The 72,089-nt window shown below is 43.1% G+C and overlaps 2 long non-coding RNA genes across 2 annotated transcripts; both read left to right on the top strand.

Annotated features, from left to right (window-relative positions):
* The first annotated feature begins 27,497 nt into the window (after positions 1–27,497).
* LOC142661468 (uncharacterized) lies at positions 27,498–29,856 on the top strand. The gene is made up of 2 exons (XR_012850741.1): positions 27,498–27,738; positions 27,981–29,856. It is a non-coding gene; the product is annotated as an uncharacterized LOC142661468 (long non-coding RNA).
* Positions 29,857–49,634: 19,778 nt separating this feature from the next.
* On the top strand, positions 49,635–51,991 carry LOC142661467 (uncharacterized). Its single transcript, XR_012850740.1, has 2 exons — positions 49,635–49,993; positions 50,236–51,991. It is a non-coding gene; the product is annotated as an uncharacterized LOC142661467 (long non-coding RNA).
* Positions 51,992–72,089: the final 20,098 nt, after the last annotated feature.

Here is a 72,089-nt window from a genome sequence, read left to right as displayed (position 1 = left end):
GGGGTTGTCCCAAGTTGACTCAAATTATTTTTTTTTAAACATTCTAAGCAGGAAATGAATTTTAAAACATTTGCTGTTAAAAAATTTTAAAAATTCATTTCCTAAGTGCCTTTTTTTTACACTTGATAACTCAGCAAGTGCTGGTTATCTTTTTTAAAAAGGGGCGTGAGCGGCTCGATGTCAATCAAGCCGCTCCGCTCTGCAGTGTGCGCGCTCCCGATGTTGCTAGATGCTGTAGTTCTAGCAACATCGGGAGAATGTTCGTCTCAAGCGGGCATGGTAAGCCCGATTGAGACGAACTTACCGTGAATGTCATCAACCCTACACTACACTATACTACATTACACTACACTACATTCACCCCGTTTCGGCAAACAACTTCTCTCTCCCCCCCTGTCACTACATGTAATTTGTGTACCCGCCGCACCGGTGCTGCATCAGCACCCGGCGAACAACTAAAAATATATAAAAAAAAATAAACTCACCTAAGACGTTCTAACGGCGCTCTGAACGGTCCCGTCACTTGCCATCTTCCTTCTTCTTGGCGCCGCTCGCATTCATAGTAACAATGCGTTGTGGCGCTGATGACGTAATCATATCAGGCACACGTGATTACGTCATCTGCGCCCACCGCTGTGTTATTGTGAATGGGAGAAGAAAAGTGACGGGACCGTTCAGCTCTTCGTGGGAACGTCTTAGGTGAGTTTATTTTTGTATGTATGTTGTCATGTATGTGTATATTTGCATGTATGTATGTATGTATATGTATGTTTTCTTGTATGTATGTTGTCATGTTTGTATGTGTATGTATGTTTGCTTGTATGTATGTTTGCTTGTATGTATGTATGTTGTCATGTTTGTATGTGTATATGTGCATGTATGTGTATATGTGCATGTATGTTTGCATGTATGTATGTTTTCATGTATGTATGTTTGCATGTATGTATGTTTTCTTGTATGTATGTATGTTGTCATGTTTGTATGTGTATATGTGCATGTATGTTTGCATGTATGTATGTTTGCATGTATGTATGTTTGCATGTATGTATGTATGTATGTTGTCATGTTTGTATGTTTGCATGTATGTTTGCATGTATGTATGTATGTTTGCATGTATGTATGTTTGCATGTATGTTTGTATGTATGTATGTTTGCTTGTATGTATGTTTTCATGTATGTATGTTGTCATGTTTGTATGTGTATATGTGCATGTATGTTTGCATGTATTTATGTTTTCATGTATGTATGTTTTCATGTATGTATGTATGTTTGCTTGCATGTATGTTTGTATGTACGTTTTCTTGTATGTATGTTGTCATGTTTGTATGTGTATATGTGTATGTGTGTATATGTGCATGTATGTTTGCATGTATGTATGTTTGCTTGTATGTATGTTTGCTTGTATGTATGTTTGCTTGTATGTATGTATGTATGTATGTATGTTTTCTTGTATGTATGTATGTTTGCATGTATGTATGTATGTTTGCTTGTATGTATGTTGTCATGTTTGTATGTGTATATGTGCATATATGTTTGGATATGTATGTATGTTTTCATGTATGTATGTTTGCATGTATGTATGTTTGCATGTATGTTTGCATGTATGTTTGCATGTATGTATGTTTGCATGTATGTATGTTTTCTTGTATGTATGTTTTCTTGTATGTATGTTGTCATGTTTGTATGTGTATATGTGCATGTATGTTTGCATGTATGTATGTTTTTATGTATGTATGTTTTCATGTATGTATGTTTGCTTGTATGTATGTTTTCTTGTATGTATGTATGTTGTCATGTTTGTATGTGTATATGTGCATGTATGTTTGCATGTATGTATGTTTTCATGTATGTATGTTTTCATGTATGTATGTTTGCATGTATGTATGTTTGCATTTATGTATGTTTTCATGTATGTATGTTTGCATGGTCCCCCACATTTTTATAACCAGCCCGATACAACACAGCAGCAGCAGCCTTGCATTACAAGGGTGGGAAGGTCCACTGTTTTTGGCCCTTCCCAGCCTCATAATACCAGCCTACGGCCGCCCCAGTACCCGACCATCACAACAGATGGTCGGGTACTGGATCGTACCAAGCTCTTCCCGGCACCCCTGGTGGTGGTGGGTACCGGGGTAATAATGGGTGGTTAGTGCTAGCCTCTGCACCGGCTAACACTAAGTACCGCCTTTATAATGGACGCTGTCAATCAGCCAACTACCATTATCTAGGCACTAATAAAGTTTGAAAAAAAAACACAAAGACAATTTTTTTTTATTGAAATAAGAAATCCCCAACAAAACCCTCGTTAACCATTTTATTAAAATTTTCAAAAAACGTAGATCTACGCAGTAGTCCAACGAATCGAAGACGTAGTCCAATTGGTACATCAAAATCTGCAACAACATAAAAAAAAGTTATCAATGTGAACAATACCGATACTTATACTCACCTACACACACACAAACAACCACACACAAACATATACACAAACACACACATATACACAAAAACACATGTACACAAACACCCATATATACACAAACACACAAACATATACACAAACACACACATATACACAAACACATATACACAAACACACACATATACACAAACACCCATATATACACAAACACACACATATACACAAACACACACATATACACAAACACACAAACATACACATGCACAAACACACCCATATATACACAAACACACACACATAAACTCCAAAAAACACACATATACACACAAACCTATACACAAACACATGTACACAAACACACAAATATACATATACAAAAATACACAAACATATACACACAAACATATACACATATGCACAAACACACCCATATATACACACCCATATATACACACACATACACACACACACACACACACACATATACACACAAACATACGTACACAAACACACCCAAATATACACAAACACACACACACACAAACATATACACAAACACACCCATATATACACAAACACGCCCATATATACACAAACACGCCCATATATACACAAACACACACATATATACACAAACACACACATATACACAAACACACACGTATACAAAAACACACACAAACATACACACAAACCTATACACATATGCACAAACACACCCATATATACACAAACACACACATATACACACAAACATATACACATATACACACAAACATATGTACACAAACACACCCATATAAACACAAACCCACACATATACAAAAACAGACACACACACAAACATATACACAAACACACCCATATATACACAAACACGCTCATATATACACAAACACGCCCATATATACACAAACACACCCATATATACACAAACACAAACCCACACATATACAAAAACACACACGCACAAACATATACACAAACACACCCATATATACACACACACACACATATACACACACACCCAAATATACACACACACACATATACAAACACACCCATATATACACAAACACGCCCATATATACACAAACACACCCATATATACACAAACACACACGTATACAAAAACACACACAAACATACACACAAACCTATACACATATGCACAAACACACCCATATATACACAAACACACACATATACACACAAACATATAAACATATACACACAAACATATGTACACAAACACACCCATATATACACAAACCCACACATACAAAAACACACACACACACAAACATATACACACAAACATATACACAAACACACCCATACACACACACACACACACAAACACACACATATACACAAACATATACACATACACACAAATACACCCATATATACACTCACACATAAACACACACACACACACACACACACAAACATATACACACTTACCTTTAGCGGAGCGCAGACTTCTCCTTGCGACGGGTGCCTTCCACTGCATCTTCTGCGCATGCGCCGAGAAGCGCCGAGATGCGCGTTCACGAGCAAATGACATCCTCTGCTCAGGGCGCAGAGGATGTCATTACGCATGCGCGGCCACCGCTAAAGGTAAATAGCGGTGGCCGGGAACCTAGGCAATGAGCAGGATACAAAGAGGGACCGACCGCAACTTCTTATTTTTACATGGGGGAGCTTTATAGCTCCATTTATCAACTTGGGACAACCCCTTTAAGGTATGTTTGATGACTTTCGCTATCTACGGCCTTACATCCCAAACCCCAATAAGAGACCACACATGAATTTTGGTGTAAAGGCCACAGCAGCCATTTATTAAACACACAACTTTTTATGTGATAAAAGAGCATAACCATAAAACACATCATAACACTCCATAATAACATCCTGCTCTATTTCCCACATTCTCCAGATAAAGGATCCTTGAAGGCACTTCAATCATTAAATAACAACTCCATCGTTTCCTTATTAGGTCTGGACTTCCTACCCTACAGCCGTTCTGCACCTGACCCGAGGGCACCAATCATGTCCAAGACCACTCTCTCCCTTCCTGGGGACCCTGCCCAAAAGGAATATATGCCATATCAGCTGGGTAACCACTCCCCAGCCCCTCCAATACTATCCAGGGTTAAACGCCCCGAGTTCTCTTCCAACAATCTCCATTGTTGCTTCTCCTTCTTGCCATTATGTGCCTCCAAAGACCCCTCCTCCTACCGCCACGACAATCATGTGTGACCCCTTACACATGATTGTCCCTCCACAACTGCAGGGCTTTCTCCATGCCCTCCTTGATGTCCAGGGTCCACATATCAAGACCCACCTCGTTCAAATGAATGCCATCCGCCCTGAGGAAACCTACCTCTCTGCCCTCCAACTCCTTATGCCGCACCACAACACCGCCATTGCATGTCACAAACCTGCCAACCACCTTGTTCACCTTTGCTCATGCTTTATTCAGACTATGGACTGAATGGGCCTGCCGCCACACCTTGCGAGCCACAATATCCGACCATACGATCACCACTCCTGGAAAAGACGACCATAACCGCAACAGATCGATCTTAACATCCCTCACCAAATCCCTGGATGACCGAATGCCTAAATCATTGCCACCAAGGTGCACCACCAAAATATCCGGCGCCCTGTCCAAACCTGCATAGAAATGTACCTCTGGTAACAACCTACACCACAGCATGCCCCGCAGACCCAACCATCTGACCTGAACTTCTGAGTGATCCAGGCCCAACTGCCGTCCGGCCGGACGAACATCTGCACGCACACCTCCCAAGTGCACGTAGGAGTGCCCAATAATCCAAATCAAGCAGGGACCTGCACCTAAAACAACACAAAACAGCAATGTAACAAAACCATATCCACCTCCAGCACAACTTATCACCACCGCCTCAAAGCAAGTGAGGCCGCACATACAACCTATATCGGTCTGACTCCCACCTACCGATCTTCTTAACCATCGCCGGGGATAAACCCCACCTGGCTGCTTCCGTAGCTGCGCCAATTCTAAAAGAGTGAGAGCTAAAACCTGCTCCACCTCTGCCAGACAACAGGATACATTTCTTGAACACCTGTGAAAACTGGAATTTAGACAAAGACAGCCCATCTGCATGAACCAACAAGGACTCCGGCCCCACAGGCCTCACTGCAACAAACTCCCGAAAACAGTGGACCGGGCACACCCGCGACCCTGGTAACTCATACAAACGCACCACAAAACCTCTCCCCTCCTGATCTGTCTTAGATCTACAAAGCAAACAAGAAAGGCAGGAGCCATCCAAATCCACATCCACGTACAATAAACCCCCTGCCACACTCTTACTGGCCGACACCAACTCCGATATCCGGAACGCCCCAAAGAACGCCAAAGAAAAGGCCAGTGTAAATAGCCGCGCTTCAAACGCCGAAACACAAACATCCCTCAACAAATCACAAATCGCTACCAACAGCTCAAATGACACCGGCTTCCTGTGGTCCCTAACTGCGGAACCCCTCCGGAAACCCTTCATTGCCTGCCTGACCAGAAAGGACTTAGTCACGTCATCCTCACCTTTTTTCTTAAACCAAAAAGCCAAGGCCGACAAACTCTGAGCAACGGTTGCTGCAGACGCCCCTTCACTGTACGCATTTCCTATATAATATAACAAACACGCCGGCCGATCTGCAATACCTGCCTGCGCATTTTCCAACAAAGCCTCCCATACCTGCCATACCGCACTGTACTTCTGCCATGTAACCGCACTAACAGACCTTTCCACGAGCGACATCGCCATTGTCACACCACCTTCCACAGATGCTCTGGACAAGGCAGGCCATGAGACTCCGCCCCCGGTGCCAGCAGACGAAACCTGTCCCACTGTTGACGAGAAAGGGAATCAGCCACAGAATTCAGCACCCCAGGAATATGCACTGCCACAAAATGCGCATTCAACATCAAACCTCTCAAAACTAAATGCCGCAATAGTCGCACAACTGGCGGAGAATTAGCTGTCTGCGCATTAACCGCCTGAACCACACCCAGATTGTCACATACGAAACGCACTCTCCGGTCCCACAGACAATCCCCCCACAACTCCGCAGCCATCACAATCGGGTACAGTTCCAGCAGAGCCAAATTACGGACAAAACCACATTCATGCCAAGCATCTGGCCAAACTCCTGCACACCACTGCCCCTGGAAATAAGCCCCAAATCCGCATGCACCTGATGCATCAGTATACAGCTCCAAGTCCACACTAGACACCGGCTGATACATGAGCACCAACCGCCCATTATAGGTCTGCAAAAACTCCCCCCAAAGCAACAAATCAGCTTTCAACTCCGCCGACAACCTAATAAAATGATGGGGAGAATGCACCCCTGCGGTAGCACTTGCCAATCGCCTGCAAAACACCCGCCCCATGGGCATAATCCTACAAGCAAAATTCAAATGCCCCAACAAGGATTGCAAGTCCCGCAACTGGATCTTCTTCCTGCGCAGCGCACTCGCCACCAACCCTCTCATCTCCAGCAACTTATCCTCAGGCAAGCGACACTCCATGTTATCTGAATCAATCATGATTCCCAAAAACTTAATGACCGTCGTGGGTCCCTCAGTTTTTTCAGGCGCCAGAGGTACCCCAAAGTCCTTTGCCACTCGCTCCATAGTATGTAGCAATCCTGCACAGACATAGGTACCCGGCGGCCCGATAAACAGGAAATCGTCCAGATAATGCAGTGCAGATTGCACCTGCGCCTCCCGACAGACCACCCACTCCAAAAACGTGCTAAACATCTCAAAATAAGCGCATGAAATGGAGCAGCCCATCGGGAGGCAACAATCTACGAAACATTCCTCCTGCCAATAACATCCCAGCAAACAAAAACTATCCGGATGCACCGTCAATAAACGAAAAGCGGCCTCAATGTCAGTTTTCGCCAACAGAGAGCCCTTCCCGTACTTGCGAACCCAAACAACCGCCACATCAAAGGAAGTGTAACTGACCGCACACAAAGCCGGATCAATGCTGTCATTCACCGACTAGCCTTCCGGATAAGACAAGTGATGAATAAGGTGGAATTTATTCACCTCCTTCTTTGGAACCAAACCCAACGGGGAAACCCGCAAACTCTGAACAGGCGGGAAGGAAAACGGACCCGCCATGCGGCCCAAAGCCACCTCCTTCAGCAGCTTATCCGTAACCAGATCAGGCCGCGCCAAAGCAGACGACAAATTACGGACTACCCCATCACGTCCAGCCGACGTACAAGGAATCCGAAAACCTTCTGAAAAACCTAACAACAACAACTTTGCCACTTTCTTATTTGGATAGCCCCTTAAAAACTGGAGCATCCTTTCCACCCTCACCGGCGTCGCCCCTCTTCTGCTCAGCATCTCCCTGCCTGCCCTTATCCTTCTTGAAGCATCTGGACAAACCATGGGCGCATCCGCAACCGGAGCACTCGTGCTTATATCTACAGTCTGGACCGAACTTGCAATGCCCCTCATTATACTGCCAGCAACACCCCTTTCCTGAGGATCCTGACCAACCCGCTGCTGACCCCTGACCGCCGGCCGCATCCTGAAAGGGCTGCTGCCCCTGTTTCGGCGCAGACATCAGACGCATCCACAAACTGATATCTTTGTGGTCCCATCGCAACGATGGGCGCACCGACTTCCGCTGACGAAACTGTTCGTCATACCGCAACCATGCATTACCACCGTACACGCGATACGCCTCCCCTACTGAATCCATATAACAAAATAGCGCCGAACAGTTCTCCGGCGCCTTCTCTCCCACCACACTAGCCAAAATAGCGAAGGCCTGCAGCCAATTCGCAAAAGTCCGAGGAATCAAGCGATACCGCCGCCGCTCCTCCTCCTCCTTCTTACTTTCATCCGGTTTCCACCGGTCCAAATTAAACTTCTCTAAACGCAGCAAAGAAAAAATCTCCACATATTCATCTTTCCAGATCTTTTCCCTAATCTCCACTTTCAAATGTGCCCCCAGCGGGCCCTCAAAGCACACATAAACCTCGCCTTTAGCCGCATCAGCCAACCGCACATCCTCTACCACTATCTTAGCTGTACCAGCCGCCGCATCAACCGCTTTTTCCACCGCCACTACAGCACCCACCACCGGCACCACCTCACTAACACCCGCAATCCCTGCTGCAGCTGCACTAGAAATCGCCTCGCTAGCAACCGCACACCCTGCCGCACTAGCAGACGCCTCACTAGCAGCGTCCCATACCCTCGCTGGCGACTGCTCTACACCTGGCAAAAATCTCATAAAATATTCCTGCATCCATCAAATGCATTTGAGACATTGACAACAAACATCCCCCCACATCCCCCCACACATCCCTGGCACCACATCCGTGGTAGACTCACCCGGCCGTCCCTGAGGTGACCTCCCAGCGGACGCGTCCACCACTCCGGATGAGCCCGGCCTCGGTCCTGACGATCCTGGGGAGTGGTGCTCCTGCACCCCACGCTCCCCGTAGCTCCACGCACTTTCGATAGCTGAAGTTCTAGGCTCAGCGGAACGCGGCCCGTCCATGGTCCTGCCACCCGCTAGTGGCGCGGCATATTCAGACCGACATAAATCTTCTTGTCGCTGCCTGTATAGCAGACCGCTGCCCCCCTTTGTCCGGATGGGGCGCGGCGTCATTACCCGAAGCTGCCCGCAGGAGGCGATCTCGCTCCCCATCTGGAGGCCGTCCGCCTCTTCCTCCGGGTCGGGCCTGATGTCCGGACGTCCTTCTGAAGAGCTCCTCCGGCACCTGGAACATCGGCGCCGGAGAAAGCCGTCACTTCCGGTCCAGCGTGCACTTCCGGTCCAGCGTGCACTTCCGGTCCAGCGTGCACTTCCGGTCCCGCCTCCACTTCCGGTCTTGTCGTTGAAGACAGGAGGGGGGAAGATGGCTGCCGCGGCCCCCCCCCCCTCCTGTCACCTACGGTCTTGCCCGCCTGATGGGATTCCTCCCAGACCTCCGCGGACCGTCGCCAGGGTGCAGCTTTGGACCAGCAGGAGGAGGAGGGTCCCTGGAGGGGCTCCCTCGGCGCCGAACAGACCGAGGTGTTTCCGCAGATGAAGGCCTCTCCTGAGGCCTGGAACGCCAACTGCTGCGTCCCTCGCTCTCCTCTCCAGCCGCTGGAACCGGAGGAAGAGTCCCGGCAAAGAGCGAATCCAGCCATCCTACGCCGTGCTGCATCGCTGCATCCCGGATCCTGGCCATCGTCATCTCCATCGCCGCGTCCATCAGGTAAGTGTAAAATATTATTATATATTATTTTATTTTTTTAAAATATAATGACAGGACAAATATTTCTCCTGTTGTCCAGCGGGAGAGAGGGCTGCCTCTTCCCCGCATGGACTTATATACTTTACTCTCCACCCACCACATATAGATACATTTTGCCCCATGCCCCCTTTCCCTTAGCCGTCCAATCCATATAACATAGCCTAAAACACCTAGTCATGCGCTTCCTTCATTACGGCTGCGCCTACATTACGCTGGGCTTACTACATCATGAATGGCCCCTCACCACACGCACGCGCACTGCATCCATAGACCTACCGCAGCCATGTTGAATGATGGCACTGCCAATACACTGTGCCATCAAGCAAGAGATGTCATTCAACACACATGTAAGAGTGTACACTCGGTAAGGGATACACAAAATGTGCATCCATCATACAATATTCTATAATTATTCTGTATAAGACAAGCGTCTCATCCTCAGTGCATAATGTCTATAAGTATGTGCGTAATTATTAGACAAACAACCCTATATATCCTCCGGAGGCATCACCTATATTTGACAGCATGAAAGATAAATGTGCCAGGTGTGTACAAAAGGAGACCCGATGTATGCTCACTGTGTGCACACATGGCTACACAAAATGTAGAGATTATGCATAATTAATAACAATTATAATAATAAAATAAAATGAAAAGAATGAATAAAAAGTGTAGTGACTGAGTGCGGAAAGAATAATAATAAAGAATGAAAAATAAAAAATAATAAAAAAAATAAAATAATAATAAAAACTGAAAAATATATAATACCAAAAAATATACTCTTTTCGGAACCCAAATGGTCCAATAAAGATTATATATGTGGAGGTGCTAAAAAATATAAAGTGTATATGAATAAATATATAGACGTACCAAAATACAAGAGCACTAATGTCATGGTATGCAAGACTATATATAAATACTCTTGTACAAGTGAAAAATAAATGTGAATAAATACTCATATGGGTGTAAAAAAGGCATATCATTGTGAAACAAATCACTCTCAAAGATGTGATAATACACAGAATACATCACTATATAAAATGTGCACCAAAGAACACCACAAATACGTGCATAATCCCCCCCTCATAGGGGTGCATATCACCCAAACATAGTAGGTTTTTTAAATTGCATATTTCCAAACAAAAGTCAACGCTTGTCTACACATATTTAAAAACAAACACGTGCATCTCCGGTCAAGTCTGATTAAGCCATCTCGAACTCCATAGCTCAGTTAGATCCAGGGCATCACTGCTGTCTATACAGACATCTGATATCAAAAACATAGGGTCCACTCTAGAAATACAAACAAGAAACTTCCTCAGATATCCTTCCTACACACATAAGATCAAACATAACAAAGGTTGGCACTCACTGATAATTATTACAAAAACGGACCAAAGCTGACCATTTCATTTAACCCTTTAGGGAAACCGGTCTGTAGATTCATAATCCATTTACATTCGCGTTGAGCAAGGGTTTTTTGTATATTGCCACCTCTACTTCCTAACGAGATTTTATCAATACCTCTAAAATTCAAGAGCCTCCAATTCCCTTGATGATGCTCTCGAAAATGACGAGGTATTGGTTTCAATTTACTCAATTTTTCAGGGTCATCAGTCTTCATGGCTCCTTTAATGTCCCTTACATGTTCCAAGATCCTCACACGAAGTTCTAGATGTGAGACCCACATAGTTACATAGTTACATAGTTATATAGTTTGTACAGTTGAAAAAAGACACATGTCCATCAAGTTCAACCAAGGGATGGGAAAGGGGAAGTGGGATGGGAAAGGGGAAGTAAAAAATTTCTACACATAGCAGTTAATATTTTTTTGTTCTAGGAAATTATCTAAGCCTTTTTTAAAGCCATCTACTGTCCCTGCTGCGACCAGCTCCTGCGGTAGGCTATTCCATAGATTCACAGTTCTCACAGTAAAGAAGGCTTGTCGCCTCTGCAGGTTGAACCTTTTTTTCTCCAGACGGAGAGAGTGCCCCCTTGTTTTTTGAGGGGGTTTTACATGGAACAGGATTTCACCATATTTTTTGTATGCGCCATTCATATATTTATATAAGTTAATCATGTCCCCCTTTAGTCGTCTTTTCTCAAGGCTAAATAGGTTTAGTTCTTTTAATCTTTCCTCATAACTTAGATTCTCCATGCCCCTTATTAGCTTTGTTGCTCTTCTTTGTATTTTTTCCAACTCCAGGGCATCCTTTCTATGAACTGGAGCCCAGAACTGGACTGCATATTCTAGATGAGGCCTCACTAATGCTTTGTAAAGTGGTAATATTACATCCCTGTCCCGCGAGTCCATGCCTCTTTTGATACACGACAATATTTTGCTGGCCTTTGAAGCAGCTGATTGACACTGCATGCTGAAATTTAGTTTATGATTTACAAGTACACCCAGATCCTTCTCAACAATTGACTCCCCTAGTGTAGCTCCCCTTAGGACATATGATGCTTGCAGGTTTTTCGTACCCAGATGCATAACTTTAGATTTATCTACATTAAAATTCATTTGCCAAGTGGACGCCCAAACACTTTGTTTGTTTAAATCTGCCTGCAATTCACAAACATCTTCCATAGTCTGAACTATATTGCATAGCTTGGTGTCATCTGCAAAAATAGAAATAGTGCTATTAATCCCATCCTCTATATCATTAATAAATAAGTTGAATAATAGTGGTCCCAGCACTGAACCCTGGGGTACACCACTTATAACTGGGGACCATTCAGAGTAGGAATCATTGACCACAACTCTCTGGATACGGTCCTTGAGCCAATTCTCAATCCAATTACAAACTATACTTTCTAAACCTATAGTCCTTAATTTACCCATTAGATGTCTATGAGGGACAGTGTCAAATGCCTTTGCAAAGTCCAAAAACACTATATCCACAGCGGCCCCTCTGTCTAGGCTTCTGCTTACCTCTTCATAAAAACAAATCAGGTTGGTTTGACAGCTTCTGTCCTTTGTAAAACCATGCTGGCTGTCACTTATAATACTATTTATTGTCACATAATTCTGTATATAGTCCCTCAATAGCCCCTCAAACATTTTCCCCACAATTGATGTTAAGCTTACTGGTCTATAATTACCCGGCGAAGACCTAGAGCCCTTTTTGAAAATAGGCACCACATTTGCCCTGCGCCAGTCCCTTGGCACTATACCACTCATGAGAGACTCTCTAAATATTATGAAGAGGGGGACAGAAATAACTGAACTAAGCTCTTTAAGAACTCTAGGGTGTAACCCATCTGGTCCCGGGGCCTTGTGTACATTTATTTTATTTAATTTAGCTTGGACCATATCTACATTCATCCAATTCAGTATATCAACTGATATATTAACAGCACCGGCAGCGGCTACATCAGCTGCTCCTTCTTCTGTTGTATATACAAAGCGGAAGAACCCATTTAGTAACTCTGCCTTCTATTGATCCCCTGTGACCAACTCCCCATTACCACTATCTAAGGGTCCTACATGTTCAGACCTGGGCTTTTTTGCATTTATATGCTTGAAGAATTTTTTAGGATTTGTTTTACTATCCTTGGCCACCTGCCTTTCATTTGGTATTTTTGCTGATTTTATTACATTTTTACAGATTTTATTAAGCTCTTTATATTTTACAAAGGCTCCAGATGTACCCTCAGATTTGTATTTTTTAAATGCCCTTTTTTTTGTCATGTATTGCCCCTTTCACAGAAGGTGTAAGCCATGTGGGGTTTAATTTTAGTCGTTTATACTTGTTACCTGTAGGAATACATTTTGCACTATAATAACTCAAAGTAGATTTGAAAATCTCCCATTTATCATTTGTCCCATTATTTGACATTAGTTCTTCCCAGTCTATATCCTGAATTGCCGCCCTCATCCTGGGGAAATTGGCTTTCTTAAAATTAAGAAATATCAATTGTCAGGGGCAACTCGCGTAGTAGATCACAGCAGTTAAACGACAGGTGATACTGTGGCAGATCTTGTACTCCTTTGACCCTGAAGAATTAATACAATTTTGAGATCCGATCATCAGCGAACACGCTCCACAATCACCACACGGGTATGATCCCCATTTGGGCCCCTTTGAATTAAAAATAAACCCTGATGTAGGGGCTACATAGTGGCTCTTAAGCAAAATATCCCTAAGATTGCGTGATCTACGTGAAGTAATCAGAGGAAAATCTGATGAAACTAAACTCAAATCTGCATCTGTATGTGGGATCGGCCAAAATCTCTCAAAAGTTGTTTTCATTTCACACAATTGAGCATGATATCCAGTAATGAATCTTACCTGTTTATTGTTGTCCCTTTTCTTTGGTTTAGGTATAAGTAGGTAATTTCTCTGTGTATTTTTTGCTTTCACATATCCTGGCTCAATGTCTTTAGTTTTATATACTCTAGCGCGAAACCTCTTCGATAGGTCAGACGCCTGATTTTCAAAGGCAGTCTCAGCCTAACAAATCCGACGTGCTCTTAAAAATTGCCCTGTTGGAACTACTCTCAAGGTCTGTGGGGGATGAGACGATTTTGCATTAAGGAAGGAGTTGACAGATGTCGTTTTTCTAAAAATGTCAGTACCAATCAAACCATTTGTGGCTTTAATAAATCTGATGTCAAGGAACTTAATATCCGTCCGACTTACCTTGGAAGTCAGCTGGATATTGAGCTGGTTGACATTCAGACCCGCAAGGAAAGTTTCCAATTTTCCTACCTCTCCATGCCACAAAAATAGTATGTCATCGATGAAACGCATGCAAATCAGGATGCCTCCATCTTCTGCATCAGGTAGTTGTAGACTCTGTTCCCAATATCCTAGAAAGAGGTTGGCATATGAGGGCGCACAAGTCGCCCCCATTGCCACTCCTCTCTTCTGTAGGAAATAGTGGTCTTTGAACATGAACAAATTGTGGTGTAATTCAAAGTCCAATAATAGAATTAACAACTCAATAAGATCAGGTTGTAATTTGGTCCTATTTAAGTGAAACCTAGTGGCTTCAATACCATGTTTGTGTTCGATTGCAGTGTACAGTGACTCAACGTCACACGTCACAAAACAATCATCATGTCCCTTGAATACTCTCTCCAATCTATTGTGGACTTCTGTAGAGTCCCGGATGTATGAGGGTAAATCACTCCCCAAGGGTTTAAGATAGAAATCAATAAAACGGCAAACTGTCTTACATAGACTCCCTTTACTGGAGACTATTGGTCTCCCCGGAGGATCCACTAGGCTTTTGTGAACTTTGCGAAGTAGATACAAGGTTGCTATTACTGGTTTATCCACAACCAAACCTTCAAGTGCAGTTTTTGGTATAATATTAAGTTCAAACGACCTCCACAGAATCCTATCTAATTGGGCCTTGAAGTTAGCAAGGGGACAGACCGCCATCAAGTTTTTGATAGCACAACCCTTCATTGAGCTGTCTAAAAGCTTCCCTTTCATATTTATCAATGGACCACACCACCACATTACCACACCTGTCCACTGGCTTAATAACCACTGTTTTCATCTTTTTGAGTTGTTCTAGGGCTTCTCTTTGTGCCCCATTAAGATTGTTATGAGTATGATATAAGGACACCATCCTCGATTCATTTGTAACCAATCTAACAAAAGTGTCTACTGCAGGACACATTGACATGGGTGGGAATGTGGTGGAGCGCCCCCTAATCCTCGGTGGAAATTTGGGTTCAACAAAGTAATTCATCAAGTGCTTTAAGAGTGAGTTGTTCATCCCTCTCGGCAAAGAGCTGTATTAAAGTGCTTTTTAAGAAGCAGTTTCCTTGCAAACAGATGCACATCTTTAGTTGTTTCAAAAAAATCTAAATTAGAGACTGAGCAAAAGGTTAAACCCTTCCCTAACACTTCTATCTGTGCTTGTGATAGTACAATATTTGAGAGGTTAATTACCTTTAGTAACAACTGCTATTTGATGCGGGATTTACATCCCCATTGAATTCAATAGGGAAATCCCGCAACATATAAGCAGCGTTTACGTGAAGACAATTGACATGCTGCGTAATGAACTTCATGTCAATTTCTGAGCTGTATTTCTGCTCACTATTTATGCATCGTGTGGATGAGACTTGTTCAATCTCATCCACTTTGCTGCTACTGTATTTGCTGCAGATTTTCCGCAACGAATTCCATTGCGGAAAATCTGCAGTATTTACGCAATGTGTGAATTGGCCCAAAATGTATTTTTTACACAGTACGAGTTGATGTTAATTTGTATGACTGACATTTTTACAAGGAGTGAGGTCTACTTTCATAAAATATATAAGTAAAGGAGTATAATTAGATTTTTTTTAATCGAAAGTTTTTATTGTTTTAACATGTTATGACACATTACAAAACGAAGCAAACGAAAGAATCAGATGTAAATAAAATATTTTTCACACTGTCCTAAAATATTCAAGATAACGTTAGGTACGTCAAATGAAACAATCTTTCATGTAATCAATATATTATTTATAATAAAAAAAAATAAATTGCCTTTCAAAGGTGTAGATAGCCCTTAGGCTCCGCTCACATCTTACAAGTATGTGTCGGGGAAGATAAACCGATTCTGTTTATATCAAATCAAATGTGATCAGAATTGAGCTTAGATTTGCGTTACGGAGAAGACAGGAGGGGCTGGAGACTGAGCTGACAGGGAGCGCGGCTGTCGGGATGGACACTCATCAACACAAAGCAGCTTGTAATGTAATGTAGAACATGGAAGCTGCAGAAGCAAAATAGGAAAAAAATGTAATCAAAACCAATTACTAAAATATTTCTTTATCATCAGACAGATAAAACATCATCTCCATTATTCCTTATGGCGTTAAGCATAGGTGAGCCCTGCTGTTCTGCTCCACTGTGCATTTATTAATATCTAGAAAAGGTTGAGACTTATAGTTCTTCAATTTTCCAGTGTGTAATCATTCATTACTGAGTTTGCTGGGACTTCTAGTACCTCAGTGTTTTAGTGTGTAGTTTTCCTTTAAGAACCCTGCATTGAAATACTAACCAACGTGCACATAACATTGTAATAACTTTCTATGAATACTATGAATAGCAGGAGATGTCACTTCTGGTCATATTTGTGACATCATCAGTCCACGCGGCCATTGTTACCTCACTACATGATGTCACAATGACTCATTCTATGGAATCTGGGGTTCATGTGGCAACTGCTGCGTCCAAGATAAGAAGATGAGTAGAGAAGACACAAGAATTCATCAGGAATCCGGAACACTGGAAACAAAGAACACCATACACTCGACGCATGGCGGGGAGAGAACAAAATGGCACCTGGGGCCGTGGCTTATACACGCGGCAATAGGGGGTTGTGCTCTTTACTTTCAGGTTTTGGAGCCAATAAGAAAACAGTAACATGGAGAAAATCTGCCGGAAATCTCCAGACATTTAGGTATGTACGTAATGTATACGTTTATTTAATCTGAAAATTTAAGGGATGGGCGGTTGTTTTAAATTATTGTCAGAATTTACTCAGCAGTTTATGGCAGATTTTTGCGTAAACTGTACCAAAGAGTCGCAAGCGCCGACGTAAAATACATTTTCCGTAAAATTTGAAGACCTAGTTTACTTTAATAAACGTGGATTAAACAAAGTAAAAATGGCGCAAACTTTGCCCTTATTATTTCATTGCAGGGAGGAGATCTGGACGGCAGCTGAAGATGAGGACAAGAACTGTGAAATTCATCAAAATCGTAAGCAATGTGACAATTCTATTTATAGTTTTATATTTGGCGCCTTCTGATGTCTTAACACACATGTGGGGCAGCACGGTGGCTAGCCCTGTTGCATCGCTGGGGTCCTGGGTTCAAATCCAACCGAGGACAACATCTGCATAGAGTTTGTATGCTCTCCCTGTGTTTGCTCTGGGTACTCCGGTTTCCTCCCACACCCCGAAAACATACCAATAGGGAATGTAGATTGTGAGCCCCAATGGGGACAGTAAAAGAGGACCCCTCTGTACAGCACTGCGTACGTAATATGTTGCCGCTATATAAGTAACTGAAATAAATAAATAACACATGAATTATACAGGTCAAGGTAAATACATAGAATCAATGCATTGACTTCAGCAAATGCCTTGTTTAATGTCCTCCTATAACTCCTCCATGTCACACATGTAAAGACTCCGTAACAGTTATCCCATGGTTGTGTTCTGCGAGACCCTGGACCTTGTTTGGTCTGTATAGAGGGTCTATGACCATTGACCACCTCCAGCGCAGATGTTAATAAAACTGTATTATGCCGGGATAACAGGGAATGATGTTTTCCTATAGGACGAACAGATGTCACAGGAGAAGGCCATAGGAGGGCAGTGTTCTTTCTCTTTCACAGCTGAGACCATAGTCGTGCTGTGATCTCCAGAGTCCGATCAGTAGAGGAGCGGCCGGGATGATACAGGGACATCGAGGACTACAACTGGGATTGGACAACATCTCTTTCTCTTTCACAGCTGAGATGACCATAGTCGTGCTGTGATCTCCAGAGTCCGATCAGTAGAGGAGCGGCCGGCATGATACCGGGACATCGAGGACAACAACTGGGATTGGACAACTTCTCTTTCTCTTTCACAGCTGAGATGACCATAGTCGTGCTGTGATCTCCAGAGTCCGATCAGTAGAGGAGCGGCTGGCATGATACCGGGACATCGAGGACAACAACTGGGATTGGACAATTTCTCTTTCTCTTTCACAGCTGAGATGACCATAGTCGTGCTGTGATCTCCAGAGTCCGATCAGTAGAGAAGCGGCCGGCATGATACCGGGACATCGAGGACAACAACTGGGATTGGACAACTTCTCTTTCTCTTTCACAGCTGAGATGACCATAGTCGTGCTGTGATCTCCAGAGTCCGATCAGTAGAGGAGCGGCTGGCATGATACCGGGACATCGAGGACAACAACTGGGATTGGACAATTTCTCTTTCTCTTTCACAGCTGAGATGACCATAGTCGTGCTGTGATCTCCAGAGTCCGATCAGTACAGAAGCGGCCGGCATGATACCGGGACATCGAGGACAACAACTGGGATTGGACAACTTCTCTTTCTCTTTCACAGCTGAGATGACCATAGTCGTGCTGTGATCTCCAGAGTCCGATCAGTAGAGGAGTGGCCGGCATGATAGCGGGACATCGAGGACAACTGGGATTGGACAACTTCTGTATATGCCGTATACGTAATGATATAAGTTACTACATAATACAATGTCATAGCTATCAATGAGATGTGTTTAGTTAGTTGCATTACAATCTCTGATCCTGGTTTTTCGGACTGATCGCCTTTTATCTGTGATCTCCAGAGTCCGATCAGTAGAGGAGCGGCCGGCATGATACCGGGACATCGAGGACAACAGCTGGGATTGGACAACTTCTGTATATGCCGTATACTTAATGATATAAGTTACTATATAATGCGCTGTCATAGCTATCAATGAGATGTGTTTAGTTAGTTGCATTACAAGCTCTGATCCTGGGTTCTCGGACTGATCGCCTTTTCTCGGGGTCAACAAGGAATTTTCCCCTGTGGCACAAATTGGCTAAACGTGCGCAGGGTTTTTGCCTTCTTCTGGATCAGTAGCTTTAGTTAGGAAATTCAGTTAAATAAATTGTGTTTTAATATTAAAAGCTTTGTCTCCTCGTCATTTCTCAATATTATATAGCAGTCAGGTATTAGTATATATTATGATAATCCAATATGGCTGTATCCATGATGTATTGGATAATATGCACATACAGAAGAGATATTTATCATGTGAGCCATATAAATGCAACAACTTTAACCCCTTTACGACGAAGGACGGATATATCGGTCCTATGCAGGAGCTAGTTCCCACATAAGGATGGATATATCTGTCCTCTGATCGGGTGGGTACTGCCAGTGTACTCACGCGATCAGCGGCAGGAGCACAGTTGTTATACACAGCCTGGCTCCTGCCCCAACTGCCGGAATCTAAGCGTGCGCCGATTCCTGCGGTTTAACCCATTAGATGCCGCTGTCTATAGTGACAGCGGCATCTAATGTGTTTGACAGAGGGAGGGGAGCTATCATTGGTTAGTTTACATCATGTGGTGGCCGGTTGCCTAAGTTCATTGTCCTACTTTTAAAAGGTTGCCCCTCTTTGTGATACTTGAAAGTTGGGAGGTGTGACTATAATAGCAGTGCCAGCCACAGTACACCCATAACAGTGCCAGCCACAGTACACCCATAACAGTGCTAGCCACAGTACAACCATAACAGTGCCAGCCACAGTACACCCATAACAGTGCCAGCCACAGTACACCCATAACAGTGCCAGCCACAGTACACCCATAACAGTGCCATGATGTAATGTAGTAATAGCAGGGACAAGCACCAGTTCCCACTCAGTGTGGTTATTAATAACAGTGGTTAATGAGCATGGCCCAGTTTCCATGCAGCGCCACCACAGGGGAAATGAAGTACTACATGGTTACCATTAAAATCAATGAGTCAATGATGTAAGGCATAGTTGGGCCGAGTGCATGACAGCAAGAGCTGCACTTCATAACCGCTGTCTAGTCTAGCTGGTATGGCAAAGTAAGCGATCTATGGGGGATGCATGCAAATATCCACGCTTGTCTGCCTGGACACTATGAATGCTCAATTAGAGGTCAAACTCCCTACCCCATAACCGCAGTTTTGGTGCTGCACTCTGCCTCAGGTTATTGAAATGAGTCATAGCACTGAGAACAGTTCTCCAGAGATGAGCAGTCTTTGTATATTGGAATACGACCGGCTATATCCGCACCTTCAACCTTCATACCAACCAGGGGCATACGCAGGATATTGTCAAGGTGGCATGCTGATGCTTATGGACCCAGTATAACACACATGTATGAATGCACACAAACGCAGATTCAGTTATCAGACACAGAATGGCCTCATAAAAACCCCCTCAGAAAAGTGCCAGTACCCATGACCGCATATCAGTGCAATCACATACCACCATAACAGTGCCAGTCACACTGCCAACAAATCAGTGCAATCCACATACTGTGATAACTGTGCCAGCCACAGTACACCCATATCAGTGCAATCCACATACCACTATAACAGTGCCAATCACATTGCCCGCAAATCAGTGAAATCCACATACTGTGACATACCTCCCAACCTCCCAGAATTCAGCGGGACAGTCCCGGATTCCGGGCGGTGTCCCACTGTCCCGGGCGGCCGAGTGTATGTCCCGCTGTCAACTGTATCTGCGTCCTCAGGACGCAGATACAGTCGAACCCAATTCTGAAGCAGGTAACCATCAGCTCCCTGCTTCAGAATTAGTTCAGAACGGAGGAGCAAAGGGAGCTCTTCTGACTCCCTAGATCAGGTTATGGCTTTAGCGGTACGACTTGACCGACGTCTCAGGGAACGACGACTTGAACGTGTTTGTGTTTTCTCCTCTGACTCCCCCAGCACCGCAACAAGGTGGAAGACCATGTTCGGGAGAAAATACAAGGAACGTTCCATGCTGAAACAACCATATCTAGACTCAGGCTTCCTATCTTCTCTCCTTCAAAAACTTGTTCTTCATTTTGCTACCCTATCTATTTTGCATTATAGTCTCACAATCAGCTTGTAACATTTCTTACTATTCATTCATGAGATATTGATATTTTCCATTTGTACAGTCATCCATCTATATTGGCTGACCACCATTCCTGTTGACGTCTGTAACTTTTATTATGTAACTGGTGTGTCCGTTGAATTTTATCTCTTTTAATCAATACATTTTCCAGTTCTGGGACGTTCTCATGCCTGACCATGTCTCATGCTGTCTAATTTTTGCTAAAGATAGAAATTGTGTGTATACTTTCACAGGTCAATAATACTCATAGGTGTAATGGTCTTGGTCCTAGTGATGAACCCAAATGGACAATTGACTTGTAGGACTCCCTTGTCCCGCAACTTCTATTTGGGTCTTGGTACTTTGTTGGCTCCAGGACTTCGGTGAAAGGTGGGTGTCTATGTTTTTTTTCTGGGGATAATTTAGCAGGAACCCAAAAAAATATAGCACTCACCAGAGCAGGTGGTTGGCGGTGGCCACAGGACGAAATCTTGCCTTGTCGTCAACAAGAGTCAAGGTCAAATCAGAATTGGAGGACAGAATTTGTATTTGGCCAACTGGAGGCAATGATCAGTGTAGTGTGTAAACCGAGAAAACTTCACTTAGATGCTATAATAAGACCATATCCATCATTGTATAGAAAAAATACAAAAATCATTATTTAAAGACACACGAACAGTTGTACATACCATTTTAAAAGAACACAACGATAAAAACAAATGTACAAAAAAAGTACATACAAGGACAGTGTATATCATGGGGCAGGGCAAAAAATGGTGATAGCACAAGTCAATTTCAAGAAATGACATACTATATATACACCCACTATATGCAAGACAATAATTCCCATGATAGGACCATAGTTACACCATAACAAAGTTAATATAGATACTTATCAAAGAACCATAGGACCCTATATCACATGATACTTCACCCACCATAAGCCATATTTACTGCCAATACACTGTCCAACACCCCAACACGCGTTTCGCACCTGTCTTCGTCAGGGGGTGCTGGATTAGTGTGATAAGAGGATTTAAATAGTCAGCACACAGCTGAAGCTAAATAAATTTAAATTTAATACTGTTACCTTATTTCTAAGATGTTTGTTGGCGCATGCGAGAGAGGACACGGCACGTCAATAACGCAGCACACGGCGTCCGGAAGTGAGTAGTGTGCAACTGCACAACACTCAAGTCCATGTTGCGCCCTGAACTACATCATGAATGGCCCCTCACCACACGCACGCGCACTGCATCCATAGACCTACCGCAGCCATGTTGAATGATGGCACTGCCAATACACTGTGCCATCAAGCAAGAGATGCCATTCAACACACATGTAGGAGTGTACACTCGGTAAGGGATACACAAAATGTGCATCCATCATACAATATTCTATAATTATTCTGTATAAGACAAGCGTCTCATCCTCAGTGCATAATGTCTATAAGTATGTGCGTAATTATTAGACGAACAACCCTATATAACCTCCGGAGGCATCACCTATATTTGACAGCATGAAAGATAAATGTGCCAGGTGTGTACAAAAGGAGACCCGATGTATGCTTACTGTGTGCACACATGGCTACACAAAATGTAGAGATTATGCATAATTAATAACAATTATAATAATAAAATAAAATGAAAAGAATGAATAAAAAGTGTAGTGACTGAGTGCGGAAAGAATAATAATAAAGAATGAAAAATAAAAAATAAAAAATAATAAAAAAATAAAATAATAATAAAAACGGAAAAATATATAATACCAAAAAATATACTCTTTTCGGAACCCAAATGGTCCAATAAAGATTATATATGTAGAGGTGCTAAAAAATATAAAGTGTATATGAATAAATATATAGACGTACCAAAATACAAGAGCACTAATGTCATGGTATGCAAGACTATATATAAATACTCTCGTACAAGTGAAAAATAAATGTGAATAAATACTCATATGGGTATAAAAAAGGCATATCATTGTGAAACAAATCACTCTCAAAGATGTGATAATACACAGAATACATCACTACATAAAATGTGCACCAAAGAACACCACAAATACGTGCATAATCCCCCCCTCATAGGGGTGCATATCACCCAAACATAGTAGGTTTTTTAAATTGCATATTTCCAAACAAAAGTCAACGCTTGTCTACACATATTTAAAAACAAACACGTGCATCTCCGGTCAAGTCTGATTAAGCCATCTCAAACTCCATAGCTCAGTTAGATCCAGGGTATCACTGCTGTCTATACAGACATCTGATATCAAAAACATAGGGTCCACTCTAGAAATACAAACAAGAAACTTCCTCAGATATCCTTCCTACACACATAAGATCAAACATAACAAAGGTTGGCACTCACTGATAATTATTACAAAAACGGACCAAAGCTGACCATTTCATTTAACCCTTTAGGGAAACCGGTCTGTAGATTCATAATCCATTTACATACGCGTTGAGCAAGGGTTTTTTGGATATTGCCACCTCTACTTCCTCACGAGATTTTATCAATACCTCTAAACTTCAAGAGCCTCCAATTCCCTTAATGATGCTCTCGAAAATGACGAGGTATTGGTTTCAATTTGCTCAATTTTTCAGGGTTATCAGTCTTCATGGCTTCTTTAATGTCCCTTACATGTTCCAAGATCCTCACACGAAGTTCTAGATGTGAGACCCACGTATATCAATTGTCAGGGGCAACTCGCATAGTAGATCACAGCAGTTAAACGACAGGTGATAATGTGGCAGATCTTGTACTCCTTTGACCCTGAAGAATTAATACAATTTTGAGATCCGATCATCAGCGAACACGCTCTACAATCACCACACGGGTATGATCCCCATTTAGGCCCCTTTGAATTAAAAATAAACCCTGATGTAGGGGCTACATAGTGGCTCTTAAGCAAAATATCCCTAAGATTGCGTGATCTACGTGAAGTAATCAGAGGAAAATCTGATGAAACTAAACTCAAATCTGCATCTGTATGTGGGATTGGCCAAAATCTCTCAAAGATTGTTTTCATTTCACACAATTGAGCATGATATCCAGTAATGAATCTTACCTGTTTATTGTTGTCCCTTTTCTTTGGTTTAGGTATAAGTAGGTCATTTCTCTGTGTATTTTTTGCTTTCACATATCCTGGCTCAATGTCCATAGTTTTATATCCTCTAGCGCGAAACCTCTTCGATAGGTCAGACGCCTAATTTTCAAAGGCAGTCTCAGTCTAACAAATCCGACGTGCTCTTAAAAATTGCCCTGTTGGAACTACTCTCAAGGTCTGTGGGGGATGAGACGATTTTGCATTAAGGAAGGAGTTGACAGATGTCGTTTTTCTAAAAAGGTCAGTACCAATCAAACCATTTGTGGCTTTAATAAATCTGATGTCAAGGAACTTAATATCCGTCCGACTCACATTGGAAGTCAGCTGGATATTGAGCTGGTTGACATTCAGACCCGCAAGGAAAGTTTCCAATTTTCCTACCTCTCCATGCCACAAAAATAGTATGTCATCGATGAAACGCATGCAAATCAGGATGCCTCCATCTTCTGCATCAGGTAGTTGTAGACTCTGTTCCCAATATCCTAGAAAGAGGTTGGCATATGAGGGCGCACAAGACGACCCCATTGCCACTCCTCTCTTCTGTAGGAAATAGCGGTCTTTGAACATGAACAAATTGTGGTGTAATTCAAAGTCCAATAATAGAATTAACAACTCAATAAGATCAGGTTCTAATTTGGTCCTATTTAAGTGAAACCTAGTGGCTTCAATACCATGTTTGTGTTCGATTGCAGTGTACAGTGACTCAACGTCACACGTCACAAAACAATCATCATGTCCCTTGAATACTCTCTCCAATCTATTGTGGACTTCTGTAGAGTCCCAGATGTATGAGGGTAAATCACTCCCCAAGGGTTTAAGATAGAAATCAATAAAACGGCAAACTGTCTTACATAGACTCCTTTTACTGGAGACTATTGGTCTCCCCGGAGGATCCACTAGGCTTTTGTGAACTTTGGGAAGTAGATACAAGGTTGCTATTACTGGTTTATCCACAACCAAACCTTCAAGTGCAGTTTTTGGTATAATATTAAGTTCAAACGACCTCCACATAATCCTATCTAATTGGGCCTTGAAGTTAGCAAGGGGACAGACAGCCATCAAGTTTTTGATAGCACAACCCTTCATTGAGCTGTCTAAACGCTTCCCTTTCATATTTATCAATGGACCACACCACCACATTACCACACCTGTCCACTGGCTTAATAACCACTGTTTTCATCTTTTTGAGTTGTTCTAGGGCTTCTCTTTGTGCCCCATTAAGATTGTTATGAGTATGATATAAGGACACCATCCTCGATTCATTTGTAACCAATCTAACAAAAGTGTCTACTGCAGGACACATTGACATGGGTGGGAATGTGGTGGAGCGCCCCCTAACCCTCGGTGGAAATTTGGGTTCAACAAAGTAATTCATCAAGTGCTTTAAGAGTGAGTTGTTCATCCCTCTCGGCAAAGAGCTGTATTAAAGTGCTTTTTAAGAAGCAGTTTCCTTGCAAACAGATGCACATCTTTAGTTGTTTCAAAAAAATCTAAATTAGAGACTGGGCAAAAGGTTAAACCCATCCCTAACACTTCTATCTGTGCTTGTGATAGTACAATATTTGAGAGGTTAATTACCTTTAGTAACAACTGCTATTTGATGCGGCATTTACATCCCCAATAGGGAAATCCCGCAACATATAAGCAGCGTTTACGTGAAGACAATTGACATGCTGCGTAATGAACTTCACGTCAATTTCTGAGCGGTATTTCTACTCACTATTTATGCATCGTGTGGATGAGACTTGTTCAATCTTATCCACTTTGCTGCTACTGTATTTGCTGCAGATTTTCCGCAACGAATTCCATTGCGGAAAATCTGCAGTATTTACGCAATGTGTGAACTGGCCCAAAATGTATTTTTTACACAGTGTTACGCGTTGATGTTAATTTGCATGACTGACATTTTTACAAGGAGTGAGGTCTACTTTCATAAAATATATAAGTAAAGGAGTATAATTAGATTTTTTTAATCGAAAGTTTTTATTGTTTTAACATGTTATGACACATTACAAAACGAAGCAAACGAAAGAATCAGATGTAAAGAAAATATTTTTCATACTGTCCTAAAATATTCAAGATAACGTTAGGTACGTCAAATGAAACAATCTTTCATGTAATCAATATATTATTTATAATAAAAAAAAAAAAATTGCCTTTCAAAGGTGTAGATAGCCCTTAGGCTCACATCTTACAAGTATGTGTCGGGGAAGATAAACCGATTCTGTTTATATCAAATCAAATGTGATCAGAATTGAGCTTAGATTTGCATTACGGAGAAGACAGGAGGGGCTGGAGACTGAGCTGACAGGGAGCGCGGCTGTCGGGATGGACACTCATCAACACAAAGCAGCTTGGAATGTAATGTAGAACATGGAAGCTGCAGAAGCAAAATAGGAAAAAAATGTAATCAAAACCAATTACTAAAATATTTCTTTATCATCAGACAGATAAAACGTCATCTCCATTATTCCTTATGGCGTTAAACGTCACATAAAATAAAGTTCCTGGAATGATTCGTTTGGAAAACTGAGAAGAAAATAAGAATATAGTAAATACTGAATGTCTGTAGTGACTCCTGTCATTTTGTGGAAAATTATTAAATTGTGCTTTACTCATGACACCCACCCACCCAAAAAAATAATGGGTCCCAGCCCTCACTAGCCTTAACTAGGTCTTACATCAGCCCTAGGATAGGTGAGCCCTGCTGTTCTGCTCCACTGTGCATTTATTAATATCTAGAAAAGGTTGAGTCTTATAGCTCTTCAATTTTCCAGTGTGTAATCATTCATTACTGAGTTTGCTGGGACTTCTAGTACCTCAGTGTTTTAGTGTGTAGTTTTCCTTTAAGAACCCTGCATTGAAATACTAACCAACGTGCACGGTAACATTGTAATAACTTTCTATCAATACTATGAATAGCAGGAGATGTCACTTCTGGTCATATTTGTGACATCATCAGTCCACGCGGCCATTGTTACCTCACTGCATGATGTCACAATGACTCTTTCTATGGAATCTGGGGTTCATGTGGCAACTGCTGCGTCCAAGATAAGAAGATGAGTAGAGAAGACACAAGATAATTCATCAGGAATCCAGAACACTGGAAACAAAAAACACCATACACTCGACGCATGGCGGGGAGAGAACAAAATGGCATCTGGGGCCGTGGCTTATACACGCGGCAATAGGGGGTTGTGCTCTTTACTTTCAGGTTTTGGAGCCAATAAGAAAACAGTAACATGGAGAAAATCTGCCGCCAATCTCCAGACATTTAGGTATGTACGTAATGTATACGTTTATTTAATCTGAAAATTTAAGGGATGGGCGGTTGTTTTAAATTATTGTCAGAATTTACTCAGCAGTTTATGGCAGGTTTTTGCGTAAACTGTACCAAACAGTCGCAAGCAGCGACGTAAAATACATTTTCCGTAAAATTTGAAGACCTAGTTTACTTTAATAAACGTGGATTAAACAAAGTTAAAATGGCGCAAACTTTGCCCTTATTATTTCATTGCAGGGAGGAGATCTGGACGGCAGCTGAAGATGAGGACAAGAACTGTGAAATTCATCAAAATCGTATGTAACGTGACAATTCTATTTATAGTTTTATATTTGGCGCCTTCTGATGTCTTAACACACATGTGGGGCAGCACGGTGGCTAGCACTGTTGCAGCGCTGGGGTCCTGGGTTCAAATCCAACCGAGGACAACATCTGCATAGAGTTTGTATGCTCTCCCTGTGTTTGCTCTGGGTACTCCGGTTTCCTCCCACACCCGGAAAACATACCAATAGGGAATGTAGATTGTGAGCCCCAATGGGGACAGTAAAAGAGGACCCCTCTGTACAGCACTGCGTACGTAATATGTTGCCGCTATATAAGTAACTGAAATAAATAAATAACACATGGATTATACAGGTCAAGGTAAATATGTAGAATCAATGCATTGACTTCAGCAAGAGCCTTGTTTAATGTCCTCCTATAACTCCTCCGTGTCACACATGTAAAGACTCCTTAACAGTTATCCCATGGTTGTTGTTCTGCGAGACCCTGGACCTTGTTTGGTCTGTATAGAGGGTCTATGACCATGGACCACCTCCAGCGCGGATGTTAATAAAACTGTATTATGCCGGAATAACAGGGAATGATGTTTTCCTATAGGATGAACAGATGTCACAGGAGAAGGCCATAGGAGGGCAGTGTTCTCTTTCTCTTTCACAGCTAAGATGACCATAGTCGTGCTGTGATCTCCAGAGTCCGATCAGTAGAGGAGCGGCCGGCATGATACAGGGACATCGAGGACAACAACTGGGATTGGACAACTTCTCTTTCTCTTTCACAGCTGAGATGACCATAATCGTGCTGTGATCTCCAGAGTCCGATCAGTAGAGGAGCGGCCGGCATGATACCGGGACATCGAGGACAACAACTGGGATTGGACAACTTCTCTTTCCCTTTCACAGCTGAGATGACAATAGTCGTGCTGTGATCTTCAGAGTCCGATCAGTAGAGGAGCGGCCGGCATGATACCGGGACATCGAGGACAACAACTGGGATTGGACAACTTCTCTTTCTCTTTCACAGCTGAGATGATCATAGTCGTGCTGTGATCTCCAGAGTCCGATCAGTAGAGGAGCGGCCGGCATGATAGCGGGACATCGAGGACAACAACTGGGATTGGACAACTTCTCTTTCTCTTTCACAGCTGAGATGACCATAGTCGTGCTGTGATCTCCAGAGTCCGATCAGTAGAGGAGCGGCCGGCATGATACCGGGACATCGAGGACCACAACTGGGATTGGACAACTTCTATTTCTCTTTCACAGCTGAGATGAACATAGTCGTGCTGTGATCTCCAGAGTCCGATCAGTAGAGGAGCGGCCGGCATGATAGCGGGACATCGAGGACAACAACTGGGATTGGACAACTTCTGTATATGCCGTATACGTAATGATATCAGTTACTATATAATACAATGTCATAGCTATCAATGAGATGTGTTTAGTTAGTTGCATTACAAGCTCTGATCCTGGTTTTTCGGACTGATCGCCTTTTATCTGTGATCTCCAGAGTCTGATCAGTAGAGGAGCGGCCGGCATGATACCGGGACATCGAGGACAACAGCTGGGATTGGACAACTTCTGTATATGCCGTATACGTAATGATATAAGTTACTATATAATGCGCTGTCATAGCTATCAATGAGATGTGTTTAGTTAGTTGCATTACAAGCTCTGATCCTGGGTTCTCGGACTGATCGCCTTTTCTCGGGGTCAACAAGGAATTTTCCCCTGTGGCACAAATTGGCTAAACGTGCGCAGGGTTTTTGCCTTCTTCTGGATCAGTAGCTTTAGTTAGGAATTTCAGTTAAATAAATTGTGTTTTAATATTAAAAGCTTTGTCTCCTCGTCATTTCTCAATATTATATAGCAGTCAGGTATTAGTATATATTATGATAATCCAATATGGCTGTATCCATGATGTATTGGATAATATGCACATACAGAAGAGATATTTATCATGTGAGCCATATAAATGCAACCACTTTAACCCCTTTACGACGAAGGACGGATATATCGGTCCTATGCAGGAGCTAGTTCCCTCAAAAGGATGGATATATCTGTCCTCTGATCGGGTGGGTACTGCCAGTGTACTCACGCGATCAGCGGCAGGAGCACAGTTGTTATACACAGCCTGGCTCCTGCCCCAACTGCCGGAATCTAAGCGTGCGCCGATTCCTGCGGTTTAACCCATTAGATGCCGCTGTCAATAGCGACAGCGGCATCTAATGTGTTTGACAGAGGGAGGGGATCTATCATTGGTTAGTTTACATCATGTGGTGGCCGGTTGCCTAAGTTCATTGGCCTACTTTTAAAAGGTTGTCCCTCTTTGTGATACTTGAAAGTTGGGAGGTGTGACTATAATAGCAGTGCCAGCCACAGTACAACCATAACAGTGCCAGCCACAGTACACCCATAACAGTGCCAGCCACAGTACACCCATAACAGTGCCAGCCACAGTACACCCATAACAGTGGCAGCGACAGTACACCCATAACAGTGCCATGATGTAATGTAGTAATAGCAGGGACAAGCACCAGTTCCCTCTCAGTGTGGTTATTAATAACAGTGGTCAATGAGCATGGCCCAGTTTCCATGCAGCGCCACCACAGGGGAAAAGAAGTACTACATGGTGACCATTAAAATCAATGAGTCAATGATGTAAGGCATAGTTGGGCCGAGTGCATGACAGCAAGAGCTGCACTTCATAACCGCTGTCTAGTCTAGCTGGTATGGCAAAGTAAGCGATCTATGGGGGATGCATGCAAATATCCATGCTTGTCTGCCTGGACACTATGAATGCTCAATTAGAGGTCAAACTCCCTACCCCATAACCGCAGTTTTGGGGCTGCACTCTGCCTCTGGTTATTGAAATGAGTCATAGCACTGAGAACAGTTCTCCAGAGATGAGCAGTCTTTGTATATTGGAATACGACCGGCTATATCCGCACCTTCAACCTTCATACCAACCAGAGGTATACGCAGGATATTGTCAAGGTGGCATGCTGATGCTTATGGACCCAGTATCACACACATGTATGAATGCACACAAACGCAGATTCAGTTATCAGACACAGAATGGCCTCATAAAAACCCCCTTAGAAAAGTGCCAGTACCCATGACCGCATATCAGTGCAATCACATACCACCATAACAGTGCCAGTCACACTGCCAACAAATCAGTGCAATCCACATACTGTGATAACTGTGCCAGCCACAGTACACCCATATCAGTGCAATCCACATACCACTATAACAGTGCCAATCACATTGCCCGCAAATCAGTGAAATCCACATACTGTGACATACCTCCCAACCTCCCCGAATTCAGCGGGACAGTCCCGGATTCCGGGCGGTGTCCCACTGTCCCGGGCGGCCGAGTGTATGTCCCGCTGTCAACTGTATCTGCGTCCTCAGGACGCAGATAGAGTCAAACCCAATTCTGAAGCAGGTAACCATCAGCTCCCTGCTTCAGAATTAGTTCAGAACGGAGGAGCAAAGGGAGCTCTTCTGACTCCCTAGATCAGGTTATGGCTTTAGCGGTACGACTTGACCGACGTCTCAGGGAACGACGACTTGAACGTGTTTGTGTTTTCTCCTCTGACTCCCCCAGCACCGCAACAAGGTGTAAGACCATGTTCGGGAGAAAATACAAGGAACGTTCCATGCTGAAACAACCATATCTAGACTCAGGCTTCCTATCTTCTCTCCTTCAAAAACGTGTTCTTCATTTTGCTACCCTATCTATTTTGCATTATAGTCTCACAATCAGCTTGTAACATTTCTTACTATTCATTCATGAGATATTGATATTTTCCATTTGTACAGTCATCCATCTATATTGGCTGACCACCATTCGTGTTGACGTCTGTAACTTTTATTATGTAACTGGTGTGTCCGTTGAATTTTATCTCTTTTAATCAATACATTTTCCAGTTCTGGGACGTTCTCATGCCTGACTATGTCTCATGCTGTCTAATTTTTGCTAAAGATAGAAATTGTGTGTATACTTTCACAGGTCAATAATACTCATAGGTGTAATGGTGTTGGTCCTAGTGATGAACCCAAATGGACAATTGACTTGTAGGACTCCCTTGTCCCGCAACTTCTATTTGGGTCTTGGTACTTTGTTGGCTCCAGGACTTCGGTGAAAGGTGGGTGTCTATGTTTTTTTTCTGGGGATAATTTAGCAGGAACCCAAAAAAATATAGCACTCACCAGAGCAGGTGGTTGGCGGTGGCCACAGGACGAAATCTAGCCTTGTCGTCAACTAGAGTCAAGGTCAAGTCAGAATTGGAGGATAGAATTTGTATTTGGCCAACTAGAGGCAATGATCAGTGTAGTGTGTAAACCGAGAAAACTTCACTTAGATGCTATAATAAGACCATATCCATCATTGTATAGAAAAAATACAAAAATCTTTATTTAAAGACACACGAACAGTTGTACATACCGTTTTAAAAGAACACAACGATAAAAACAAATGTACAAAAAGTACATACAAGGACAGTGTATATCATGGGGCAGGGCAAAAAATGGTGATAACACAAGTCAATTTCAAGAAATGACATACTATATATACACCCGCTATATGCACGACAATAATTCCCATGATAGGACCAGAGTTACACCATAACAAAGTTAATATAGATACTTATCAAAGAACCATAGGACCCTATATCACATGATACTTCACCCACCATAAGCCATATTTACTGCCAATACACGAGAGAGGAGACGGCACATCAATAACGCAGTACACGGCCTCCGGAAGTGAGTAGTGCGCAACTGCACAACACTCAAGTCCATGTTGCGCCGTGAACTTGACTTAAAGGGGTTGTCCCAAGTTGACTCAAATTATTTTTTTTTAAACATTCTAAGCAGGAAATGAATTTTAAAACATTTGCTGTTAAAAAATTTTAAAAATTCATTTCCTAAGTGCCTTTTTTTTACACTTGATAACTCAGCAAGTGCTGGTTATCTTTTTTAAAAAGGGGCGTGAGCGGCTCGATGTCAATCAAGCCGCTCCGCTCTGCAGTGTGCGCGCTCCCGATGTTGCTAGATGCTGTAGTTCTAGCAACATCGGGAGAATGTTCGTCTCAAGCGGGCATGGTAAGCCCGATTGAGACGAACTTACCGTGAATGTCATCAACCCTACACTACACTATACTACATTACACTACACTACATTCACCCCGTTTCGGCAAACAACTTCTCTCTCCCCCCCTGTCACTACATGTAATTTGTGTACCCGCCTCACCGGTGCTGCATCAGCACCCGGCGAACAACTAAAAATATATTAAAAAAAATAAACTCACCTAAGACGTTCTAACGGCGCTCTGAACGGTCCCGTCACTTGCCATCTTCCTTCTTCTTGGCGCCGCTCGCATTCATAGTAACAATGCGTTGTGGCGCTGATGACGTAATCATATCAGGCACACGTGATTACGTCATCTGCGCCCACCGCTATGTTATTGTGAATGGGAGAAGAAAAGTGACGGGACCGTTCAGCTCTTCGTGGGAACGTCTTAGGTGAGTTTATTTTTGTATGTATGTTGTCATGTATGTGTATATTTGCATGTATGTATGTATGTATGTATATGTATGTTTTCTTGTATGTATGTTGTCATGTTTGTATGTGTATGTATGTTTGCTTGTATGTATGTTTGCTTGTATGTATGTATGTTTGCTTGTATGTATGTATGTTGTCATGTTTGTATGTGTATATGTGCATGTATGTGTATATGTGCATGTATGTTTGCATGTATGTATGTTTTCATGTATGTATGTTTGCATGTATGTATGTTTTCTTGTATGTATGTATGTATGTTGTCATGTTTGTATGTGTATATATGCATGTATGTTTGCATGTATGTATGTTTGCATGTATGTATGTTTGCATGTATGTATGTATGTTGTCATGTTTGTATGTTTGCATGTATGTTTGCATGTATGTATGTTTGCATGCATGTATGTTTGCATGTATGTTTGTATGTATGTATGTTTGCTTGTATGTATGTTTTCATGTATGTATGTTGTCATGTTTGTATGTGTATATGTGCATGTATGTTTGCATGTATTTATGTTTTCATGTATGTATGTTTTCATGTATGTATGTTTGCTTGCATGTATGTTTGTATGTACGTTTTCTTGTATGTATGTTGTCATGTTTGTATGTGTATATGTGCATGTGTGTATATGTGCATGTATATTTGCATGTATGTATGTATGTTTGCTTGTATGTATGTTTGCTTGTATGTATGTTTGCTTGTATGTATGTATGTATGTATGTTTTCTTGTATGTATGTATGTTTGTATGTATGTATGTATGTTTGCTTGTATGTATGTTGTCATGTTTGTATGTGTATATGTGCATATATGTTTGGATATGTATGTATGTTTTCATGTATGTATGTTTGCATGTATGTATGTTTGCATGTATGTTTGCATGTATGTTTGCATGTATGTATGTTTGCATGTATGTATGTTTTCTTGTATGTATGTTTTCTTGTATGTATGTTGTCATGTTTGTATGTGTATATGTGCATGTATGTTTGCATGTATGTATGTTTTTATGTATGTATGTTTTCATGTATGTATGTTTGCTTGTATGTATGTTTTCTTGTATGTATGTATGTTGTCATGTTTGTATGTGTATATGTGCATGTATGTTTGCATGTATGTATGTTTTCATGTATGTATGTTTTCATGTATGTATGTTTGCATGTATGTATGTTTGCATTTATGTATGTTTTCATGTATGTATGTTTGCATGGTCCCCCCCATTTTTATAACCAGCCCGATACAAAACAGCAGCAGCAGCCTTGCATTACAAGGGTGGGAAGGTCCACTGTTTTTGGCCCTTCCCAGCCTCATAATACCAGCCTACGGCCGCCCCAGTACCCGACCATCACAACAGATGGTCGGGTACTGGATCGTACCAAGTTCTTCCCGGCACCCCTGGTGGTGGTGGGTACCGGGGTAATAATGGGTGGTTAGTGCTAGCCTCTGCACCGGCTAACACTAAGTACCGCCTTTATAATGGACGCTGTCAATCAGCCAACTACCATTATCTAGGCACTAATAAAGTTTGAAAAAAAAACACAAAGACAATTTTTTTTTATTGAAATAAGAAATCCCCAACAAAACCCTCGTTAACCATTTTATTAAAATTTTCAAAAAACGTAGATCTACGCAGTAGTCCAACGAATCGAAGACGTAGTCCAATTGGTACATCAAAATCTGCAACAACATAAAAAAAAGTTATCAATGTGAACAATACCGATACTTATACTCACCTACACACACACAAACAACCACACACAAACATATACACAAACACACACATATACACAAAAACACATGTACACAAACACCCATATATACACAAACACACAAACATATACACAAACACACACATATACACAAACACATATACACAAACACACACATATACACAAACACCCATATATACACAAACACACACATATACACAAACACACACATATACACAAACACACAAACATATACACATGCACAAACACACCCATATATACACAAACACACACACATAAACTCCAAAAAACACACATATACACACAAACCTATACACAAACACATGTACACAAACACACAAATATACATATACAAAAATACACAAACATATACACACAAACATATACACATATTCACACACACACCCATATATACACACCCATATATACACACACATACACACACACACACATATACACACAAACATACGTACACAAACACACCCAAATATACACAAACACACACACACAAACATATACACAAACACACCCATATATACACAAACACGCCCATATATACACAAACATGCCCATATATACACAAACACACACATATATACACAAACACACACATATACACAAACACACACGTATACAAAAACACACACAAACATACACACAAACCTATACACATATGCACAAACACACCCATATATACACAAACACACACATATACACACAAACATATACACATATACACACAAACATATGTACACAAACACACCCATATAAACACAAACCCACACATATACAAAAACAGACACACACACAAACATATACACAAACACACCCATATATACACAAACACGCTCATATATACACAAACACGCCCATATATACACAAACACACCCATATATACACAAACACAAACCCACACATATACAAAAACACACACGCACAAACATATACACAAACACACCCATATATACACACACACACACACACACACACAAACACACACACATATACACAAACATATACACATACACACAAATACACCCATATATACACTCACACATAAACACACACACACACACACACACACACACACACACACACACAAACACATATACACAAACACACCCATATATACACAGACACACACACACACACACACACAAACATATACACACTTACCTTTAGCGGAGCGCAGACTTCTCCTTGCGACGGGTGCCTTCCACTGCATCTTCTGCGCATGCGCCGAGATGCGCGTTCACGAGCAAATGACATCCTCTGCTCAGGGCGCAGAGGATGTCATTACGCATGCGCGGCCACCGCTAAAGGTAAATAGCGGTGGCCGGGAACCTAGGCAACGAGCAGGATACAAAGAGGGAGCGACCGCAACTTCAATCAACGATATCAAGAAAACGACATCGCTGGACGACGGACAGGTAATTAGAATTCTTCTTATTTTTACATGGGGGAGCTTTATAGCTCCATTTATCAACTTGGGACAACCCCTTTAAGGTATGTTTGATGACTTTCGCTATCTACGGCCTTACATCCCAAACCCCAATAAGAGACCACACATGAATTTTGGTGTAAAGGCCACAGCAGCCATTTATTAAACACACAACTTTTTATGTGATAAAAGAGCATAACCATAAAACACATCATAACACTCCATAATAACATCCTGCTCTATTTCCCACATTCTCCAGATAAAGGATCCTTGAAGGCACTTCAATCATTAAATAACAACTCCATCGTTTCCTTATTAGGTCTGGACTTCTTACCCTACAGCCGTTCTGCACCTGACCCGAGGGCACCAATCATGTCCAAGACCACTCTCTCCCTTCCTGGGGACCCTGCCCAAAAGGAATATATGCCATATCAGCTGGGTAACCACTCCCCAGCCCCTCCAATACTATCCAGGGTTAAACGCCCGAGTTCTCTTCCAACAATCTCCATTGTTGCTTCTCCTTCTTGCCATTATGTGCCTCCAAAGACCCCTCCTCCTACCGCCACGACAATCATGTGTGACCCCTTACACATGATTGTCCCTCCACAACTGCAGGGCTTTCTCCATGCCCTCCTTGATGTCCAGGGTCCACATATCAAGACCCACCTCGTTCAAATGAATGCCATCCGCCCTGAGGAAACCTACCTCTCTGCCCTCCAACTCCTTATGCCGCACCACAACACCGCCATTGCATGTCACAAACCTGCCAACCACCTTGTTCACCTTTGCTCGTGCTTTATTCAGACTATGGACTGAACGGGCCTGCCGCCACACCTTGCGAGCCACAATATCCGACCATACGATCACCACTCCTGGAAAAGACGACCATAACCGCAACAGATCGATCTTAACATCCCTCACCAAATCCCTGGACGACCGAATGCCCAAATCATTGCCACCAAGGTGCACCACCAAAATATCCGGCGCCCTGTCCAAACCTGCATAGAAATGTACCTCTGGTAACAACCTACACCACAGCATGCCCCGCAGACCCAACCATCTAACCTGAACCTCTGAGTGATCCAGGCCCAACTGCCGTCCGGCCGGACGAACATCTGCACGCACACCTCCCAAGTGCACGTAGGAGTGCCCAATAATCCAAATCAAGCAGGGACCTGCACCTAAAACAACACAAAACAGCAATGTAACAAAACCATATCCACCTCCAGCACAACTTATCACCACCGCCTCAAAGCAAGTGAGGCCGCACATACAACCTATATCGGTCTGACTCCCACCTACCGATCTTCTTAACCATCGCCGGGGATAAACCCCACCTGGCTGCTTCCGTAGCTGCGCCAATTCTAAAAGAGTGAGAGCTAAAACCTGCTCCACCTCTGCCAGACAACAGGATACATTTCTTGAACACCTGTGAAAACTGGAATTTAGACAAAGACAGCCCGTCTGCATGAACCAACAAGGACTCCGGCCTCACTGCAACAAACTCCCGAAAACAGTGGACCGAGCACACCCGCGACCCTGGTAACTCATACAAACGCACCACAAAACCTCTCCCCTCCTGATCTGTCTTAGATCTACAAAGCAAACAAGAAAGGCAGGAGCCATCCAAATCCACATCCACGTACAATAAACCCCCTGCCACACTCTTACTGGCCGACACCAACTCCGATATCCGGAACGCCCCAAAGAACGCCAAAGAAAAGGCCAGTGTAAATAGCCGCGCTTCAAACGCCGAAACACAAACATCCCTCAACAAATCACAAATCGCTACCAACAGCTCAAATGACACCTGCTTCCTGTGGTCCCTAACTGCGGAACCCCTCCGGAAACCCTTCATTGCCTGCCTGACCAGAAAGGACACGTCATCCTCACCTTTTTTCTTAAACCAAAAAGCCAAGGCCGACAAACTCTGAGCAACGGTTGCTGCAGACGCCCCTTCACTGTACGCATTTCCTATATAATATAACAAACACGCCGGCCGATCTGCAATACCTGCCTGCGCATTTTCCAACAAAGCCTCCCATACCTGCCATACCGCACTGTACTTCTGCCATGTAACCGCACTAACAGACCTTTCCACGAGCGACATCGCCATTGTCACACCACCTTCCACAGATGCTCTGGACAAGGCAAGCCATGAAACTCCGCCCCCGGCGCCAGCAGACGAAACCTGTCCCACTGTTGACGAGAAAGGGAATCAGCCACAGAATTCAGCACCCCAGGAATATGCACTGCCACAAAATGCGCATTCAACATCAAACCTCTCAAAACTAAATGCCGCAATAGTCGCACAACTGGCGGAGAATTAGCTGTCTGCGCATTAACCGCCTGAACCACACCCAGATTGTCACATACGAAACGCACTCTCCGGTCCCACAGACAATCCCCCCACAACTCCGCAGCCACCACAATCGGGTACAGTTCCAGCAGAGCCAAATTACGGACAAAACCACATTCATGCCAAGCATCTGGCCAAACTCCTGCACACCACTGCCCCTGGAAATAAGCCCCAAATCCGCATGCACCTGATGCATCAGTATACAGCTCCAAGTCCACACTAGACACCGGCTGATACATGAGCACCAACCGCCCATTATAGGTCTGCAAAAACTCCCCCCAAAGCAACAAATCAGCTTTCAACTCCGCCGACAACCTAATAAAATGATGGGGAGAATGCACCCCTGCGGTAGCACTTGCCAATCGCCTGCAAAACACCCGCCCCATGGGCATAATCCTACAAGCAAAATTCAAATGCCCCAACAAGGATTGCAAGTCCCGCAACTGGATCTTCTTCCTGCGCAGCGCACTCGCCACCAACCCTCTCATCTCCAGCAACTTATCCTCAGGCAAGCGACACTCCATGTTATCTGAATCAATCATGATTCCCAAAAACTTAATGACCGTCGTGGGTCCCTCAGTTTTTTCAGGCGCCAGAGGTAGCCCAAAGTCCTTTGCCACTCGCTCCATAGTATGTAGCAATCCTGCACACACATAGGTACCCGGCGGCCCGATAAACAGGAAATCGTCCAGATAATGCAGTGCAGATTGCACCTGCGCCTCCCGACAGACCACCCACTCCAAAAACGTGCTAAACATCTCAAAATAAGCGCATGAAATGGAGCAGCCCATCGGGAGGCAACAATCTACGAAATATTCCTCCTGCCAATAACATCCCAGCAAACAAAAACTATCCGGATGCACCGGCAATAAACGAAAAGCGGCCTCAATGTCAGTTTTCGCAGAGAGCCCTTCCCGTACTTGCGAACCCAAACAACCGCCATATCAAAGGAAGTGTAACTGACCGCACACAAAGCCGGATCAATGCCGTCATTCACCGACTAGCCTTCCGGATAAGACAAGTGATGAATAAGGCGGAATTTATTCACCTCCTTCTTTGGAACCAAACCCAACGGGGAAACCCGCAAACTCTGAACAGGCGGGAAGGAAAACGGACCCGCCATGCGGCCCAAAGCCACCTCCTTCAGCAGCTTATCCGTAACCAGATCAGGCCGCGCCAAAGCAGACGACAAATTACGGACTACCCCATCACGTCCAGCCGACGTACAAGGAATCCGAAAACCTTCTGAAAAACCTAACAACAACAACTCTGCCACTTTCTTATTTGGATAGCCCCTTAAAAACTGGAGCATCCTTTCCACCCTCACTGGCGTCGCCCCTCTTCTGCTCAGCATCTCCCTGCCTGCCCTTATCCTTCTTGAAGCATCTGGACAAACCATGGGCGCATCCGCAACCGGAGCACTCGTGCTTATATCTACAGTCTGGGCCGAACTTGCAATGCCCCTCATTATACTGCCAGCAACACCCCTTTCCTGAGGATCCTGGCCGACCCGCTGCTGACCCCTGACCGCCGGCCGCATCCTGAAAGGGCTGCTGCCCCTGTTTCGGCGCAGACATCAGACGCATCCACAAACTGATATCTTTGTGATCCCATCGCAACGATGGGCGCACCGACTTCCGCTGACGAAACTGTTCGTCATACCGCAACCATGCATTACCACCGTACACGCGATACGCCTCCCCTACTGAATCCATATAACAAAATAGCGCCGAACAGTTCTCCGGCGCCTTCTCTCCCACCACACTAGCCAAAATAGCGAAGGCCTGCAGCCAATTCGCAAAAGTCCAAGGAATCAAGCGATACCGCCGCCGCTCCTCCTCCTCCTTCTTACTTTCATCCGGTTTCCACCGGTCCAAATTAAACTTCTCTAAACGCAGCAAAGAAAAAATCTCCACATATTCATCTTTCCAGATCTTTTCCCTAATCTCCTCTTTCAAATGTGCCCCCAGCGGGCCCTCAAAGCACACATAAACCTCGCCTTTAGCCGCATCAGCCAACCGCACATCCTCTACCACTTTCTTAGCTGTACCAGCCGCCGGATCAACCGCTTTTTCCACCGCCACTACAGCACCCACCACCGGCACCACCTCACTAACACCCGCAATCCCTGCTGCAGCTGCACTAGAAATCGCCTCGCTAGCAACCACACACCCTGCCGCACTAGCAGACGCCTCACTAGCAGCGCCCCATACCCTCGCTGGCGACTGCTCTACACCTGGCAAAAATCTCATAAAATATTCCTGCATCCATCAAATGCATTTGAGACATTGACAACAAACATCCCCCCACATCCCCCCACACATCCCCGGCACCACATCCGTGGTAGACTCACCCGGCCGTCCCTGAGGTGACCTCCCAGCGGACGCGTCCACCACTCCGGATGAGCCCGGCCTCGGTCCTGACGATCCTGGGGAGTGGTGCTCCTGCACCCCACGCTCCCCGTAGCTCCACGCACTTTCGATAGCTGAAGTTCTAGGCCCAGCGGAACGCGCCCCGTCCATGGTCCTGCCACCCGCTGGTGGCGCGGCATATTCAGACCGACATAAATCTTCTTGTCGCTGCCTGTATAGCAGACCGCTGCCCCCCTTCGTCCGGATGGGGCGCGGCGTCATTACCCGAAGCAGCCCGCAGGAGGCGATCTCGCTCCCCATCTGGAGGCCGTCCGCCTCTTCCTCCGGGTCGGGCCTGATGTCCGGACGTCCTTCTGAAGAGCTCCTCCGGCACCTGGAACATCGGCGCCGGAGAAAGCCGTCACTTCCGGTCCAGCGTGCACTTCCGGTCCAGCGTGCACTTTCGGTCCAGCGTGCACTTCCGGTCCCGCCTCCACTTCCGGTCTTGTCGTTGAAGACAGGAGGGGGTAAGATGGCTGCCGCGGCCCCCCCCCTCCTGTCACCTACGGTCTTGCCCGCCTGATGGGATTCCTCCCAGACCTCCGCGGACCGTCGCCAGGGTGCAGCTTTGGACCAGCAGGAGGAGGAGGGTCCCTGGAGGGGCTCCCTCGGCGCCAAACAGACCGAGGTGTTTCCGCAGATGAAGGCCTCTCCTGAGGCCTGGAACGCCAACTGCTGCGTCCCTCGCTCTCCTCTCCAGCCGCTGGAACCGGAGGAAGAGTCCCGGCAAACAGCGAATCCAGCCATCCTACGCCGTGCTGCATCGCTGCATCCCGGATCCTGGCCATCGTCATCTCCATCGCCGCGTCCATCAGGTAAGTGTAAAATATTATTATATATTATTTTATTTTTTTTAAATATAATGACAGGACAAATATTTCTCCTGTTGTCCAGCGGGAGAGAGGGCTGCCTCTTCCCCGCATGGACTTATATACTTTACTCTCCACCCACCACATATAGATACATTTTGCCCCATGCCCCCTTTCCCTTAGCCGTCCAATCCATATAACATAGCCTAAAACACCTAGTCATGCGCTTCCTTCATTACGGCTGTGCCTACATTACGCTGGGCTTACTACATCATGAATGGCCCCTCACCACACGCACGCGCACTGCATCCATAGACCTACCGCAGCCATGTTGAATGATGGCACTGCCAATACACTGTGCCATCAAGCAAGAGATGTCATTCAACACACATGTAAGAGTGTACACTCGGTAAGGGATACACAAAATGTGCATCCATCATACAATATTCTATAATTATTCTGTATAAGACAAGCGTCTCATCCTCAGTGCATAATGTCTATAAGTATGTGCGTAATTATTAGACAAACAACCCTATATATCCTCCGGAGGCATCACTTATATTTGACAGCATGAAAGATAAATGTGTGTACAAAAGGAGACCCGATGTATGCTTACTGTGTGCACACATGGCTACACAAAATGTAGAGATTATGCATAATTAATAACAATTATAATAATAAAATAAAATGAAAAGAATGAATAAAAAGTGTAGTGACTGAGTGCGGAAAGAATAATAATAAAGAATGAAAAATAAAAAATAATAAAAAAAATAAAATAATAATAAAAACTGAAAAATATATAATACCAAAAAATATACTCTTTTCGGAACCCAAATGGTCCAATAAAGATTATATATGTGGAGGTGCTAAAAAATATAAAGTGTATATGAATAAATATATAGACGTACCAAAATACAAGAGCACTAATGTCATGGTATGCAAGACTATATATAAATACTCTCGTACAAGTGAAAAATAAATGTGAATAAATACTCATATGGGTATAAAAAAGGCATATCATTGTGAAACAAATCACTCTCAAAGATGTGATAATACACAGAATACATCACTATATAAAATGTGCACCAAAGAACACCACAAATACGTGCATAATCCCCCCCTCATAGGGGTGCATATCACCCAAACATAGTAGGTTTTTTAAATTGCATATTTCCAAACAAAAGTCAACGCTTGTCTACACATATTTAAAAACAAACACGTGCATCTCCGGTCAAGTCTGATTAAGCCATCTCGAACTCCATAGCTCAGTTAGATCCAGGGCATCACTGCAGTCTATACAGACATCTGATATCAAAAACATAGGGTCCACTCTAGAAATACAAACAAGAAACTTCCTCAGATATCCTTCCTACACACATAAGATCAAACATAACAAAGGTTGGCACTCACTGATAATTATTACAAAAACGGACCAAAGCTGACCATTTCATTTAACCCTTTAGGGAAACCGGTCTGTAGATTCATAATCCATTTACATTCGCGTTGAGCAAGGGTTTTTTGGATATTGCCACCTCTACTTCCTAACGAGATTTTATCAATACCTCTAAACTTCAAGAGCCTCCAATTCCCTTGATGATGCTCTCGAAAATGACGAGGTATTGGTTTCAATTTACTCAATTTTTCAGGGTCATCAGTCTTCATGGCTCCTTTAATGTCCCTTACATGTTCCAAGATCCTCACACGAAGTTCTAGATGTGAGACCCACATAGTTACATAGTTACATAGTTACATAGTTTGTACAGTTGAAAAAAGACACATGTCCATCAAGTTCAACCAAGGGATGGGAAAGGGGAAGTGGGATGGGAAAGGGGAAGTAAAAAATTTCTACACATAGCAGTTAATATTTTTTTGTTCTAGGAAATTATCTAAGCCTTTTTTAAAGCCATCTACTGTCCCTGCTGCGAGCAGCTCCTGCGGTAGGCTATTCCATAGATTCACAGTTCTCACAGTAAAGAAGGCTTGTCGCCTCTGCAGGTTGAACCTTTTTTTCTCCAGACGGAGAGAGTGCCCCCTTGTTTTTTGAGGGGGTTTTACATGGAACAGGATTTCACCATATTTTTTGTATGCGCCATTCATATATTTATATAAGTTAATCATGTCCCCCCTTAGTCGTCTTTTCTCAAGGCTAAATAGGTTTAGTTCTTTTAATCTTTCCTCATAACTTAGATTCTCCATGCCCCTTATTAGCTTTGTTGCTCTTCTTTGTATTTTTTCCAACTCCAGGGCATCCTTTCTATGAACTGGAGCCCAGAACTGGACTGCATATTCTAGATGAGGCCTCACTAATGCTTTGTAAAGTGGTAATATTACATCCCTGTCCCGCGAGTCCATGCCTCTTTTGATACACGACAATATTTTGCTGGCCTTTGAAGCAGCTGATTGACACTGCATGCTGAAATTTAGTTTATGATTTACAAGTACACCCAGATCCTTCTCAACAATTGACTCCCCCAGTGTAGCTCCCCTTAGGACATATGATGCTTGCAGGTTTTTCGTACCCAGATGCATAACTTTACATTTATCTACATTAAAATTCATTTGCCAAGTGGACGCCCAAACACTTTGTTTGTTTAAATCTGCCTGCAATTCACAAACATCTTCCATAGTCTGAACTATATTGCATAGCTTGGTGTCATCTGCAAAAATAGAAATAGTGCTATTAATCCCATCCTCTATATCATTAATAAATAAGTTGAATAATAGTGGTCCCAGCACTGAACCCTGGGGTACACCACTTATAACTGGGGACCATTCAGAGTAGGAATCATTGACCACAACTCTCTGGATACGGTCCTTGAGCCAATTCTCAATCCAATTACAAACTATACTTTCTAAACCTATATAGTCCTTAATTTACCCATTAGATGTCTATGAGGGACAGTGTCAAATGCCTTTGCAAAGTCCAAAAACACTATATCCACAGCGGCCCCTCTGTCTAGGCTTCTGCTTACCTCTTCATAAAAACAAATCAGGTTGGTTTGACAGCTTCTGTCCTTTGTAAAACCATGCTGGCTGTCACTTATAATACTATTTATTGTCACATAATTCTGTATATAGTCCCTCAATAGCCCCTCAAACATTTTCCCCACAATTGATGTTAAGCTTACTGGTCTATAATTACCCGGCGAAGACCTAGAGCCCTTTTTGAAAATAGGCACCACATTTGCCCTGCGCCAGTCCCTTGGCACTATACCACTCATGAGAGACTCTCTAAATATTATGAAGAGGGGGACAGAAATAACTGAACTAAGCTCTTTAAGAACTCTAGGGTGTAACCCATCTGGTCCCGGGGCCTTGTGTACATTTATTTTATTTAATTTAGCTTGGACCATATCTACATTCATCCAATTCAGTATATCAACTGATATATTAACAGCAACGGCAGCGGCTACATCAGCTGCTCCTTCTTCTGTTGTATATACAAAGCGGAAGAACCCATTTAGTAACTCTGCCTTCTATTGATCCCCTGTGACCAACTCCCCATTACCACTATCTAAGGGTCCTACATGTTCAGACCTGGGCTTTTTTGCATTTATATGCTTGAAGAATTTTTTAGGATTTGTTTTACTATCCTTGGCCACCTGCCTTTCATTTTGTATTTTTGCTGATTTTATTACATTTTTAAAGATTTTATTAAGCTCTTTATATTTTACAAAGGCTCCAGATGTACCCTCAGATTTGTATTTTTTAAATGCCCTTTTTTTTGTCATGTATTGCCCCTTTCACAGAAGGTGTAAGCCATGTGGGGTTTAATTTTAGTCGTTTATACTTGTTACCTGTAGGAATACATTTTGCACTATAATAACTCAAAGTAGATTTGAAAATCTCCCATTTATCATTTGTCCCATTATTTGACATTAGTTCTTCCCAGTCTATATCCTGAATTGCCGCCCTCATCCTGGGGAAATTGGCTTTCTTAAAATTAAGAAATATCAATTGTCAGGGGCAACTCGCGTAGTAGATCACAGCAGTTAAACGACAGGTGATACTGTGGCAGATATTGTACTCCTTTGACCCTGAAGAATTAATACAATTTTGAGATCCGATCATCAGCGAACACGCTCCACAATCACCACACGGGTATGATCCCCATTTGGGCCCCTTTGAATTAAAAATAAACCCTGATGTAGGGGCTACATAGTGGCTCTTAAGCAAAATATCCCCAAGATTGCGTGATCTACGTGAAGTAATCAGAGGAAAATCTGATGAAACTAAACTCAAATCTGCATCTGTATGTGGGATCGGCCAAAATCTCTCAAAAGTTGTTTTCATTTCACACAATTGAGCATGATATCCAGTAATGAATCTTACCTGTTTATTGTTGTCCCTTTTCTTTGGTTTAGGTATAAGTAGGTAATTTCTCTGTGTATTTTTTGCTTTCACATATCCTGGCTCAATGTCCTTAGTTTTATATACTCTAGCGCGAAACCTCTTCGATAGGTCAGACGCCTGATTTTCAAAGGCAGTCTCAGTCTAACAAATCCGACGTGCTCTTAAAAATTGCCCTGTTGGAACTACTCTCAAGGTCTGTGGGGGATGAGACGATTTTGCATTAAGGAAGGAGTTGACAGATGTCGTTTTTCTAAAAATGTCAGTACCAATCAAACCATTTGTGGCTTTAATAAATCTGATGTCAAGGAACTTAATATCCGTCCGACTTACCTTGGAAGTCAGCTGGATATTGAGCTGGTTGACATTCAGACCCGCAAGGAAAGTTTCCAATTTTCCTACCTCTCCATGCCACAAAAATAGTATGTCATCGATGAAACGCATGCAAATCAGGATGCCTCCATCTTCTGCATCAGGTAGTTGTAGACTCTGTTCCCAATATCCTAGAAAGAGGTTGGCATATGAGGGCGCACAAGTCGCCCCCATTGCCACTCCTCTCTTCTGTAGAAAATAGCGGTCTTTGAACATGAACAAATTGTGTTGTAATTCAAAGTCCAATAATAGAATTACCAACTCAATAAGATCAGGTTGTAATTTGGTCCTATTTAAGTGAAACCTAGTGGCTTCAATACCATGTTTGTGTTCGATTGCAGTGTACAGTGACTCAACGTCACACGTCACAAAACAATCATCATGTCCCTTGAATACTCTCTCCAATCTATTGTGGACTTCTGTAGAGTCCCGGATGTATGAGGGTAAATCACTCCCCAAGGGTTTAAGATAGAAATCAATAAAACGGCAAACTGTCTTACATAGACTCCCTTTACTGGAGACTATTGGTCTCCCCGGAAGATCCACTAGGCTTTTGTGAACTTTGGGAAGTAGATACAAGGTTGCTATTACTGGTTTATCCACAACCAAACCTTCAAGTGCAGTTTTTGGTATAATATTAAGTTCAAACGACCTCCACATAATCCTATCTAATTGGGCCTTGAAGTTAGCAAGGGGACAGACAGCCATCAAGTTTTTGATAGCACAACCCTTCATTGAGCTGTCTAAACGCTTTACCTTTCATATTTATCAATGGACCACACCACCACATTACCACACCTGTCCACTGGCTTAATAACCACTGTTTTCATCTTTTTGAGTTGTTCTAGGGCTTCTCTTTGTGCCCCATTAAGATTGTTATGAGTATGATATAAGGACACCATCCTCGATTCATTTGTAACCAATCTAACAAAAGTGTCTACTGCAGGACACATTGACATGGGTGGGAATGTGGTGGAGCGCCCCCTAACCCTCGGTGGAAATTTGGGTTCAAAAAAGTAATTCATCAAGTGCTTTAAGAGTGAGTTGTTCATCCCTCTCGGCAAAGAGCTGTATTAAAGTGCTTTTTAAGAAGCAGTTTCCTTGCAAACAGATGCACATCTTTAGTTGTTTCAAAAAAATCTAAATTAGAGACTGGGCAAAAGGTTAAACCCATCCCTAACACTTCTATCTGTGCTTGTGATAGTACAATATTTGAGAGGTTAATTACCTTTAGTAACAACTGCTATTTGATGCGGCATTTACATCCCCAATAGGGAAATCCCGCAACATATAAGCAGCGTTTACGTGAAGACAATTGACATGCTGCGTAATGAACTTCACGTCAATTTCTGAGCGGTATTTCTGCTCACTATTTATGCATTTTGTGGATGAGACTTGTTCAATCTCATCCACTTTGCTGCTACTGTATTTGCTGCAGATTTTCCGCAACGAATTCCATTGCGGAAAATCTGCAGTATTTACGCAATGTGTGAACTGGCCCAAAATGTATTTTTTACACAGTGTTACGCGTTGATGTTAATTTGCATGACTGACATTTTTACAAGGAGTGAGGTCTACTTTCATAAAATATATAAGTAAAGGAGTATAATTAGATTTTTTTTAATCGAAAGTTTTTATTGTTTTAACATGTTATGACACATTACAAAACGAAGCAAACGAAAGAATCAGATGTAAAGAAAATATTTTTCATACTGTCCTAAAATATTCAAGATAACGTTAGGTACGTCAAATGAAACAATCTTTCATGTAATCAATATATTATTTATAATAAAAAATAAATAATTGCCTTTCAAAGGTGTAGATAGCCCTTAGGCTCCGCTCACATCTTACAAGTATGTGTCTGGGAAGATAAACCGATTCTGTTTATATCAAATCAAATGTGATCAGAATTGAGTTTAGATTTGCATTACGGAGAAGACAGGAGGGGCTGGAGACTGAGCTGACAGGGAGCGCGGCTGTCGGGATGGACACTCATCAACACAAAGCAGCTTGTAATGTAATGTAGAACATGGAAGCTGCAGAAGCAAAATAGGAAAAAAATGTAATCAAAACCAATTACTAAAATATTTCTTTATCATCACACAGATAAAACATCATCTCCATTATTCCTTATGGCGTTAAACGTCACATAAAATAAAGTTCCTGGAATGATTCGTTTGGAAAACTGAGAAGAAAATAAGAATATAGTAAATACTGAATGTCTGTAGTGACTCCTGTCATTTTGTGGAAAATTATTAAATTGTGCTTTACTCATGACACCCACCCACCCAAAAAAATAATGGGTCCCAGCCCTCACTAGCCTTAACTAGGTCTTACATCAGCCCTAGGATAGGTGAGCCCTGCTGTTCTGCTCCACTGTGCATTTATTAATATCTAGAAAAGGTTGAGACTTATAGCTCTTCAATTTTCCAGTGTGTAATCATTCATTACTGAGTTTGCTGGGACTTCTAGTACCTCAGTGTTTTAGTGTGTAGTTTTCCTTTAAGAACCCTGCATTGAAATACTAACCAACGTGCACGGTAACATTGTAATAACTTTCTATCAATACTATGAATAGCAGGAGATGTCACTTCTGGTCATATTTGTGACATCATCAGTCCACGCGGCCATTGTTACCTCACTGCATGATGTCACAATGACTCATTCTATGGAATCTGGGGTTCATGTGGCAACTGCTGCGTCCAAGATAAGAAGATGAGTAGAGAAGACACAAGATAATTCATCAGGAATCCAGAACACTGGAAACAAAAAACACCATACACTCGACGCATGGCGGGGAGAGAACAAAATGGCACCTGGGGCCGTGGCTTATACACGCGGCAATAGGGGGTTGTGCTCTTTACTTTCAGGTTTTGGAGCCAATAAGAAAACAGTAACATGGAGAAAATCTGCCGCCAATCTCCAGACATTTAGGTATGTACGTAATGTATACGTTTATTTAATCTGAAAATTTGAGGGATGGGGGGTTGTTGTAAATTATTGTCAGAATTTACTCAGCAGTTTATGGCAGGTTTTTGCGTAAACTGTACCAAACAGTCGCAAGCAGCGACGTAAAATACATTTTCCGTAAAATTTGAAGACCTAGTTTACTTTAATAAACGTGGATTAAACAAAGTTAAAATGGCGCAAACTTTGCCCTTATTATTTCATTGCAGGGAGGAGATCTGGACGGCAGCTGAAGATGAGGACAAGAACTGTGAAATTCATCAAAATCGTATGTAACGTGACAATTCTATTTATAGTTTTATATTTGGCGCCTTCTGATGTCTTAACACACATGTGGGGCAGCACGGTGGCTAGCACTGTTGCAGCGCTGGGGTCCTGGGTTCAAATCCAACCGAGGACAACATCTGCATAGAGTTTGTATGCTCTCCCTGTGTTTGCTCTGGGTACTCCGGTTTCCTCCCACACCCGGAAAACATACCAATAGGGAATGTAGATTGTGAGCCCCAATGGGGACAGTAAAAGAGGACCCCTCTGTACAGCACTGCGTACGTAATATGTTGCCGCTATATAAGTAACTGAAATAAATAAATAACACATGGATTATACAGGTCAAGGTAAATATGTAGAATCAATGCATTGACTTCAGCAAGAGCCTTGTTTAATGTCCTCCTATAACTCCTCCGTGTCACACATGTAAAGACTCCTTAACAGTTATCCCATGGTTGTTGTTCTGCGAGACCCTGGACCTTGTTTGGTCTGTATAGAGGGTCTATGACCATGGACCACCTCCAGCGCGGATGTTAATAAAACTGTATTATGCCGGAATAACAGGGAATGATGTTTTCCTATAGGACGAACAGATGTCACAGGAGAAAGGCCATAGGAGGGCAGTGTTCTCTTTCTCTTTCACAGCTAAGATGACCATAGTCGTGCTGTGATCTCCAGAGTCCGATCAGTAGAGGAGCGGCCGGCATGATACAGGGACATCGAGGACAACAACTGGGATTGGACAACTTCTCTTTCTCTTTCACAGCTGAGATGACCATAATCGTGCTGTGATCTCCAGAGTCCGATCAGTAGAGGAGCGGCCGGCATGATACCGGGACATCGAGGACAACAACTGGGATTGGACAACTTCTCTTTCCCTTTCACAGCTGAGATGACAATAGTCATGCTGTGATCTTCAGAGTCCGATCAGTAGAGGAGCGGCCGGCATGATACCGGGACATCGAGGACAACAACTGGGATTGGACAACTTCTCTTTCTCTTTCACAGCTGAGATGACCATAGTCGTGCTGTGATCTCCAGAGTCCAATCAGTAGAGGAGCGGCCGGCATGATACCGGGACATAGAGGACCACAACTGGGATTGTACAACTTCTATTTCTCTTTCACAGCTGAGATGAACATAGTCGTGCTGTGATCTCCAGAGTCCGATCAGTAGAGGAGCGGCCGGCATGATAGCGGGACATCGAGGACAACAACTGGGATTGGACAACTTCTGTATATGCCGTATACGTAATGATATCAGTTACTATATAATACAATGTCATAGCTATCAATGAGATGTGTTTAGTTAGTTGCATTACAAGCTCTGATCCTGGTTTTTCGGACTGATCGCCTTTTATCTGTGATCTCCAGAGTCCGATCAGTAGAGGAGCGGCCGGCATGATACCGGGACATCGAGGACAACAGCTGGGATTGGACAACTTCTGTATATGCCGTATACGTAATGATATAAGTTACTATATAATGCGCTGTCATAGCTATCAATGAGATGTGTTTAGTTAGTTGCATTACAAGCTCTGATCCTGGGTTCTCGGACTGATCGCCTTTTCTCGGGGTCAACAAGGAATTTTCCCCTGTGGCACAAATTGGCTAAACGTGCGCAGGGTTTTTGCCTTCTTCTGGATCAGTAGCTTTAGTTAGGAATTTCAGTTAAATAAATTGTGTTTTAATATTAAAAGCTTTGTCTCCTCGTCATTTCTCAATATTATATAGCAGTCAGGTATTAGTATATATTATGATAATCCAATATGGCTGTATCCATGATGTATTGGATAATATGCACATACAGAAGAGATATTTATCATGTGAGCCATATAAATGCAACCACTTTAACCCCTTTACGACGAAGGACGGATATATCGGTCCTATGCAGGAGCTAGTTCCCTCAAAAGGATGGATATATCTGTCCTCTGATCGGGTGGGTACTGCCAGTGTACTCACGCGATCAGCGGCAGGAGCACAGTTGTTATACACAGCCTGGCTCCTGCCCCAACTGCCGGAATCTAAGCGTGCGCCGATTCCTGCGGTTTAACCCATTAGATGCCGCTGTCAATAGCGACAGCGGCATCTAATGTGTTTGACAGAGGGAGGGGAGCTATCATTGGTTAGTTTACATCATGTGGTGGCCGGTTGCCTAAGTTCATTGGCCTACTTTTAAAAGGTTGTCCCTCTTTGTGATACTTGAAAGTTGGGAGGTGTGACTATAATAGCAGTGCCAGCCACAGTACAACCATAACAGTGCCAGCCACAGTACACCCATAACAGAGCCAGCCACAGTACACCCATAACAGTGCCAGCCACAGTACACCCATAACAGTGCCAGCCACAGTACACCCATAACAGTGCCAGCCACAGTACACCCATAACAGTGCCATGATGTAATGTAGTAATAGCAGGGACAAGCACCAGTTCCCACTCAGTGTGGTTATTAATAACAGTGGTCAATGAGCATGGCCCAGTTTCCATGCAGCGCCACCACAGGGGAAAAGAAGTACTACATGGTGACCATTAAAATCAATGAGTCAATGATCTAAGGCATAGTTGGGCCGAGTGCATGACAGCAAGAGCTGCACTTCATAACCGCTGTCTAGTCTAGCTGGTATGGCAAAGTAAGCGATCTATGGGGGATGCATGCAAATATCCATGCTTGTCTGCCTGGACACTATGAATGCTCAATTAGAGGTCAAACTCCCTACCCCATAACCGCAGTTTTGGGGCTGCACTCTGCCTCTGGTTATTGAAATGAGTCATAGCACTGAGAACAGTTCTCCAGAGATGAGCAGTCTTTGTATATTGGAATACGACCGGCTATATCCGCACCTTCAACCTTCATACCAACTAGGGGCATACGCAGGATATTGTCAAGGTGGCATGCTGATGCTTATGGACCCAGTATCACACACATGTATGAATGCACACAAACGCAGATTCAGTTATCAGACACAGAATGGCCTCATAAAAACCCCCTTAGAAAAGTGCCAGTACCCATGACCGCATATCAGTGCAATCACATACCACCATAACAGTGCCAGTCACACTGCCAACAAATCAGTGCAATCCACATACTGTGATAACTGTGCCAGCCACAGTACACCCATATCAGTGCAATCCACATACCACTATAACAGTGCCAATCACATTGCCCGCAAATCAGTGAAATCCACATACTGTGACATACCTCCCAACCTCCCCGAATTCAGCGGGACAGTCCCGGATTCCGGGCGGTGTCCCACTGTCCCGGGCGGCCGAGTGTATGTCCCGCTGTCAACTGTATCTGCGTCCTCAGGACGCAGATAGAGTCAAACCCAATTCTGAAGCAGGTAACCATCAGCTCCCTGCTTCAGAATTAGTTCAGAACGGAGGAGCAAAGGGAGCTCTTCTGACTCCCTAGATCAGGTTATGGCTTTAGCGGTACGACTTGACCGACGTCTCAGGGAACGACGACTTGAACGTGTTTGTGTTTTCTCCTCTGACTCCCCCAGCACCGCAACAAGGTGTAAGACCATGTTCGGGAGAAAATACAAGGAACGTTCCATGCTGAAACAACCATATCTAGACTCAGGCTTCCTATCTTCTCTCCTTCAAAAACGTGTTCTTCATTTTGCTACCCTATCTATTTTGCATTATAGTCTCACAATCAGCTTGTAACATTTCTTACTATTCATTCATGAGATATTGATATTTTCCATTTGTACAGTCATCCATCTATATTGGCTGACCACCATTCGTGTTGACGTCTGTAACTTTTATTATGTAACTGGTGTGTCCGTTGAATTTTATCTCTTTTAATCAATACATTTTCCAGTTCTGGGACGTTCTCATGCCTGACTATGTCTCATGCTGTTTAATTTTTGCTAAAGATAGAAATTGTGTGTATACTTTCACAGGTCAATAATACTCATAGGTGTAATGGTGTTGGTCCTAGTGATGAACCCAAATGGACAATTGACTTGTAGGACTCCCTTGTCCCGCAACTTCTATTTGGGTCTTGGTACTTTGTTGGCTCCAGGACTTCGGTGAAAGGTGGGTGTCTATGTTTTTTTTCTGGGGATAATTTAGCAGGAACCCAAAAAAATATAGCACTCACCAGAGCAGGTGGTTGGCGGTGGCCACAGGACGAAATCTAGCCTTGTCGTCAACTAGAGTCAAGGTCAAGTCAGAATTGGAGGATAGAATTTGTATTTGGCCAACTGGAGGCAATGATCAGTGTAGTGTGTAAACCGAGAAAACTTCACTTAGATGCTATAATAAGACCATATCCATCATTGTATAGAAAAAATACAAAAATCATTATTTAAAGACACACGAACAGTTGTACATACCGTTTTAAAAGAACACAACGATAAAAACAAATGTACAAAAAGTACATACAAGGACAGTGTATATCATGGGGCAGGGCAAAAAATGGTGATAGCACAAGTCAATTTCAAGAAATGACATACTATATATACACCCACTATATGCACGACAATAATTCCCATGATAGGACCATAGTTACACCATAACAAAGTTAATATAGATACTTATCAAAGAACCATAGGACCCTATATCACATGATACTTCACCCACCATAAGCCATATTTACTGCCAATACACTGTCCAACACCCCAACACACGTTTCGCACCTGTCTTCGTCAGGGGGTGCTGGATTAGTGTGATAAGAGGATTTAAATAGTCAGCACACAGCTGAAGCTAAATAGATTTAAATTTAATACTGTTACCTTATTTCTAAGATGTTTGTTGGCGCATGCGAGAGAGGAGACGGCACATCAATAACGCAGTACACGGCCTCCGGAAGTGAGTAGTGCGCAACTGCACAACACTCAAGTCCATGTTGCGCCGTGAACTTGACTTAAAGGGGTTGTCCCAAGTTGACTCAAATTATTTTTTTTTAAACATTCTAAGCAGGAAATGAATTTTAAAACATTTGCTGTTAAAAAATTTTAAAAATTCATTTCCTAAGTGCCTTTTTTTTACACTTGATAACTCAGCAAGTGCTGGTTATCTTTTTTAAAAAGGGGCGTGAGCGGCTCGATGTCAATCAAGCCGCTCCGCTCTGCAGTGTGCGCGCTCCCGATGTTGCTAGATGCTGTAGTTCTAGCAACATCGGGAGAATGTTCGTCTCAAGCGGGCATGGTAAGCCCGATTGAGACGAACTTACCGTGAATGTCATCAACCCTACACTACACTATACTACATTACACTACACTACATTCACCCCGTTTCGGCAAACAACTTCTCTCTCCCCCCCTGTCACTACATGTAATTTGTGTACCCGCCGCACCGGTGCTGCATCAGCACCCGGCGAACAACTAAAAATATATTAAAAAAAATAAACTCACCTAAGACGTTCTAACGGCGCTCTGAACGGTCCCGTCACTTGCCATCTTCCTTCTTCTTGGCGCCGCTCGCATTCATAGTAACAATGCGTTGTGGCGCTGATGACGTAATCATATCAGGCACACGTGATTACGTCATCTGCGCCCACCGCTATGTTATTGTGAATGGGAGAAGAAAAGTGACGGGACCGTTCAGCTCTTCGTGGGAACGTCTTAGGTGAGTTTATTTTTGTATGTATGTTGTCATGTATGTGTATATTTGCATGTATGTATGTATGTATATGTATGTTTTCTTGTATGTATGTTGTCATGTTTGTATGTGTATGTATGTTTGCTTGTATGTATGTTTGCTTGTATGTATGTATGTTTGCTTGTATGTATGTATGTTGTCATGTTTGTATGTGTATATGTGCATGTATGTTTGCATGTATGTATGTTTTCATGTATGTATGTTTGCATGTATGTATGTTTTCTTGTATGTATGTTGTCATGTTTGTATGTGTATATGTGCATGTATGTTTGCATGTATGTATGTTTGCATGTATGTATGTATGTTTGCATGTATGTATGTTTCCATGTATGTATGTATGTATGTTGTCATGTTTGTATGTTTGCATGTATGTTTGCATGTATGTATGTTTGCATGTATGTTTGTATGTTTGCTTGTATGTATGTTTTCATGTATGTATGTTGTCATGTTTGTATGTGTATATGTGCATGTATGTTTGCATGTATTTATGTTTTCATGTATGTATGTTTTCATGTATGTATGTTTGCTTGCATGTATGTTTGTATGTACGTTTTCTTGTATGTATGTTGTCATGTTTGTATGTGTATATGTGCATGTGTGTATATGTGCATGTATGTTTTCATGTATGTATGTATGTTTGCTTGTATGTATGTTTGCTTGTATGTATGTTTGCTTGTATGTATGTATGTATGTTTTCTTGTATGTATGTATGTTTGCATGTATGTATGTATGTTTGCTTGTATGTATGTTGTCATGTTTGTATGTGTATATGTGCATATATGTTTGGATATGTATGTATGTTTTCATGTATGTATGTTTGCATGTATGTATGTTTGCATGTATGTTTGCATGTATGTTTGCATGTATGTATGTTTGCATGTATGTATGTTTTCTTGTATGTATGTTTTCTTGTATGTATGTTGTCATGTTTGTATGTGTATATGTGCATGTATGTTTGCATGTATGTATGTTTTTATGTATGTATGTTTTCATGTATGTATGTTTGCTTGTATGTATGTTTTCTTGTATGTATGTATGTTGTCATGTTTGTATGTGTATATGTGCATGTATGTTTGCATGTATGTATGTTTTCATGTATGTATGTTTTCATGTATGTATGTTTGCATGGTCCCCCACATTTTTATAACCAGCCCGATACAACACAGCAGCAGCAGCCTTGCATTACAAGGGTGGGAAGGTCCACTGTTTTTGGCCCTTCCCAGCCTCATAATACCAGCCTACGGCCGCCCCAGTACCCGACCATCACAACAGATGGTCGGGTACTGGATCGTACCAAGCTCTTCCCGGCACCCCTGGTGGTGGTGGGTACCGGGGTAATAATGTGTGGTTAGTGCTAGCCTCTGCACCGGCTAACACTAAGTACCGCCTTTATAATGGACGCGGTCAATCAGCCAACTACCATTATCTAGGCACTAATAAAGTTTGAAAAAAAAACACAAAGACAATTTTTTTTTATTGAAATAAGAAATCCCCAACAAAACCCTCGTTAACCATTTTATTAAAATTTTCTTGTATGTATGTTGTCATGTTTGTATGTGTATATGTGCATGTGTGTATATGTGCATGTATGTTTTCATGTATGTATGTATGTTTGCTTGTATGTATGTTTGCTTGTATGTATGTTTGCTTGTATGTATGTATGTATGTTTTCTTGTATGTATGTATGTTTGCATGTATGTATGTATGTTTGCTTGTATGTATGTTGTCATGTTTGTATGTGTATATGTGCATATATGTTTGGATATGTATGTATGTTTTCATGTATGTATGTTTGCATGTATGTATGTTTGCATGTATGTTTGCATGTATGTTTGCATGTATGTATGTTTGCATGTATGTATGTTTTCTTGTATGTATGTTTTCTTGTATGTATGTTGTCATGTTTGTATGTGTATATGTGCATGTATGTTTGCATGTATGTATGTTTTTATGTATGTATGTTTTCATGTATGTATGTTTGCTTGTATGTATGTTTTCTTGTATGTATGTATGTTGTCATGTTTGTATGTGTATATGTGCATGTATGTTTGCATGTATGTATGTTTTCATGTATGTATGTTTTCATGTATGTATGTTTGCATGGTCCCCCACATTTTTATAACCAGCCCGATACAACACAGCAGCAGCAGCCTTGCATTACAAGGGTGGGAAGGTCCACTGTTTTTGGCCCTTCCCAGCCTCATAATACCAGCCTACGGCCGCCCCAGTACCCGACCATCACAACAGATGGTCGGGTACTGGATCGTACCAAGCTCTTCCCGGCACCCCTGGTGGTGGTGGGTACCGGGGTAATAATGTGTGGTTAGTGCTAGCCTCTGCACCGGCTAACACTAAGTACCGCCTTTATAATGGACGCGGTCAATCAGCCAACTACCATTATCTAGGCACTAATAAAGTTTGAAAAAAAACACAAAGACAATTTTTTTTTATTGAAATAAGAAATCCCCAACAAAACCCTCGTTAACCATTTTATTAAAATTTTCAAAAAACGTAGATCTACGCAGTAGTCCAACGAATCGAAGACGTAGTCCAATTGGTACATCAAAATCTGCAACAACATAAAAAAAAGTTATCAATGTGAACAATACCGATACTTATACTCACCTACACACACACAAACAACCACACACAAACATATACACAAACACACACATATACACAAAAACACATGTACACAAACACCCATATATACACAAACACACAAACATATACACAAACACACACATATACACAAACACATATACACAAACACACACATATACACAAACACCCATATATACACAAACACACACATATACACAAACACACACATATACACAAACACACAAACATATACACATGCACAAACACACCCATATATACACAAACACACACACACATAAACTCCAAAAAACACACATATACACACAAACCTATACACAAACACATGTACACAAACACACAAATATACATATACAAAAATACACAAACATATACACACAAACATATACACATATGCACAAACACACCCATATATACACACCCATATATACACACACATACACACACACACACATATACACACAAACATACGTACACAAACACACCCAAATATACACAAACACACACAAACAAACATATACACAAACACACCCATATATACACAAACACGCCCATATATACACAAACACGCCCATATATACACAAACACACACATATATACACAAACACACACATATACACAAACACACACGTATACAAAAACACACACAAACATACACACAAACCTATACACATATGCACAAACACACCCATATATACACAAACACACACATATACACACAAACATATACACATATACACACAAACATATGTACACAAACACACCCATATAAACACAAACCCACACATATACAAAAACAGACACACACACAAACATATACACAAACACACCCATATATACACAAACACGCTCATATATACACAAACACGCCCATATATACACAAACACACCCATATATACACAAACACAAACCCACACATATACAAAAACACACACGCACAAACATATACACAAACACACCCATATATACACACACACACACATATACACACACACCCAAATATACACACACACACATACACAAACACACCCATATATACACAAACACGCCCATATATACACAAACACACCCATATATACACAAACACACACGTATACAAAAACACACACAAACATACACACAAACCTATACACATATGCACAAACACACCCATATATACACAAACACACACATATACACACAAACATATAAACATATACACACAAACATATGTACACAAACACACCCATATATACACAAACCCACACATACAAAAACACACACACACACAAACATATACACACAAACATATACACAAACACACCCATACACACACACACACACACACACAAACACACACACATATACACAAACATATACACATACACACAAATACACCCATATATACACACACATAAACACACACACACACACACAAACACATATACACAAACACACCCATATATACACAGACACACACACACACACAAACATATACACACTTACCTTTAGCGGAGCGCAGACTTCTCCTTGCGACGGGTGCCTTCCACTGCATCTTCTGCGCATGCGCCGAGAAGCGCCGAGATGCGCGTTCACGAGCAAATGACATCCTCTGCTCAGGGCGCAGAGGATGTCATTACGCATGCGCGGCCACCGCTAAAGGTAAATAGCGGTGGCCGGGAACCTAGGCAACGAGCAGGATACAAAGAGGGACCGACCGCAACTTCAATCAACGATATCAAGAAAACGACATCGCTGGACGACGGACAGGTAATTAGAATTCTTCTTATTTTTACATGGGGGAGCTTTATAGCTCCATTTATCAACTTGGGACAACCCCTTTAAGGTATGTTTGATGACTTTCGCTATCTACGGCCTTACATCCCAAACCCCAATAAGAGACCACACATGAATTTTGGTGTAAAGGCCACAGCAGCCATTTATTAAACACACAACTTTTTATGTGATAAAAGAGCATAACCATAAAACACATCATAACACTCCATAATAACATCCTGCTCTATTTCCCACATTCTCCAGATAAAGGATCCTTGAAGGCACTTCAATCATTAAATAACAACTCCATCGTTTCCTTATTAGGTCTGGACTTCCTACCCTACAGCCGTTCTGCACCTGACCCGAGGGCACCAATCATGTCCAAGACCACTCTCTCCCTTCCTGGGGACCCTGCCCAAAAGGAATATATGCCATATCAGCTGGGTAACCACTCCCCAGCCCCTTCAATACTATCCAGGGTTAAACGCCCCGAGTTCTCTTCCAACAATCTCCATTGTTGCTTCTCCTTCTTGCCATTATGTGCCTCCAAAGACCCCTCCTCCTACCGCCACGACAATCATGTGTGACCCCTTACACATGATTGTCCCTCCACAACTGCAGGGCTTTCTCCATGCCCTCCTTGATGTCCAGGGTCCACATATCAAGACCCACCTCGTTCAAATGAATGCCATCCGCCCTGAGGAAACCTACCTCTCTGCCCTCCAACTCCTTATGCCGCACCACAACACCGCCATTGCATGTCACAAACCTGCCAACCACCTTGTTCACCTTTGCTCGTGCTTTATTCAGACTATGGACTGAACGGGCCTGCCGCCACACCTTGCGAGCCACAATATCTGACCATACGATCACCACTCCTGGAAAAGACGACCATAACCGCAACAGATCGATCTTAACATCCCTCACCAAATCCCTGGACGACCGAATGCCCAAATCATTGCCACCAAGGTGCACCACCAAAATATCCGGCGCCCTGTCCAAACCTGCATAGAAATGTACCTCTGGTAACAACCTACACCACAGCATGCCCCGCAGACCCAACCATCTGACCTGAACCTCTGAGTGATCCAGGCCCAACTGCCGTCCGGCCGGACGAACATCTGCACGCACACCTCCCAAGTGCACGTAGGAGTGCCCAATAATCCAAATCAAGCAGGGACCTGCACCTAAAACAACACAAAACAGCAATGTAACAAAACCATATCCACCTCCAGCACAACTTATCACCACCGCCTCAAAGCAAGTGAGGCCGCACATACAACCTATATCGGTCTGACTCCCACCTACCGATCTTCTTAACCATCGCCGGGGATAAACCCCACCTGGCTGCTTCCGTAGCTGCGCCAATTCTAAAAGAGTGAGAGCTAAAACCTGCTCCACCTGTGCCAGACAACAGGATACATTTCTTGAACACCTGTGAAAACTGGAATTTAGACAAAGACAGCCCGTCTGCATGAACCAACAAGGACTCCGGCCCCACAGGCCTCACTGCAACAAACTCCCGAAAACAGTGGACCGGGCACACCCGCGACCCTGGTAACTCAAACAAACGCACCACAAAACCTCTCCCCTCCTGATCTGTCTTAGATCTACAAAGCAAACAAGAAAGGCAGGAGCCATCCAAATCCACATCCACGTACAATAAACCCCCTGCCACACTCTTACTGGCCGACACCAACTCCGATATCCGGAACGCCCCAAAGAACGCCAAAGAAAAGGCCAGTGTAAATAGCCGCGCTTCAAACGCCGAAACACAAACATCCCTCAACAAATCACAAATCGCTACCAACAGCTCAAATGACACCGGCTTCCTGTGGTCCCTAACTGCGGAACCCCTCCGGAAACCCTTCATTGCCTGCCTGACCAGAAAGGACTTAGTCACGTCATCCTCACCTTTTTTCTTAAACCAAAAAGCCAAGGCCGACAAACTCTGAGCAACGGTTGCTGCAGACGCCCCTTCACTGTACGCATTTCCTATATAATATAACAAACACGCCGGCCAATCTGCAATACCTGCCTGCGCATTTTCCAACAAAGCCTCCCATACCTGCCATACCGCACTGTACTTCTGCCATGTAACCGCACTAACAGACCTTTCCACGAGCGACATCGCCATTGTCACACCACCTTCCACAGATGCTCTGGACAAGGCAGGCCATGAGACTCCGCCCCCGGCGCCAGCAGACGAAACCTGTCCCACTGTTGACGAGAAAGGGAATCAGCCACAGAATTCAGCACCCCAGGAATATGCACTGCCACAAAATGCGCATTCAACATCAAACCTCTCAAAACTAAATGCCGCAATAGTCGCACAACTGGCGGAGAATTAGCTGTCTGCGCATTAACCGCCTGAACCACACCCAGATTGTCACATACGAAATGCACTCTCCGGTCCCACAGACAATCCCCCCACAACCCCGCAGCCACCACAATCGGGTACAGTTCCAGCAGAGCCAAATTACGGACAAAACCACATTCATGGCAAGCATCTGGCCAAACTCCTGCACACCACTGCCCCTGGAAATAAGCCCCAAATCCGCATGCACCTGATGCATCAGTATACAGTTCCAAGTCCACACTAGACACCGGCTGATACATGAGCACCAACCGCCCATTATAGGTCTGAAAAAAATCCCCCCAAAGCAACAAATCAGCTTTCAACTCCGCCGACAACCTAATAAAATGATGGGGAGAATGCACCCCTGCGGTAGCACTTGCCAATCGCCTGCAAAACACCCGCCCCATGGGCATAATCCTACAAGCAAAATTCAAATGCCCCAACAAGGATTGCAAGTCCCGCAACTGGATCTTCTTCCTGCGCAGCGCACTCGCCACCAACCCTCTCATCTCCAGCAACTTATCCTCAGGCAAGCGACACTCCATGTTATCTGAATCAATCATGATTCCCAAAAACTTAATGACCGTCGTGGGTCCCTCAGTTTTTTCAGGCGCCAGAGGTACCCTAAAGTCCTTTGCCACTCGCTCCATAGTATGTAGAAATCCTGCACACACATAGGTACCCGGCGGCCCGATAAACAGGAAAACGTCCAGATAATGCAGTGCAGATTGCACCTGCGCCTCCCGACAGACCACCCACTCCAAAAACGTGCTAAACATCTCAAAATAAGCGCATGAAATGGAGCAGCCCATCGGGAGGCAACAATCTACGAAATATTCCTCCTGCAATAACATCCCAGCAAACAAAAACTATCCGGATGCACCGGCAATAAACGAAAAGCGGCCTCAATGTCAGTTTTCGCCAACAGAGAGCCCTTCCCGTACTTGCGAACCCAAACAACCGCCACATCAAAGGAAGTGTAACTGACCGCACACAAAGCCGGATCAATGCCGTCATTCACCGACTAGCCTTCCGGATAAGACAAGTGATGAATAAGGCGGAATTTATTCACCTCCTTCTTTGGAACCAAACCCAACGGGGAAACCCGCAAACTCTGAACAGGCGGGAAGGAAAACGGACCCGCCATGCGGCCCAAAGCCACCTCCTTCAGCAGCTTATCCGTAACCAGATCAGGCCGCGCCAAAGCAGACGACAAATTACGGACTACCCCATCACGTCCAGCCGACGTACAAGGAATCCGAAAACCTTCTGAAAAACCTAACAACAACAACTCTGCCACTTTCTTATTTGGATAGCCCCTTAAAAACTGGAGCATCCTTTCCACCCTCACCGGCATCGCCCCTCTTCTGCTCAGCATCTCCCTGCCTGCCCTTATCCTTCTTGAAGCATCTGGACAAACCATGGGCGCATCCGCAACCGGAGCACTCGTGCTTATATCTACAGTCTGGGCCGAACTTGCAATGCCCCTCATTATACTGCCAGCAACACCCCTTTCCTGAGGATCCTGACCGACCCGCTGCTGACCCCTGACCGCCGGCCGCATCCTGAAAGGGCTGCTGCCCCTGTTTCGGCGCAGACATCAGACGCATCCACAAACTGATATCTTTGTGGTCCCATCGCAACGATGGGCGCACCGACTTCCGCTGACGAAACTGTTCGTCATACCGCAACCATGCATTACCACCGTACACGTGATACGCCTCCCCTACTGAATCCATATAACAAAATAGCGCCGAACAGTTCTCCGGCGCCTTCTCTCCCACAACACTAGCCAAAATAGCGAAGGCCTGCAGCCAATTCGCAAAAGTCAGAGGAATCAAGCGATACCGCCGCCGCTCCTCCTCCTCCTTCTTACTTTCATCCGGTTTCCACCGGTCCAAATTAAACTTCTCTAAACGCAGCAAAGAAAAAATCTCCACATATTCATCTTTCCAGATCTTTTCCCTAATCTCCACTTTCAAATGTGCCCCCAGCGGGCCCTCAAAGCACACATAAACCTCGCCTTTAGCCGCATCAGCCAACCGCACATCCTCTACCACTTTCTTAGCTGTACCAGCCGCCGCATCAACCGCTTTTTCCACCGCCACTACAGCACCCACCACCGGCACCACCTCACTAACACCCGCAATCCCTGCTGCAGCTGCACTAGAAATCGCCTCGCTAGCAACCGCACACCCTGCCGCACTAGCAGACGCCTCACTAGCAGCGCCCCATACCCTCGCTGGCGACTGCTCTACACCTGGCAAAAATCTCATAAAATATTCCTGCATCCATCAAATGCATTTGAGACATTAAACAACAAACATCCCCCCACATCCCCCCACACATCCCCGGCACCACATCCGTGGTAGACTCACCCGGCCGTCCCTGAGGTGACCTCCCAGCGGACGCGTCCACCACTCCGGATGAGCCCGGCCTCGGTCCTGACGATCCTGGGGAGTGGTGCTCCTGCACCCCACGCTCCCCGTAGCTCCACGCACTTTCGATAGCTGAAGTTCTAGGCCCAGCGGAACGCGCCCCGTCCATGGTCCTGCCACCCGCTGGTGGCGCAGCATATTCAGACCGACATAAATCTTCTTGTCGCTGCCTGTATAGCAGACCGCTGCCCCCCTTCGTCCGGATGGGGCGCGGCGTCATTACCCGAAGCAGCCCGCAGGAGGCGATCTCGCTCCCCATCTGGAGGCCGTCCGCCTCTTCCTCCGGGTCGGGCCTGATGTCCGGACGTCCTTCTGAAGAGCTCCTCCGGCACCTGGAACATCGGCGCCGGAGAAAGCCGTCACTTCCGGTCCAGCGTGCACTTCCGGTCCAGCGTGCACTTCCGGTCCAGCGTGCACTTCCGGTCCCGCCTCCACTTCCGGTCTTGTCGTTGAAGACAGGAGGGGGGAAGATGGCTGCCGCGGCCCCCCCCCTCCTGTCACCTACGGTCTTGCCCGCCTGATGGGATTCCTCCCAGACCTCCGCGGACCGTCGCCAGGGTGCAGCTTTGGACCAGCAGGAGGAGGAGGGTCCCTGGAGGGGCTCCCTCGGCGCCGAACAGACCGAGGTGTTTCCGCAGATGAAGGCCTCTCCTGAGGCCTGGAACGCCAACTGCTGCGTCCCTCGCTCTCCTCTCCAGCCGCTGGAACCGGAGGAAGAGTCCCGGCAAACAGCGAATCCAGCCATCCTACGCCGTGCTGCATCGCTGCATCCCGGATCCTGGCCATCGTCATCTCCATCGCCGCGTCCATCAGGTAAGTGTAAAATATTATTAGATATTATTTTATTTTTTTTAAATATAATGACAGGACAAATATTTCTCCTGTTGTCCAGCGGGAGAGAGGGCTGCCTCTTCCCCGAATGGACTTATATACTTTACTCTCCACCCACCACATATAGATACATTTTGCACCATGCCCCCTTTCCCTTAGCCGTCCAATCCATATAACATAGCCTAAAACACCTAGTCATGCGCTTCCTTCATTACGGCTGCGCCTAAATTACGCTGGGCTTACTACATCATGAATGGCCCCTCACCACACGCACGCGCACTGCATCCATAGACCTACCGCAGCCATGTTGAATGATGGCACTGCCAATACACTGTGCCATCAAGCAAGAGATGTCATTCAACACACATGTAAGAGTGTACACTCGGTAAGGGACACACAAAATGTGCATCCATCATACAATATTCTATAATTATTCTGTATAAGACAAGCGTCTCATCCTCAGTGCATAATGTCTATAAGTATGTGCGTAATTATTAGACAAACAACCCTATATATCCTCCGGAGGCATCACCTATATTTGACAGCATGAAAGATAAATGTGCCAGGTGTGTACAAAAGGAGACCCGATGTATGCTCACTGTGTGCACACATGGCTACACAAAATGTAGAGATTATGCATAATTAATAACAATTATAATAATAAAATAAAATGAAAAGAATGAATAAAAAGTGTAGTGACTGAGTGCGGAAAGAATAATAATAAAGAATGAAAAATAAAAAATAATAAAAAAATAAAATAATAATAAAAACTGAAAAATATATAATACCAAAAAATATACTCTTTTCGGAACCCAAATGGTCCAATAAAGATTATATATGTGGAGGTGCTAAAAAATATAAAGTGTATATGAATAAATATATAGACGTACCAAAATACAAGAGCACTAATGTCATGGTATGCAAGACTATATATAAATACAAGTGAAAAATAAATGTGAATAAATACTCATATGGGTATAAAAAAGGCATATCATTGTGAAACAAATCACTCTCAAAGATGTGATAATACACAGAATACATCACTATATAAAATGTGCACCAAAGAACACCACAAATACGTGCATAATCCCCCCCTCATAGGGGTGCATATCACCCAAACATAGTAGGTTTTTTAAATTGCATATTTCCAAACAAAAGTCAACGCTTGTCTACACATATTTAAAAACAAACACGTGCATCTCCGGTCAAGTCTGATTAAGCCATCTCGAACTCCATAGCTCAGTTAGAACCAGGGCATCACTGCTGTCTATACAGACATCTGATATCAAAAACATAGGGTCCACTCTAGAAATACAAACAAGAAACTTCCTCAGATATCCTTCCTACACACATAAGATCAAACATAACAAAGGTTGGCACTCACTGATAATTATTACAAAAACGGACCAAAGCTGACCATTTCATTTAACCCTTTAGGGAAACCGGTCTGTAGATTCATAATCCATTTACATTCGCGTTGAGCAAGGGTTTTTTGGATATTGCCACCTCTACTTCCTAACGAGATTTTATCAATACCTCTAAAATTCAAGAGCCTCCAATTCCCTTGATGATGCTCTCGAAAATGACGAGGTATTGGTTTCAATTTACTCAATTTTTCAGGGTCATCAGTCTTCGTGGCTCCTTTAATGTCCCTTACATGTTCCAAGATCCTCACACGAAGTTCTAGATGTGAGACCCACATAGTTACATAGTTACATAGTTTGTACAGTTGAAAAAAGACACATGTCCATCAAGTTCAACCAAGGGATGGGAAAGGGGAAGTGGGATGGGAAAGGGGAAGTAAAAAATTTCTACACATAGCAGTTAATATTTTTTTGTTCTAGGAAATTATCTAAGCCTTTTTTAAAGCCATCTACTGTCCCTGCTGCGACCAGCTCCTGCGGTAGGCTATTCCATAGATTCACAGTTCTCACAGTAAAGAAGGCTTGTCGCCTCTGCAGGTTGAACCTTTTTTTCTCCAGACGGAGAGAGTGCCCCCTTGTTTTTTGAGGGGGTTTTACATGGAACAGGATTTCACCATATTTTTTGTATGCGCCATTCATATATTTATATAAGTTAATCATGTCCCCCCTTAGTCGTCTTTTCTCAAGGCTAAATAGGTTTAGTTCTTTTAATCTTTCCTCATAACTTAGATTCTCCATGCCCCTTATTAGCTTTGTTGCTCTTCTTTGTATTTTTTCCAACTCCAGGGCATCCTTTCTATGAACTGGAGCCCAGAACTGGACTGCATATTCTAGATGAGGCCTCACTAATGCTTTGTAAAGTGGTAATATTACATCCCTGTCCCGCGAGTCCATGCCTCTTTTGATACACGACAATATTTTGCTGGCCTTTGAAGCAGCTGATTGACACTGCATGCTGAAATTTAGTTTATGATTTACAAGTACACCCAGATCCTTCTCAACAATTGACTCCCCCAGTGTAGCTCCCCTTAGGACATATGATGCTTGCAGGTTTTTCGTACCCAGATGCATAACTTTACATTTATCTACATTAAAATTCATTTGCCAAGTGGACGCCCAAACACTTTGTTTGTTTAAATCTGCCTGCAATTCACAAACATCTTCCATAGTCTGAACTATATTGCATAGCTTGGTGTCATCTGCAAAAATAGAAATAGTGCTATTAATCCCATCCTCTATATCATTAATAAATAAGTTGAATAATAGTGGTCCCAGCACTGAACCCTGGGGTACACCACTTATAACTGGGGACCATTCAGAGTAGGAATCATTGACCACAACTCTCTGGATACGGTCCTTGAGCCAATTCTCAATCCAATTACAAACTATACTTTCTAAACCTATAGTCCTTAATTTACCCATTAGATGTCTATGAGGGACAGTGTCAAATGCCTTTGCAAAGTCCAAAAACACTATATCCACAGCGGCCCCTCTGTCTAGGCTTCTGCTTACCTCTTCATAAAAACAAATCAGGTTGGTTTGACAGCTTCTGTCCTTTGTAAAACCATGCTGGCTGTCACTTATAATACTATTTATTGTCACATAATTCTGTATATAGTCCCTCAATAGCCCCTCAAACATTTTCCCCACAATTGATGTTAAGCTTACTGGTCTATAATTACCCGGCGAAGACCTAGAGCCCTTTTTGAAAATAGGCACCACATTTGCCCTGCGCCAGTCCCTTGGCACTATACCACTCATGAGAGACTCTCTAAATATTATGAAGAGGGGGACAGAAATAACTGAACTAAGCTCTTTAAGAACTCTAGGGTGTAACCCATCTGGTCCCGGGGCCTTGTGTACATTTATTTTATTTAATTTAGCTTGGACCATATCTACATTCATCCAATTCAGTATATCAACTGATATATTAACAGCACCGGCAGCGGCTACATCAGCTGCTCCTTCTTCTGTTGTATATACAAAGCGGAAGAACCCATTTAGTAACTCTGCCTTCTATTGATCCCCTGTGACCAACTCCCCATTACCACTATCTAAGGGTCCTACATGTTCAGACCTGGGCTTTTTTGCATTTATATGCTTGAAGAATTTTTTAGGATTTGTTTTACTATCCTTGGCCACCTGCCTTTCATTTTGTATTTTTGCTGATTTTATTACATTTTTAAAGATTTTATTAAGCTCTTTATATTTTACAAAGGCTCCAGATGTACCCTCAGATTTGTATTTTTTAAATGCCCTTTTTTTTGTCATGTATTGCCCCTTTCACAGAAGGTGTAAGCCATGTGGGGTTTAATTTTAGTCGTTTATACTTGTTACCTGTAGGAATACATTTTGCACTATAATAACTCAAAGTAGATTTGAAAATCTCCCATTTATCATTTGTCCCATTATTTGACATTAGTTCTTCCCAGTCTATATCCTGAATTGCCGCCCTCATCCTGGGGAAATTGGCTTTCTTAAAATTAAGAAATATCAATTGTCAGGGGCAACTCGCGTAGTAGATCACAGCAGTTAAACGACAGGTGATACTGTGGCAGATATTGTACTCCTTTGACCCTGAAGAATTAATACAATTTTGAGATCCGATCATCAGCGAACACGCTCCACAATCACCACACGGGTATGATCCCCATTTGGGCCCCTTTGAATTAAAAATAAACCCTGATGTAGGGGCTACATAGTGGCTCTTAAGCAAAATATCCCTAAGATTGCGTGATCTACGTGAAGTAATCAGAGGAATATCTGATGAAACTAAACTCAAATCTGCATCTGTATGTGGGATCGGCCAAAATCTCTCAAAAGTTGTTTTCATTTCACACAATTGAGCATGATATCCAGTAATGAATCTTACCTGTTTATTGTTGTCCCTTTTCTTTGGTTTAGGTATAAGTAGGTAATTTCTCTGTGTATTTTTTGCTTTCACATATCCTGGCTCAATGTCCTTAGTTTTATATACTCTAGCGCGAAACCTCTTCGATAGGTCAGACGCCTGATTTTCAAAGGCAGTCTCAGTCTAACAAATCCGACGTGCTCTTAAAAATTGCCCTGTTGGAACTACTCTCAAGGTCTGTGGGGGATGAGATGATTTTGCATTAAGGAAGGAGTTGACAGATGTCGTTTTTCTAAAAATGTCAGTACCAATCAAACCATTTGTGGCTTTAATAAATCTGATGTCAAGGAACTTAATATCCGTCCGACTTACCTTGGAAGTCAGCTGGATATTGAGCTGGTTGACATTCAGACCCGCAAGGAAAGTTTCCAATTTTCCTACCTCTCCATGCCACAAAAATAGTATGTCATCGATGAAACGCATGCAAATCAGGATGCCTCCATCTTCTGCATCAGGTAGTTGTAGACTCTGTTCCCAATATCCTAGAAAGAGGTTGGCATATGAGGGCGCACAAGTCGCCCCCATTGCCACTCCTCTCTTCTGTAGGAAATAGCGGTCTTTGAACATAAACAAATTGTGGTGTAATTCAAAGTCCAATAATAGAATTAACAACTCAATAAGATCAGGTTGTAATTTGGTCCTATTTAAGTGAAACCTAGTGGCTTCAATACCATGTTTGTGTTCGATTGCAGTGTACAGTGACTCAACGTCACACGTCACAAAACAATCATCATGTCCCTTGAATACTCTCTCCAATCTATTGTGGACTTCTGTAGAGTCCCGGATGTATGAGGGTAAATCACTCCCCAAGGGTTTAAGATAGAAATCAATAAAACGGCAAACTGTCTTACATAGACTCCCTTTACTGGAGACTATTGGTCTCCCCGGAGGATCCACTAGGCTTTTGTGAACTTTGCGAAGTAGATACAAGGTTGCTATTACTGGTTTATCCACAACCAAACCTTCAAGTGCAGTTTTTGGTATAATATTAAGTTCAAACGACCTCCACAGAATCCTATCTAATTGGGCCTTGAAGTTAGCAAGGGGACAGACCGCCATCAAGTTTTTGATAGCACAACCCTTCATTGAGCTGTCTAAAAGCTTCCCTTTCATATTTATCAATGGACCACACCACCACATTACCACACTTGTCCACTGGCTTAATAACCACTGTTTTCATCTTTTTGAGTTGTTCTAGGGCTTCTCTTTGTGCCCCATTAAGATTGTTATGAGTATGATATAAGGACACCATCCTCGATTCATTTGTAACCAATATAACAAAAGTGTCTACTGCAGGACACATTGACATGGGTGGGAATGTGGTGGATGCCCCCTAATCCTCGGTGGAAATTTGGGTTCAACAAAGTAATTCATCAAGTGCTTTAAGAGTGAGTTGTTCATCCCTCTCGGCAAAGAGCTGTATTAAAGTGCTTTTTAAGAAGCAGTTTCCTTGCAAACAGATGCACATCTTTAGTTGTTTCAAAAAAATCTAAATTAGAGACTGGGCAAAAGGTTAAACCCTTCCCTAACACTTCTATCTGTGCTTGTGATAGTACAATATTTGAGAGGTTAATTACCTTTAGTAACAACTGCTATTTGATGCGGGATTTACATCCCCATTGAATTTAATAGGGAAATCCCGCAACATATAAGCAGCGTTTACGTGAAGACAATTGACATGCTGCGTAATGAACTTCATGTTAATTTCTGAGCTGTATTTCTGCTCACTATTTATGCATCGTGTGGATGAGACTTGTTCAATCTCATCCACTTTGCTGCTACTGTATTTGCTGCAGATTTTCCGCAACGAATTCCATTGCGGAAAATCTGCAGTATTTACGCAAT

Source organism: Rhinoderma darwinii, chromosome 10 (assembly GCF_050947455.1).
Source record: "Rhinoderma darwinii isolate aRhiDar2 chromosome 10, aRhiDar2.hap1, whole genome shotgun sequence".
Taxonomy (NCBI): domain Eukaryota; kingdom Metazoa; phylum Chordata; class Amphibia; order Anura; family Rhinodermatidae; genus Rhinoderma; species Rhinoderma darwinii.
This window is presented reverse-complemented; position numbering and strand designations above follow the sequence as displayed.